General features: G+C 46.3%; 2 protein-coding genes across 3 annotated transcripts; both read right to left on the reverse strand.

Moving 5' to 3' along the window:
* Positions 1 to 14,088: 14,088 nt before the first annotated feature.
* LOC120707254 (iron-sulfur assembly protein IscA-like 2, mitochondrial) lies at positions 14,089 to 18,056 on the reverse strand. Of its 2 annotated transcripts, none has more exons than XM_039992109.1 (5): positions 17,920 to 18,056; positions 17,281 to 17,474; positions 16,530 to 16,660; positions 16,229 to 16,337; positions 14,089 to 14,463 (listed from the first exon to the last, which is right to left on the reverse strand). In XM_039992109.1, the coding sequence occupies exons 2-5, from the start codon at positions 17,452 to 17,454 to the stop codon at positions 14,401 to 14,403; spliced, it is 477 nt and encodes a 158-aa protein (XP_039848043.1). In that variant the 5' UTR covers positions 17,455 to 17,474; positions 17,920 to 18,056; the 3' UTR covers positions 14,089 to 14,400. The 2 variants fall into 2 exon arrangements, with proteins under 2 accessions (XP_039848043.1, XP_039848042.1); XM_039992108.1 differs by having other exon boundaries at positions 17,281 to 17,486; positions 17,920 to 18,045.
* An 11,583-nt stretch (positions 18,057 to 29,639) lies between these two features.
* LOC120709901 lies at positions 29,640 to 44,170 on the reverse strand. Its single transcript, XM_039995529.1, has 7 exons — positions 44,048 to 44,170; positions 43,697 to 43,783; positions 39,898 to 39,948; positions 36,579 to 36,734; positions 36,025 to 36,075; positions 32,436 to 32,582; positions 29,640 to 30,062 (listed from the first exon to the last, which is right to left on the reverse strand). Exons 1-7 carry the CDS (start codon positions 44,168 to 44,170, stop codon positions 29,694 to 29,696), a joined length of 984 nt encoding a protein of 327 aa, XP_039851463.1. The 3' UTR covers positions 29,640 to 29,693.
* Positions 44,171 to 55,521: the final 11,351 nt, after the last annotated feature.

Here is a 55,521-nt window from a genome sequence, read left to right on the forward strand (position 1 = left end):
GTACGTATGTGCATGTCGTCCTTGCGTCCAGCGTCTTGCGTGAAAGAAATCTGTTTGCAGCAGCTTCTTGCATCACGTTTGGCATGGGTTGATCAGTGTTGCATGGTTTTTAATTAGGTGCATGAGTTGTCACCAATGCTAAACCTTGATTGCTGGAGCAGGATAGGTATTATTAAATTAATGGATGAAGTTGAAAGGGTTGAGTCTCCTACTGAAGGTGGGATTAATGGAATCCAAGGCACCAGTTTCAGTTCTTCAAATGTCACAGACACCATTACGACTGGCATGGATGAAAGGTAGTAATATTAATACCTACTTATTTATTGCATTACATTTTCCACAGTCAGACATGTAACGCAAGGTTTTAAATTTTTTAGAATCGAATTACCTTGTGATAATTTGGATGATGTCGAACATAGTGATAAGGATGGTGGATTTAGGACGCCAACGAAGAAAGCGAGTGTCCCTAAGGTGAGTATATTTTTTATTTAAAAATTATACGTTTACAATATGTTTATATGATTTTTTTTGTTCACATTATATAATTCTTTATTCACAACTGATATTCATATTATGTGTTTTTAAAGGTAGGGATGCTATTCGATGATGTGGAATCAGTACAGGAGTTTTACATGAACTATGCACATGACATCGGATTTTCTGTTCGTATCGGTCAACAAAAACTGGATGACAATGGAGTGGTTCAGTGGAAGCGGTTCTTATGCGCAAGGCAAGGATATAGAAAACAACAAACTACCGCACCTGTGGATCCAACCAAGAAGAATAAGAAGGCGCAAAATACCAGAGAAACTAGATGTGGATGTGAAGCTTACATGTATTTTAAGCGCAATAGTGAAGGCAAATACAAGATAGGAGCATTGCATGAGGACCATAACCATGAGCTTGTGACACCCAGTAAACAGCATTTGCTTAGATCGAAGCGCTTTGTAAGCGAGAAGGCAAAAACAACATTGTTCAATTGCCACAAAGCAAGCATTGGAACATCATAAGCATACAGATTACTTCATGTGGGTGCAGGGGGATTTGAGTATGTGGGTTGCACAAAAAAGGATCTACAGAATTACTATAGTGATTTTAGAAATAAAATCAAAGATGCTGATGCTCAGATGTTTATCGACCAGTTTGGTAGGCTCAAGGAAGTGGATCCAGGTTTTTTCTTTGAATATGAAGTCAATGACGGTCGGTTGGTTCGTGTGTTCTGGGCTGATACAACAAGCAGGAAGAACTATTCCCATTTTGGTGATGTGGTATCTTTTGATTCTACTTATAGCACAAATCAATATGACATGAAGTTTGCACCTTTCACTGGAGTCAATCATCATATGCAATCTGTTTTCTTCGGGGCTGCTTTTATAGCTGATGAAAAGATAGAAAGTTATGTTTGGTTATTTCAGACCTTCCTACGGGCAATAGGAGAGAAGCATCCTAAACTCATTATAACAGATGAGGATGCTAGTATGAGGGCTGCTATAGCCAGTGTTCTTCCAAGTACCATGCATAGGTTGTGCATGTGGCACATAATGAAAAAATTTCCTGAGAAAATTGGTCCTCATTTATTACAGGATGAAGAATTTTGGAAAAGGGTTAACTTATGTGTATGGGGTTCAGAAACAACAGAAGAGTTTGAGAGCAGATGGCTTGCTTTACTGTCAGATTATAATTTGGGGAACAACGATTGGTTGGAGGGAAGGTACCGCATTCGGGAGTCATGGATCCCAGCATATTTTAAAGATATTTGGCTTGGAGGCATTCTTCGAACCACATCAAGATCGGAGAGTGCGAATTCGTTTTTCAACCGTTTTATAGGTCGTAAGCTTGCATTAATTGAGTTTTGGCTCCGGTTTGACACACCTTTGCAATGCCAGCGTCAAGAAGAACTGATACATGATAACACAACCCTGCATACAAACCCTACTCTATTGACTACATGGGAAATTGAGAAACATGGTAGCTATGTTTTCACACATGAGGTTTTTGAAAAATTTCAAGAAGAGGTGTTAGCTGCAAGGGAGTATTGTGATAGCCAGAGCACAACTGAATTGGAGGATAGAAAAATTGTTACCATGACCGACAACTATAGAAGAATTAGAGAGGTAATTTGCTTCAGCACCGAGCAGATATATAAGTGCTCGTGCATGCTTTTTGAGTCCATTGGAATACCTTGTCGTCATATCATACGCATGTTTAGAGGTGCAAGACTAAATGAAATTCCACAGCACTACATCACGAAAAGATGGATGAAAAATTGTAAAAGGTAAACTTTTGTACATACATATATGGTTGCACATGTATTTATTCGTAGCTGATAATTTTTTACTCTTCTTTCAGAAACCATGCATTTGATAGCGACGGTAATTTATTAGTGGAGAAGGCCACTAGTTCTATGGCTGCATCTATGAGAAGGAAGATGTCAAGCGCACAGAATAAATTTGAAGATATTTTTCAAAGGGCGAAAACATCAGAAGAAGGCATAGATGTTTTGATACAAAACCTGGAATCACTTTCCCTGTTGTTTGATCCTAGCACTCAGACTAAACAACAGGAACAGGAAAATTTTATTGGCTGTAGCATTCCTAATGACGTGCAGGTTCACCCACCTAATGATACTCGCGCAAAGGGAAAGTGCAAGAGAATATTGGGACATGCAGACAAAAACAAAAGGCAAAAGGATTCGGGTTCACGCAAGTGCACGATATGCAAAGATGTCGGGCATGATAGACGTAATTGTCCAAAGAAAGAATCAGGGGCTGATACACATGAAAGCTGAAGCCTGAACTGCAATTTGTTTCCTGCTACATAGGAAAATAGCATCTCAGATTTGTTTTTATTTTTTTTCATGTTCAAACATTAGCTCCTCTTGGTTTGGAACACTGTAATCTTTTGAGCTTTGATCCCCTCACTATGATTGCTACATATGCTGTCTCGTATTGCCCTCTTCCACGTTGAGACGATGCAGAAAATTCACCAATGTGTGCACTTGATTTCCTGGTTTCAGAAGCCACCAATGTGTGCACTTGATCATGACGAAAATAAGATAGCAGCAATTCATTTATCTGAAACATCCTTTTCTTGCCCACACCGCCTCTCACGGAAACAGGTTCTCCACCATCGTCATCCTCGAAATCCATGAGCACTTTGAGGTAGAACGTGATGCAAGAAGCTGCTGCAAACAGATTTCTTTCACGCAAGACGCCGGACGCAAGGACGACATGCACATACGTACCCCAGATGGTGATGGCCGAAGCATGCAGGAATTAGCGTCGCTCGTCTCTCGCCGGTGAGAAAGAGACGACGCCGATGCCGCAGATGACTGCGTCAAAAGACGGCGATGCCACGTTACACGGAGTGAGAGAAGATAACGACGGCTCAAACATCGAACGGCCACGTAACAGATGAAGGTCGGCCCCAGGGGAGGAGGGCTGCGGTGGTCGGCACCCTTGGGAGCGGAGGAGGGCCGCAAGCCCAGGGCGGCGGTGGGCAACGAACGAGATTTGATTGGAGTATTCTTTACTTGGATTGATTTGTGGTGTATCATTTTTGGTAGGGGGTTTTTCGCATAATGCTCATTGGGCTGCGGGTGCTAGGTGGGAGGGGTTAAGTGAATAAAAACCAGTGTCCGTCGGATGATAATCGAGCGGCATGGAGCCTATGCTTGCACGTTTGCACGAGAATGGAGATTGCACTCCAGTCGGACCCGCCACTAGCAGCATGGCTGATAACTTCTATCACTATTTGTACAATAGTGGCCTAGTGCCATAAGTCAAGAATTGCTGCAAGCAACTGCAGACTGCCTGCGGTACCTTGACCAAAATCAAATGAGGGCGAGCTGCAGATTATGTCTTACATTACTTCCCCTAATCCTGCTGCTAGCCCTGGACCTCATCCATGCCGATCATCTTCCTCAATTCCGAGAACCGAAGACGCCCGAGCGACTTGGTGAGGATGTCAGCGAGTTGCCGTCCGGTGTCAACGAACTCGATGACAAGGTGCCCCCCATCGACGCAGTCCCGAAGAAAATGGAACTTCACATCGATATGCTTGCTTCGGTCGTGGAGGACGGGGTTCTTTGCCAGCGCAATGGCCGGCTGGTTATCCACCGTGAGTGCTGGTGGGCGAGCTTCAGCGCCAGTGAGCTCACCCAACAGCCGGCGCAGCCAAACGACTTGGCACGCCGCGGTGGCCACTGCAATGTACTCCGATTCACAGGTTGACAGCGCCACCACCTTCTGTTTCAGTGACTGCCAAGCCACCGGTGCGGATCCGAGGGAGACGAGCACACCTGTGGTGCTCTTCCGTCCATCCACATCTCCAGCCATGTCCGCATCGTTGAACGCCGTCAGCGGAAGCCCGCCGTGCCTGGGGAAGACGACGCCCATGTCCAGAGAGCCCTGGACGTAGCGCAGCACCCGCTTGACCGCTGTCCAGTGGTCCTCCCGCGGGTCTTCGAGGAAGCGGCTCACATACCCGACCACGAACGTGATGTCCGGCCGAGTATGCGTCAGCCACCGCAGCCCGCCGACGATGCTCCGGTAACGCGTTGCGTCCACCCTCGCCGCCGTGCTGTTCTTCGACAGCTTGATCCGCTCCTCCATCGGCGTCGCCATGGGCTTGCAGCCCGTCATCCCGGCCCGCTCCAGCAGCTTGAGCGCATAGGCGCGCTGGCCCAGCGCGATGGAGTCCCTCCCCTGCTTTACCTCGATGCCGAGGTAGTAGGAGAGTGCGCCGAGATCGCTCATCTTGAAACGAGCCGCCATCTCGCACTTGAAGGCTTCAATGTCCTGCGCCCGAGCTCCGGTGACGATCAGGTTGTCCACGTACACACCGACGATGAGCTCTTCCTTCCCCCGTTGTCGTGTGTACAGCGCATGCTCGGTGGCGCAGCGTGCGAACCCAAGCTCACCCATGGTGGTGTCAAGCTTGGCGTTCCATGCCCTGGGAGCTTGGCGCAGCCCATACAGAGCCTTCCGCAGCTGGAGCATCTTGTGTTCTGCCCCCGGCACCGCGAAGCCCGGCGCCTGCTTGACGTAGACCTTCTCCTCTAGGTCGCCGTTCAAGAACGCCAATTTGACATCGAGGTGATGGACCTGCCAGTCCTTTGCCGCCGCAAGAGCTAGCAGTAACCGCACCGACTCCATCAGAGCCACCGGCGCGAACACCTCCTCGAAATCAGTCCCTTCACGCTGCACAAAACCACGGGCAATGAGCCGAGCCTTGTGCTTGACAATGGCGCCGCGCTCGTCCCGCTTTACCTTGTAGACCCATTTCAGGCCAATCGACCGGCATCCCGCCGGTGGATTGACCGCATCTCCTCCATCATGGCCTTCCACCAGTCCGCGTCACGCTCCGCAACCGCGAACGTGGCCGGCTCCTCCGCGCTCATGAGCATGAGCTCTGGATCGGTGAGACGCGAGGCCAGCCCCGGCAGCTCTGCATCACCGATGACGTCGTCCACTCGCCTGAATCGGAGCTCCTCTCCGTCGTGGTAGGCATCCATGAACTCCGAGTAGGAGGACGGGGGGATGCGAACTCAAGATCCGCCGCCGCTGTCGGGGTCCCCTGTTCTGGAAAAACAGGGGAGGCTGGGGACGCTGAACTCGCCGCGCCAGGACTTGGCGGAACCTCCGCCGTGCCAGGACTTGGAGGCTCCACCGCCTCCGCCCCTGGCTCCTGCGCTGCCTCCTCTGCGCCACTCCGGCGCTCGATCACCAGCTGCTCGACGACGAATTCGCCTGTCAAGCCGCCACCGGACCCCTCTTCTTCCCCTGCCGCGGGCGTGCTCCATCTCCATGCCGCCGCCTTGTCGAAAACGACATCCCGGGACACCACCACCTTCCCCCGGGCCGGGTCGTAGAGCCGATAGGCCTTCGTCCCATCCTCATAGCCCAGGAACACTATCTTGGTGCTCCGATCTTCAAGCTTCCCAAGGCTTGGCTTGACGGTCTTCATGTGCCCGATGTAGCCAAACGTGCGTAGGTACGAGACGTTGGGCTTACGCCCATGCCACGCCTCATACGGCGTCATCCCCTTCAGGGCCTTGGTCGGTGAGCGGTTCAAGATGAACACCGCCGTGCTCACCGCCTCGCCCCAGAATTCCGCCGGCATCGCCTTCGCCTTCATCATCGAGCGTGCCATCCCAACGATGGTTTGATTGCGCCGCTCGACTATGCCATTCTGCTGCGGCGAATATGGCGCCGTCAATTGATGCGCCACTCCCTCCCCTGCGCAGTAGCTGGCGAATTCCACCGCCGTGAACTCGCTGCCACGGTCGGTCCTGAGGACGCGCAGCCTCTTCCCGGAGTCCGCCTCTGCCCGCGCCTTGAAGCGCCTGATGGCCTCCGCCGCCTCATCTTTGCTCGTCAGGAGCTGCAGCCACATGAACCGACTGCAGTCGTCCACGAGCAGGAGGAAGTATCTCCGACCACCATGCGTCGCCGGCGTGATGGGCCCGCACAGGTCCCCGTGGACCAGCTGGAGCACCTCCTGCGCCTGGTACTTGGCCGCCTTTGGGAACGGCAGACGCCTCTACTTCCCGGCCAGGCAGCTGTCGCAGAGCTCGTCGACGTGCTTGATCTGCGGCAGCCCGGTCACCATCTTGCCCAGGCGTCCAAGCGCCTCGAAGCTCAAGTGTCCGAACCTCCCATGCCACAGCCATGGTTCCTCCGTGCACGCCGCCGCGAGACACACCGGCTTCTCCACCTTCAAATCCAGGAGATAAAGCCGGTTACGGGAACGTGTTACCTTGGCGAGAAGACGCCGTTCCCGGTCCCTGATGCTCAGTACTCCGGCCTTGATGAGCACCTCCGACCCGTGCTCATCCAGCTGCCCCCAAGCTCACGATGTTTGAGCGCAGCTGGGGAATGTAGTACACGTCCTGGAGTGCGCGGTGCTCGCCGTTGCGGCACCTGAAGAGGACCGTGCCCTGCCCGCGGATGATGACCTGCGAGCCATCGCCGAACTTGATCGTCCCGGTCTTGCTTTCGTCGAGGTCAGAGAAGGCGGCCCTGCTCCCCGTCATGTGGTTGCTGGCCCCAGAGTCCAGGTACCACCTCTGCTCCAGCTCGTCGCCGACCGCGCCCAGCAGCACCCGCGCCTCTGGCTCGTCAAGGTTGACGGGCTACGGCGCAGTCCTCTGCTCCGTGTCCGCCTCCTCTGCTTCGCCATCCTGCAGCGCGCAGTACTGCGCCATCAACAGCGCGTGGTCGTCGTCGCTCTCTTCTTGAGCTAGGTGGGCCTCCTCCTTCTTCTCTTTCCGCTCCGGGCACTCCTTAGCCCAGTGCCCGATCTTGCCGCACTTGCGGCAGGCATCGGGGTCGAAGTTCTTCTTCTTCTTCCCCTTCCCGCGCGGTTTCCCGCGCGCCTTGTTGCCGCCGGCGTTCCCGCTGCGGCTTGAGGAGTTCTCCCCGGTCCGCCGCTTCTTGCGCGCGTTCCACTCCTCCTCGGTGAGCAGCAACTTGCCGCTCTCCTCCCTCTGCTCCAGCGGCGCATCAGAACGCCCTTCGGCCAGGCGAAGTCGACCGACGACGTCCTCGAGCGAGACCTGATCCAGGTCCAAGGTGGCCTCGATTGTAACCGCCATCTGGCTGTACTTGGCCGGGCATGCGCGGAGCAGCTTGCAGACGACGTCCTCCTCCTCCAACTTCTTCCCTAGCGTTGCCAACTGGCTCGCCAACGACTGGAGACGGAGCGCAAAGTCCTCCACAGCCTCGCCGTGGCGGAACTTCAGGTCGTCGAAGTCCCTGCGCAGCTGCTGCGCCTTGGCCCTCTTGGCTCGATCCGAGCCAACGCGGAATGAAGCAAGCATGTCCCACGCCTCCTTCGCCATCTGCTTGTTGCCGATGGCCTCGTGAAACTCTGGTGGCGTGGATGACAGCAGTGTGTCCATGGCCTGGACGTCTTCATCCTCATCTTTGGTGCCGACTTCCACTGCCGTCCAGAGCTTGCGCGCCTTGAGCCGCCACTTCATCAGCACCACCCACTCGCCATAGTTGGTGCGAGTGAGATGTGGCCAGTCCCGCGAGCTCGTCTCCCACACCGTCCTGATCACAACCTCCGAGACATCCTTCCCCTTGTCGCCTGCACTGGATGCCGGGGAGTCTTCGCCAGCCATCGTTCAGTCGCTGGGCCGGAACGACACCGTACGGCTCTGATGCCACGTGTTGCCCCCTGCAACCCAAGGGCTAGGTAAGCAACCTGCTCACCTTCTTCTCCCTCTCCTCAGCTCCAAGGTAGAAGAAGAGCTGAGCTCCTCTGCGCGCACACGCACTCTGCTCTCTGCGTTGGCTGAGAGCTGAACACTAGAATGTGGCAAAATGAACTGCCTTTTCTCATTGCATTGCATTCATATTTGTACACCATTGCTACCTACTCTAAGGTGCTACCAGTTATGGCTGAGTACAGCTCCACTACCTAGTACTGCTACTAGCAGCATGGCTGATAACTTCTATCACTATTTGTACAATAGTGGCCTAGTGCCATAAGTCAAGAATTGCTGCAAGCAACTGCAGACTGCCTGCGGTACCTTGACCAAAATCAAATGAGGGCGAGCTGCAGATTATGTCTTACACGGTTGCAGAGGTCGGAAACTTTCCTTTTTCTAAAAAAAGAAAAAGGAAACTTTCTTTTTTCGGAACATACACGATCAATTCGATCAATATCTTGTCCTTTTATTTTTCATTAGGTAGCATTTGTATTTCCAGGAAACATGGTCACTACTCACCGGACGTCCTAGGAGAGCTGAGCTTCAAAGGGAAGCGGATTAGTGAGAAGCCAATGAAGGTGGTGTTTGATAGTGGTTCCACCTACACCCACTTTGATAGGCAGACATAAAAAGCGACTGAAAAAGAGGTATATCTCAAGAACAGCGCCTTGTCATGCCCATGTATTCGAACACAGATATCAAGCATACAAGTGTGGATCTTGCAGGTGATAGGCTCTCTCGACAGATCGCTTACAAAGGTCCCTGACGATGCTTTCAAGCTATGCTGGAAAGGGGCTAAAAAATTCAAATCCGTTGACGATGTCAAGTCATTATTCAAGCCAATTTTCCTCATCTTTCGCCGTGATGATGCCAAGGGCTCCAAGGCCCCTTGGATATTCCTCCAGAAAACTATCTCGTTATTGTAAGAACTCCAAAAGATTACAAATAGTAATGGATCATCCAGGAAAATTAAATAACAACACTAATAATATTCTGTTTTGTGTTGATGGCAGAAAGGCGGTCATGTATGCTTTTGGCATCCTTGAGCATCCTTCGTTGGGAGAGGCTAACTTGATTGGCGGTAGGAAGTTTAGACATGCATGGTCCGGTTCAGTCTCTGGAACTAGGAGGGGAGTCCATGTTTTTTTTTCTAATGATCAATGCCCATTGGCATTTTGCTTTTAATTTGCAGCCATCACAATGCAGGATCGGACGGTGATCTATGACAACAAGGCAGGTCGGATTGGATGGGTCCGTGATTCGTGCAAGGGGAAGTCTAAATCTGTGGTCCCTTCGCGCCTCTGAATGTATATACGTACAGTGTTGTCAAACATGGATGAAAGAGCGAGATGGGAGCTCATCTCTTTATCAAAGCCATTTTGTTGGTGAAAAGTTGTTGATTTTGATACTGTAACACATTTTGTTGTTACTTGACAAATAATATCCAATTATGGACTAATTAAGCTTAAAAGATTCATCTCGTGTTAATTAGCTAGACTGTGTAATTAGTTATTTTTCAACTACATTTAATGCTCTATGTATGTGTCCGAACATTTGATGTGACGGGTACTGTAGAATTTTTTTTAGAACTAAACAGGGCCTAAGTAGCTGTAAGCAGCATGTAATCTCGATGGACAATGTTCATGTAACAGGCCGTACTTTCATTCCCAGGAATATATATATGATACCAGTACGGGGGGAATAATTCGGGAACCTCAAAACTCGAGCAGATTCAAACTTACAAATTTAAAATCTCGAGTTACTATTCAAACTTACAAATTTAAAATCTCAAATTACTATTCATGGCACTATTCAAATTTAATAGACACTATTTAAATTTGTGGCACTATTCAAAATACCAGATACTATTCAAATTCGAATATGAACAGTGCACGAGTACTCACTGAAGAGTGGCTCAGGCACCCAAACTTTCTGCTATTCAAGGCACTATATATATATATATATATATATATATATATATATATATATATATATATATATATATATATATATATATTGGGAGCACTTATGGTGGGTGGATGGTAGATGCGGAAAGTAGGTGATTATTATATGACCGTAATTAGCGGAATATGCATGAGTTTGCATGCGATTCTCATGATCTTGGCAGGTTGGCGAGACAAAAAAAATTTAGCCGTTCGTGCAACTATGCTTTGTGTCAATTCTACTTTGTACTCTCACCGCATGCATCGCTGGCTGTCTTTAGAACCAGCCTATCTGTTCTTCTCCCTCGCTATCCCCAGCCAGCACACACAGGACTCAGGCTCTACCATCTCTCCAGGCAGTTCCACTCGAAGGAAACACTTCTCTGCGCACATAGAGTTCTCTACAAATGCCGCTACCAGGGCTAACATGAGAACAACACATGCAGAGGTTTCTCCTCTAGCGTCCCTAGCGTAGAGACATTGCCCCATATGGACGAGCTTAAAGGAAGGCGGGAAAATCACATGAAAGCTCAATTCATTTCCACATAGCAAACTTACATACGGCTTTCCCTTTTGGGAAACCCAAAAAATTTAGCATAAACCTTAGGGATTACCTTGCGAGCGTGTGACGATCACAACGGACTTCCCTTTATTCTATGTCACATGGGAGTGGAAAGGCTACTAGTTAAGTGGAGTAGTGGTGAAGGTGTTCAGGCCTCAGTGCAATGGATGCTGGTGGAGGTGTCTTCCGTCTCGCCATTGCTAGTGCTTCCTCTTCCATTACTGTGGAGCGGTTGGGCATAGCCTATCAGGCCTCACCTCTCGTCGTCTCGCGCGCACTCTACGCTTCCCGCCTCCCACTCCCCCCCCCCTCTTTCAGTTCTTGACCTGCTCCATCTCCCGCACCCAGCGCCCGAAATCGCTTGCCATGGCCAACCTCGTGGCATGGCATGAAGCCGCCACCTTCACGGGGGCCCGTGGCACGCGTGTCTCCTCACAGCATGGGACGAGGCCACCACATTTGCGGGGCCCTCGGCGCAGTTCATGAGCGGCAGCTCGCTAGTTTGCAAATAGCGCCCCTAAGAAAAATCTAAAACATAATCCAATAGTACGAGAGTTGCATAAATCTTTATGGAGGTGGGTAAAATGATTAACCGAGACAGTTTTTGCAACCGCCTCGGAGCAAACGCCACGGTTAATAGTGACCTTAACTGAGGCGGTTGTGCTGCCCGCCTCGGTTAATAAAAAAAATAAAAAAAGGAAAAAGTCCGCCGAGCCCATCCGCCGCCGCCGCGTCCCGCCTCTGCCGCCACGCAGCCGCCGTGCTCCTCCTTCTGCCGCCATGCTCCTCTTCCACAGTCGTGTAGCTGTCGCACTGCCGGATCCCGCCTGCCTGGTCGCACCGCTGCAGGAACCAGCCTCGGGCCGCACGGATCTGACCTCGGGTAGCACGGATCCCGCCTCCCTGGCCGCGCCGGCCTCCTACCGCGGCCGCCGGATCCGGTCTCGAACTACACATGGAGGCCGCCGGCGCCGTGGGGAGATAGGAGGTGGCCGGGCGCGGTGCTCCTGCGTGACGCCGTGTGCCCTCCGACATGGCCTCGGCCACACCACGTGCTTCCGCTCGTCGGGGGTGCTGGAGGTGAGGAAGAGGCGGCGCATGCTAGAGGAGAGGCCCCTTGGAAGTACCCCTCTAGCCTTCCCTAGCTGCTCCATGAACCCAACCTAATTTCCTTGGTATCTAAGTCAAAAATGACAAAAGCTAGAGGGAACATCAAAATGTGGCCTTCTAGAGCTAGTGCTGCAGGCATGTGACCATTCCATTGATCTTTGAGTGTAGTGGAATCTATACTAATATATGGCTTGTAACTATCTAGAAATCCTTTTATACTACCTCTGAAAATATAAAAGAATCTACAAAAGTACTTCATCTCCCCAATTCTGATTGTGTTAATATTAAACTACACTACCAGGGGATCTCAAGTCAACCTCTACCTTAAACATGTACAACTAGGGATGCAAGTCCCACTTTTTTTGGGTCATTGGGTTGATCCAAAACTTGATAAAATGAACTAGAATGACATGCCACGTAATTAATTTGGGAGAAAAAATGAACTAAAATGAAAAATCCAAAAACACCAATGGGTACCCACTTGCATGCAGTGCAACCAATCAAATATAATGCATAAGATAGTTATGAAATGTACCCTCACACAACCATCAGCTTGAGTCCTAACTCTAATAATTGTCCATAGACATCCAATGGCCTTGCAAAATCCCTTGAATCTTGTTTTGTCAAATTTTTCTGTCCCAAGTTAAAACTCATGAACTATAGCATGTTGTCTAATTGCCAATCTAAAATCAAACATACTAGGATACACTGTGCCACCACTCTCGTAATTAGGTTGTTCATGTCCCAATCTAATATCGGCTGGCTCCTTATCATCTATATTAATGCATGCCTCATTCATATCTTGCTGAAGCTCCAGAGGAATGACTGGAATGGCAGCTACTACTCTAACTGCTTCTTCTACTTTCTCATCTGTTGCTTTAAAACCCATATAGCCTCAAATACTCTTTCCTCATCCACTATAGCAGGAGCTTCACCATCTTGGTCAACCTCATGAATTATTGTTATAGTATTCCAATGTCTTGCTGAAACTCTTTTTGGGATGTGAATGTGTCACCTGCACCTTAAGTATATGGAGAAAAATCTGTCTGCTGCTGCACTTGTCACACTAGAAGTGCCAACTGACCTAGTACTGTTGTGCATTTGCGCTGGTAGCCATCCTTATCAACCACTTCAACCATAAGATTAGTCACTCTCTCATTCAATCTAGACTGAATCATCATTTCAATGTGCTTCTTTTTTTCTAATCTTCCATTTAACAGCATTTTATTGTTTTGTTGGCCATATCATTAACAAAATTCTCAAGATTGTATCCAATGCTTCTATCCACCCACATGCCAACACTCATCCATGTCTATAAACCATATTCTAGATTCACCTTAAATTTTTCGCACTTAACAACTGGTCTAAAGGCATTGCCAGGCACAATCATGAAAGTACAAACATTGTGGAGTTAGAAAATTCTAACCCCAATGGCACGGCAACTACACTGAACAACGGCAGTTAGGAGATGTTGCACAAACTTACCAAGGAGGACAATCACTAGGCTCCACCCTTTGCCCGCTACAAGCAACTAACATCTCGAGCCTACCATTCAAAGCAAAAACACTTTAGATTCCAAATCTCCTCATGCCGATCTCCCAAAACTCTTAGAGTCAAATGAACTAAGGGGGACACATGATCTTAGTTTCAATCCAACTCTCTATAAGATGCAGATGGATACATCCGCCGCCACCGCCGAGGACAGCTAGGGTTGCATGGAGTTTTGGTGAGGGAGGAGTGGAACTGGGGAGGGGTAGCGGACGGTCAAAGGATAAAATAGGGGCACTGAGGTCTTTTCACATGCCCTATTCACACTGATGGGTTGATTATCCGTAAAATTGGCAAATAATTATACCCGCACGAAGAGGAGTGGCAAATCTGTAGAAACTACTTTAAAAATGGCTTTTGAAGGATTTAAAGATGACAAATAGTTAGATATCTAATCAACATGACCGTTAGCACTCTGATGGCGCAATATAATTACAGCTTTGCATGCTGTTACTTATGAGTTAATAGCACAAATTACTTCAAAATGAAACAATTAACTACATGGCACGTCTTGGCATGTTAGTATCTCAATTCTCACACAAGGAAAAGACTGAAAAGTGCCTGAAAATGATCATGACTCCTGGTTTCAGTAGGAACACAGACTAGGACACGGAGATATACTATTGGGAAACTAGTGGTATTGTACCACCGTTGTTGAGATTCTGAAAGCATGTGGTCATGTGGAAATATAGGGAGAATTGTTGAAGTCGATAATCAAAAGTTCTCAAATATATTCAGTCATATCAGTACAAAAACAAGTGACTGTTCATCTTATTTAGCATTTTGTTATAAAGCAATACAAAAATACCGTAAAAACTCAGATGATTACATATACATAAATTTGTCATCAAGGTAGAGCCATACAAATAGGACCAGGCTGTTTGTGATATCTCTAACAGTAACAAAAACCCATAATGAAACATCTTCAGAACTACCAAAAATCGAAGTACCCCCAGTATCTAAAAGGTATATTTCGCTACAAAATGCTATTTCCGGTCTTCAAGCTAATAAAGTTGCAGCTATTTGACCATGAAAGAACTCTTGCAGCTGCAGCCCCCAACAGCACTTGGATTTGTAGAGACCTGCGTATTTAAATGCACGTATAAGTCATAAGAGAACTTACAGAATAATAAAAAATATTCTCAAGTTGAAGTATACAACAGTCATACAGGTTTCTATAATCGTTTTTTTAGCATACGTTCAGAATGTGTAGCATGAAAGTAACAAGAGTGGGAAGTGGAACCACATAAACATATGTGCTGAGGTGACGGCCAAACATGAAATCCCTAAAAGATGGAACAATTCCTTCATCTCTGAAGTTCTCTGAGACCTCAAGGCTTGAAAATAAGGCTCAGCCATTATGTATTGAAAAGTCTAGTTCAAGAAACTTCTTTCCACACATTAGCAAATAAACTATTTTGCCATCGTTTACAAGCAGAAGCAGCAGCACGAAAACAGCATTTCACAATGAAAAGCAAGAACACCCAACCCACATCAATCCCTCACTGCCAGTGTTTTGGTGGTGGGAGCATCTTCCTCACCGCTCTTGATTCGCCTTCTAGTCACCATCCAGGAAATGGGGCATGGATCGCTGGTGTCGAAAATTGTTAGTTACAGGGGGCAGTGTTATCTGGACACTAGTTTGTAACATGGAACGTGACATCAGCTAAGCTGCATTGATGAGATAGGATATACTGCAGATCAGCTAGGTTGCTCTCCCTATTCAGTGTTATCTGGACACTAGTTTGTAACATGGAACGTGACATCAGCTAAGCTGCATTGATGAGATAGGATATACTGCAGATCAGCTAGGTTGCTCTCCCTATTCACTTTATCTGCCCTTGCACCCTAGGATGTGTGTTCAATCCAGTGCTGGTGACTTGTAGTCCTGTTAGCCTGCCTCGCGCATCTTACCAACCAGCATCAGGACATCAACCCTGGTCACTTTTGACCCGCAAATTGGGGCAATGTTCTGAGGTTGTGGAATGTGGCTTTGACCCTGAATCTATTTGCGCAGCACCTAGGCAATGCAGGCGAATTGCTGGTCGTAGTGGCCAGATGCACATGGGCACAAGCAACCAGGCTACCAAATATTCAACAGTGAGGCAGTTTGCTTGGCCTCTGCAATGAATTGGTTAGTTTCTCACTTGATGGCCACACAGAATGGGTGATTTTAATGCCTGACTAGTGTTGGCTTGAGTGGCTCTCTCAGTCATGTGAAGTCAGGTAAGAAATACCTTCAATTCACACCTCCTGAATCATTTTGTTCTCATGCTTCCCCTTACTTCCAGAAGGGTCTCAAACGAGTAGCAGCACGATAACCAGAACACAATACAAGGAAATGTGCAATGATGCAGCTAAGCAAGTAAAGTTGCTAGTTCGCAGATGTCAACTGTGAACAGTGCATATGGAAAAAGCTAAAGCAAGACAGGGCCTGGAAAGATTCAGATTTAAAATTTAATAGAGACTATTAAGACACCATACTTTTCTACTCTTTGTTTCCTGCCTTAGGGAGTGAGCTGACACGGGGGGGGGGGGGGGGGGGGGGGGGGGTGCAAACATATAATTTTGTATATCTGTATTTTAACAAAAAAGAAAGACCAAGTCAATAGTATTTCCAAAATCCATCTTCAGGTGGCTGGTACCAGCATTATAGTTTTCTATTGTATCTCCTACCAAAGGCATATGCGGCATGAACTGAATGGAGTTCTTGAGTGAAGTATCCTTTTTTTTTAAAAAAAAGAGCTAGAAGGACATTTAAGATTCCAGTATATTTTGAACTAACTAGTCTAGTTTACAGTAAAATATCTGGAAAAAAAAAATAAAGAACCTAAGTTTCGAGCTAACCACAAATGCTGAACGTATAAGTTCCTCCTCGTAATCTATAGTGGCACCTTTCACAAAGTCATATGAAATGCCATCCACAACCAATTTAACACCATCAGTCTCAAAGACCCTACAATTAAATGAAACAATTGTTAAGGGAAAAGTGAAAGAAAACTGTGGCGACAGTTGTAAGGCACAATAAATTCACAGGCTCCACAATGAATTTTAAAGGAGGCAAGGAGCAAGTGAATGAACGAAATTCTAGAAACTTCTTTTATCAAATACAGAAATTTAGAAACTCAATCAAAATAAAATGACTTGCCTGTCATCTGAGTTTTTCTTGTCATCGAGAGAGAAAGAATACTGGAATCCAGAACATCCACCAGCCTCAACGCTTAACCGCAGCATCTTACCTTCAGCGGATGGCTCTTTAGCATGTAATTCTTTTATTCTCTGCAAAGGGTTAAATTTCTGAGCACAGTGTAAACAAGAAACTACTACAAAAAATAAAAGGGTCAGCACGAGAGGAATAGTTCCTCGGATGCAAAAGGCACATTTTAAGTCAACTTGGCAGAAAGGAAAGAATATAAAATGGGATGCTCGTAACTTGTCAGATAAAACATGGTGGGAAGCACCTCACACAAATTCAAGGGTCCAAAATCTAACAATACATGACTCAATTGGTTACAATATATCATCACCATTTTTTTCAAGTTTCAATACATGCACCATGCTATAAGAATACACAATTTAGTATTGGCAGTGGCACTTCAAAACGACCCGAAATAATTTTCTTCTGTTAGATTTCACCATCTATCCCTTGAGAACAACAAAACAAGATACTAAGGCATTTCCAGCTTACCCATTGGAACCAACTAAGCTAGCATAGAAAATCCACATATTCCACAGGAGGCTAAAGCATATTATGAAGAACAAACCCTCTCTAAATTGCCTACTGCTAGCACAAAATTAATCCTAACTAAACCTGAAAAAATAAACTAGACAGGCCCAAGGAGCTGCAAAACCGCAGCGGAACAGCCTACTCGTATGGTTAGTAGGGGAGAGAGGCGTACCCGGACGCAATCCTCCGTCATGCGCACGGCCTCCGGCTCCGCTGGCGACTGCAACGTCCGCTCGGCAGAGACAGCCGAGGGGGAGGAGGAGAGCAGGCGGTGGTTGGCGCGGACACGGCCGCCTGCCAGCGCCGCTAGGCGGTGGAGCAGAGGGCGCGAAGACGACGACGCCATCGCTGCTGCCGGTGGCGGACCTAGGATTAGAACTTATGGTATGCCATATCAAAATTTCAATATACAATTCAGTATTCAGTACAATCTAAAAAAATTCATTACACAACAAAAAAAATTCAGCAAGCAATTACTCCCTCTATCCCTTAATATGTGTCGCTCGAGAACCATGTTTCCCTCACAAACACGGTTCCCGAATGACACATGTTAAGGGACGGAGGGAGTAGGTTTATACTTGCATAGGTTATAATATAAGGGGTCCCATAATACAAATAGTAGAAGCACATTAAGTCTTAGAAATGCATAAAACAAGCTTACATGGAATCCACAGAAAAATGAAATAAATCAATAATCAATCCATGTATGATTCTCATTCATCAATTCTTACATGTGACATCAATTATCACTTATCTACATCTACTAACCTATTGACTAGGGTTAAGGAGGGGATCGGAATGGGGATTTTACCTTTGGGATCTGGGGCAGGCGCTTCCTCCACTGGGGTCTGGGCCTCTGGCCTCTGGGGGCGCCGGCGCAGGCCTGCGCCGACGGCACTGTAGGCCTGCGGCAGGCCGGTAGCAGGCAGGCGGACAGGCGACGGCCGACGGCGCAGCGAGCTGAGCGAGACGCGAGAGGCGGGCTGGGCGAGCTGAGGAGAGGGAGTCGGGGACTGGGGGCGACCGGCGCGGCGACCTGGGCGAGCGCCGAGCCGAGCGGAGAAGAGGCTTGGGGGAGGCGGCGCGTGAGGACCCGAGGTCCGATGAGGAGTCGGGGGGCGGCACGATCGCGAGTAATCACTGAGATGGCAGCTACGCGGGTTTGGGATGGATATCCGCAGATTTTGGATCCGCGGGTTTCGGGTTCGGGTTTTAATTTTCGCCTGCGGATTTACAGGTTTGGATACCCTAAATACTGCAGGTTTGGGTGGATTCTAAAATTAATCCGCGGATATGTATTGGGCCTCCGAAACATTGAGCCCACTAGAAATCCACCTAGCAACCCTAGATATATAACTAGGGTTGAAAACGGATGGGAACGGACGGGAAAACCCCTCTTCCATTTCCATTGCCATATTTTTTGATCGAGAACGGGGCCAGGAACGGGAGCGGGATCAGGATGTATGGGGTCACGAAAATGGACAAATATGGGTGAAAATACTACGAAAATGAGACAGGAACCCGAACTTTGACCGGGACATACACATGAATATACAACGACACAAGTGCAAAGAAGATTATAAGCATTAAGCAACAATGATCTGGCCCAATCAGTAGTGACACTTTGACAAGTACAAGTGACACCAGTGGCGGAGCGCCTGTTATGGCGCGGTATGGCGCGCGCCATACCTAGCGCGCTCCGCTCCCTGCTCCCGCTCCGCTCCGCTCCCGCCGCACCGCCCCTGTCCCGCCTGAACGCCACGCCGTGCCGCCACCGCCCCTGTCCCGGCCCCATCGCACCGCCCTCCTGCGGCCCCACCCTCGCCCCCGCCCCGGTCCCGGCGCGCCGCCCCCCCGCCCCCGCCTTCGCCCAGGCGTCGGCGTCGGCGCGCCGCTCCCGCCCCGGCTTGCAGCGCCCGCCCTCGCCCCCGCCCGAGCGCCGCCGCCACAGCCGCCGGCGCGCCCCCGCCCCGGCCCCCGGCGCGCCGCCCCCTTGCGCCCCCGCCCCCGCCTGAGCGCCGCCGCCTCGGCCGACTGCCCCTCCCCCCCGGCCATACCTCATTATTTTGGCGTCCTCCGCCACTGAGTGACACACAATACGCCAATACCACAGAACAGCCATTACAATACATTTGAGTCAACACAGAGACAGAGATCACACGTCCTGGACCATACGTCCATACCAGAACATAACCGAACCAGTTCACAAATAAACATAGTAACAAGTTCACAAATAAACAATCTTGACATGGACCATCACCATCACAACTCATCCTGTTCTTTCGTCCCCTCACCTTAGTACCGAGTTCCCTCCCCCACCCCGTCACCCCCTCGGCGGCTCCGCCACATCCCGACGGCCGCACAGGCTCAGCCTGCTCCGCCCCCACCCGCTCGCGCAGGCGCCGCTTGCCTGCCAGGCCGCCCCGCCCGCTCACGCTGCGGCGCCCGCGCCACCTGCCTGCAACGCGCCCCCACCCGCTTGCGCAGCCCGCCCGCCTCGTTTGCTCGCGCCGCGGCACAGGTGGTGCTCGCCCCGCACCCAGACCCCGCACGGCGGAGAGTCGGAGGCCGCCTGCGCCCCGTACGCAGGAGCAGCGCCGTCAGACGCGGAGGCGCCCCGCACGGCGTCCTCGCTGGCCTCGGCCCTGAGCATCCGACGAGCAACCTTGCCGGGCACCGCCATGCCGGCCTCGGACTATCTGACTTCCGACGAGCGACCAAGCCAGCCTCCACTTCAAGTGGATTCAAGTGCTCCAAAATTCGGGTTTCGGACAGTCGGGTTTCGGGTATCCGTGCGATTCGGTTTTGGAGATGGATTCTGGCCCGATTTGAAGTTCGGGGCGGGTTCGGATTTTATGTTTGGATTTCGGTTTTAGGTACCTAGACACTCCACCCGAACCGAACTCGACCCGTTGTCATCCCTACTAATCACCTATCCATCGCCTGAAGCCGTCGGAAGTTTGTTTTTGGCCGTATGTATTATTATGAGTAAATTGCACCTCATTTCACTTACATCCCTAAACTCTTAAATCGGCCACTGGATCTCTAAACGTGTTAAGTGTTTCATCTGATGTCCCAAATACGCCACACGAGCACCCGAAGCAAACGTGGCATGCCACGGGCTGCCATGCTGATAAATATTTATAAAAACACCCCTCTAGAATTCTATCTTCTCCCATTTGATCTTCTGTCTCCCCCCTCTCAATCAATCTGTCTCTCTAGCACCGGGCCTCCCGCCGCAGGGAGAGGAGGTGCACGTGGTGGAGGAGGCCTACGGCGGCGTTGGCGGAGAGTTGGAGGGCGCACATCCTTAGCTTGGATGCTGCGCAGCTACGGTCATGGACGGCGGCGGCTGCTTGTCCCCACCGCACGCAATGGGCTTGAGGGTGCGCCGGGTGTTCCTCCACTCCTCGGCGTGCGAGCGGACGTCAAAAACGCCGCCACCACCGCCGGAACGGTCGTGGGCATAGAGACGCAGGTTGCACTGGCTGCCGCCGCGCCTTGCCTGCGGCCGCCATCGATTCGTCCTCTCTGGTGAGTGATTTATCGATTCCTTGCACTCACAGCTCCTCCTTCATCCACTCTACCTATTTGAGCCCTCGCCCGGCCCTTTGCCTCGCCGTGCAGAGCTATCGGCATCGAAGCTTCGCCCGCCGCCACTGGCGTCCGTCGGGCCGCCTCCGATCCTCCACCCTACGCTTGGCCGGTGAGGCTCGCCGCACTCCCGCACGGCCCATGTGCGCGTCCAGCCTGCCCGCGCTCGCCTCCCTTGTCATCTCATCACTCGCCAGAGCAGGTCCTCGAGAAGTTTGGGTAGGAACATGAGACGGGGGAGGGGGAGTTGGAGAGAGATGACGCTAAGTGAATAATGATACAATTCAGAGGGGTTGTTTTATAAATATTTGCCACCATGGCGCCCACATGGCATGCCACATCAACTTCGGGTGCTAGCGTGGCGTGTTGGGGCCTCGGATGGAACACTTAACACGGTTTAGGGATCCAGGTGGACGATTTAAGAGTTTAGAGACCTAAGTGAAATCTCTAGACAAGTTTGGAAGCCTGTGATGCAATTTACTCTTATATTATTTAGCTCAATAGCACTTGGGCCTTGTTTAGGTGCCCCGTGTAAAATTTTTGAAATGAAATTTTTTTCACATTTGAAGTACAAAACTAATTACATCACTCGTTGTAAACTATGTGACAAATTTATTAGGACTAATTAATCTGTTATTACACATGTTTACTGGAGCTTTACTGTAGCAATTTATATCTAATTATGGACTACTTAAGCTCGTTAGATTTGTCTCGTAATTTACAATCAAATTATGCAATTATTTTTTTATTTTATTTTGATTTAATACTCCATACATGTGCCGCAAAATAGTGTTGTAATTTTAAATTTTGCATCTAAACGAGGCTTTGGCTGGTGCGATCCGTTGAAAGCAGGCGTTGCAAATCTCGTGCGGGTGAGTCAACATGCTGCTCCGTTGCATGCTATCCATATATGTTCTCTTTTTTCTTTTTTTTATTTTTATTTATTTCTTTTTCTTTTCTATTTTCTTCTTATTCATTTCCATACTATTATAATGATAATGTTCATTTGCCGCTACTAAAAATTATTTTTCTGCAGATTAATTGTTGGGCCATGTTGACTTATTTGTACGCGATATTTATTTTAATAATCAAATGTTCGCGAAGTTTAATAGTTTGTTCATTATGTTTGATTTTTTTTCGTCAAAATAATTTTTTGATCGTGTTGTTAAAATATTTGTTGGCAATAGTCAAAATTAATTATTAATTATTTAACATATAATGAAAAATATCATGCAAATATAGGCAAGTGGGATCTTGTTTTAAGATAATGATGCAATTAGAATTTAATTTCGACGCAAGGTTTAAAATTTATAGATTTTTTTAGTAGGAATTCTACTTTGCTGGTGGATGATGTCATCAGTTTGTCTCCTTCGGCATGTATGCATCTAGTACTGTTCTATTTTTCTTCCTACCAGAGTGCTGCTTGTAGCGTAATTTATTGGGCTGATATCTGGTGGCTCATTTAATTTCGTAACTTTTTCTGGAACCGTCACCTCATGTATGCGCTCAGGGGAGGAATAATAATTCATCCCACTGGCCGGCTGCATGGTCTACCATGCGCCCGCCTGGGCGCCGGCAGCAAGCTGAGAGCAGGCGGATGGGTGCCGCCTGGTCCACCAGCAGAGATCGGGGCGCCTCTTTCGGCCGGCAGTTTGTAACACGCCAACTTTCTTCTTTCTCTTCTTTTCTCTCTTCTCCATATTGGATTCAGCCCACTTACATCCCACTGTAATACTTGCTATCAGTCGGGGACATTCAGCTCGCTATCCTCCATGCCTGGGATGGAAAGTGCCGAGGTCGACAGGTGCGCTCAAGCAGGCCGATTCCAGCATACAGGGTGGGGCATACCCTGTAGGTCCGCCGGTCCGCTGCCAACGCGGTGGCGGCAGGGTAAACGATGCTGGTGGGAGGCGGAAGGGGACTCGGGGTTGGTTCGAGTTAGGTAGGGGTGAACTTGTAGTCCTAGAAAAAAAATCCAAATGCAATACGGTATATAGTAAAACAAAATCCATCAATTCGGTAATTGGGAATGTCTCCATACAATTCGGAAATAACCAAAACTACAATAATACACTGCAATTGTCTCCAAATAACAACTTAGATTGGATAATTAAGTTTGGAGGTAGAATAACTCACAATATAAAAAGTTTAGGTTTTATATTGATGGAAGATTACAATACTAGTCTAAATCTCTTGTTTTAGACTTCCTCATATGCATAAAAGTATCAAATCTCACTACTACAAAAAATATTAACCACGACCTTTAAAAATAGTTTCGGAGCAGGCACAATTTTTAACCACCTCGGTTAAAACTTGCGGTTAACCGAGGCGGTCATTTTTTATTAACCGAGCCGGTTACAAAAAAACCACCTCGCAAAATTGATTAACAGAGGCGGACGTCTTAAAATATTCGCCACAGTTAATATACATTAACTGAGATGGTTGTTTTAAATTAAACACCTCGGTTAATCAATTAACTGAGGCGGGCACGCTATAAGGTCCATCTCAAAAATATCTAAGCCCAAAAGGCCCAAAAAACCCATTATTAGAGTTCCATATATACCCGATCTAGGATTTGGGACTTATCTTCTCTCTCGCTCCTCCCTTCCTCACCCACCCCGTGAGCTTCCCTCCCTCTCTCTCTCCCCCCCTTCACTCCCTCCCGCGCAGGAGCCGGCGCAGCAGCCTGCGTGAGCAGCCCCTTGCGGCGGGCGGTGCGAGCGGCAACAGCGGCGCCCCTCGCGGCGGGCGTCGCGAGCGCTGCGAGCGGGACGCGGCTGGCGGCGGGGCGAGCGCTGCGAGCGAGGTAAGGCCGGCGGCGGCGGCCGATGGTCTCGGCGGGCTTCCCCTTTTATTTTAATTTTTTGTTATATTTACCGAGGCAGGCATGAAAACCGTCTCAGTTAATGTCACGATTAACCGTGATGTTTGCTCCGAGACGGTTGCAAAAACCATCTCGGTTAATGCCTTTTGTCCGCCCCGGTAAAATTTTTTGTAGTAGTGTCTAAATTATTACAATTTGTACATCCAAGTGCTTCACTGACTAAATCCCTAAATTGCTCTAATTATTCACTACTACTACTATCCTAGTCTCAATTTCCACACCAGATCTGAATTCTAAAATGAAAAAAAATTAATTGCTTGGAGACCCTAACCTGTAGAGTACTGCAGTCTGCACAAGGCCCACCCGCCCGGCCTTCGGCTAGGGCGTAGGGGCTAGGGTGACTGGGTGAGTCGCCGTCTGGCAAGATGGGAAGGCAGCGAGCTGTGCCGAGGTCCCGCCACCGCCGAGTCGCCACGTTGTGCGGCAGGCGCGCGCAGTCGCTGCGTCGAGCCCTCAATGGGCTGGCCGGTTGGCGCGAGAGGAGATGCCGAGATGCGTGCGGCGCGGGTCTCAGGGGTGCACTAGTCGCAGTCACGTTGATGGACTCTACCACCTGGAGGAACCAAATTGAACCTACATGGGAGCTGAGGTCGGGTTGTGCTCTTTAGTCTTTATAGGGTGCATGTGCCCCCCCACCCCCCCTCCCCCAAAAGAAATGCTTGAGTTGTATCGACCATCATTTTGCATTGTATTGTAACATATGTACGAGATAAATGTCACTTTTATCTACCTCTATAATACGCTCAAGCTATTCTTGGTCAAGGGGCAACAACATTCTTCAATTTTTTTGGACAGTCAAACAAACGCAAGATCCTCTTCTTGGCTTCTTGCCTTCCTCATTAGTCACTGATGATTGTCGACCCGCATATGCTCATCACCTCCATGGGTCCATCTTAATTTAATTTTTATTATGGTCCCTTTTGATCTTTTAGCCTTCGGTAGACCCCTACATCAATTCAACTTCTTAAACTTTAAAGTGTTTTCATTGTATGGACCATACATTATGCAATGTCAACTTGTCAAGTCATTTTAGATCAGCACCTCTATTATTTTCTATTTATGCCTACGATGTATTAGTGTCCTCTAGTCTAGTGGTTAGAGCACATGAGTAGTATCAAGTAGACCTTGGGTCGATCCTTGTTGGAACAAATTAAAAGATTTTGGAATAAAAAAATAGGTTTGGTTAAAAATGTATTAGTGTCCTCGGAGTTTATTTAAATAAAATCGTGAAGATGTTATTCTTTAGTCCCTTATTAACTCGCAAACCAATCGTGAAGATGTTATTCTTTAGTCCCTTAACTCGCAAACCCCTTTAGGAAAGTGGAGAACTTTATTTATTAAGGGAGTTCATTACACGCCAGAGTTCTAACACACTCCTGCAAGGAAGAAAAAGAAACATAATAGACGAAGCATGCATTATTTTCTCACATACACCTAGCTCATGAAACTTGCTATGTGCATTATCAGTTCTTTTGAGTTATAGAAATCCATTTATAGTAGAGGACACTAATACATTTAGGGTTCAAGCCCCTCAGGCCCCACCGCTTGATCCGCCACACGTCAAAGAGATGGTCGCCATTTTGTGCCATGATGTCACTTTTTTATGCCGTGAGCCACTGCTAGCACACGACAAAACATCTATTTCTTCCTTACGACAAAATGTTTTGCCGTATGCCCGATATACGACTCACGGCAAACAGTCTTTTTGCCGACCGCTGTTTGCCGTGGGCTCTTTGCTGTGTGTTACACACGGCAAATAGTTTGCCGTGAGTAAACCGGCCTTTGCCGTGTGCCTTTGGTACACGACAAATGAGCTGTGTCCCATAGTGATCGTACGTTACTCTAAAATAACGCTCGATCCTGGCTTTTCTTCTTCTTCTTCGGTTCATCAGCATCAGCGCATGGGTGGCCTCCCGTTTATTTTCCTATCAATTTTCTCTCGTATAAAGAGCTCCTATCATTTTTCTCTCGTATAAAGAGCTCTGATCCCGTGTCTTCAAGTGGAGGCAGGGCAACTCCTTCCGCACATGGATACGGGTGAAAGCGAGGCATGGCTAAGGGCCCCTTTGGTTTGGTTTTTAGAGGTGTTGTGGCTATCTAAAAGTCAAAATCCAACTAAAGGTATGGCTTCGGGCCTTCCATCTCTTCCTGCTTTTGGAGGAGCTCGCAGGCAGGCAGGGCCCGGTGCAGGGGAAGGGTCGGCGAAGACTCGCGACAAGCAGCCGTGGCGCCTTCTCCCACGACAGCTGTTGATGGCAGCCGGCGTCGGGCGGAACGGCAACTGAGGCAGCAGCACGTCCGGACCTTCTCACGGGCGTTCTCTGCACCGAGGAGTCGGGCCTGGGCGAGGCGGCCGATCCCTCGATTCTCACGCGGGAGACCGTCCCGCGTCGCGTGGGGAGGGCTGCTAGCGGCGCGCTAGGAAGGGCGGCGGCGGCTGCAGCGCGGGGGACTGAATCGCGAGGCAGGTGTAGGGCGCAGCAGCGCGGCGGCGCGTTGGGGAGGGCGGCGATGGCAGTTGAGGCGGCGCGTTGGGTATGTAGGGCGGAGCGAGTGGGAGGACGGCGCGAGGGGTAGGGCGGAGTTGCGGAGGGTTGTGGAGCGCAGGGGATGGCGGCGGGTTCGGAGGGGGGAGGAACCGTCGGTAGATGCGGGGGTGAGAGGCGGGTCGAGGAGGCGTGCAGAAGCTGGGAGGTCACTTCACATTGGCTTTTACATACATACCATTATAAAAAATAGTCCTGATGTTCATACCATTAAAAAATTTAGTGATACTTCTATACCATCGCGTTTTTTTCGTTTTGACCTCTATACCATTATGGATGGAAGAGCTGCTAACAGAGGTAACGGAGCTGCAAAAAGTCCGTAATGCCTTTAGGTGTCCAAAACTTGCTCAACTCTTTCCTCTCAATGACGAGCGGGCCCCACTTGTCATATTCTTCTTCCTCCCCCACCATTCTTTTCCTCTCTCTCCTCTCCCTCTCTCTCCCTGGCTCGCACGGGCGGCAGCGGCAGCTCGCCCCGAGGCCCGCGCCGGCAGCAGCCCGGCCGAGGCGGTGCTCGCCCTGGCGGAGGCCCGCCCGAGGCGGAGCTCCCGCGCGCAGCTGCGGCGGCCCACGCTGGCGACGGAGGCTCCCACCGCGCGGAGGCCTCCAGTGCGCAGCCGCGGCGGCGGAGCTCGGGGAGGGCCACGGCGCGGCGGCGTGTTGCGGCCCCGACAAGGAGGGCCATGGCGCGTCGGCGGTGGACTGCGGTCCCGACGGGGGAGGGGTGGGGCGCAGCCGCGACGGCCCGCGCCGGTGGCGGAGCTCGGGGAGGGCCACGGCGCGGCGCGCGTGCAGCGACCCCGACGGGGAGGGCCATGGAGCGACGGCGGCGGGCTGCGGCCCCGACGGGGAGGGGAGTGGGGGCATGGCACGGCGGCGAGCCTCGTGCGGCGGCGGCGGGCTGCGGCCCCGACGGGGAGCCTCGCGCGGCGGCGGGCCGGAGGAGGAGGATGCCGCGGAGGAGCCGGCGGCAGAGGAGCAGAGGAAGAGCTCGAGGCGGAGCAGGATGTGGTGCTTGTGAGAATGGAAGGACAAAATGGTCATTTCACTAGATTAAGACCACATGTCAGAATCTTAAATATGTTAACTTCTAACAGACGGTGGATGGAATGGTAGAGAGGTAAAAATGAAAAAAACGCGATGGTATAGATGTATCACTAAACTTTTTAGTGGTATGGACGTTAGGGTCATCTTTTGTAATGATATACATGTAAAAGCCTCCACTACACAATTCAACTTGGCATTTCAATTTTTAAGCTTAAAATTATATAAAATTAGATTCGGCTTTTTTAAGGCTCCGTCTTTAGATTATCTAGGCCAAATTTGACGGCCCTTTACCATTTCTACGCATGGGAGGCGGACACATCGCATGACAAACACACCTCCCATCTTGTTATTTTGAAGTAGTAGTAGAAGTATGATATTATCAGCAGCAAAATTTTACTGAATAGTTAGAAAAATATGAGAACCTAAGAAAAGAACCTCGCGGAATTTGAAGATGAAGAATATCAACCGGCATAGAACTACTATTTTGCACAAACACTTAAATAAAGCAAGCTATTCAGAGATGTGCAACTACGGTTCTTCTAGTATGAAATCCTTGTCCCAAAAAATTCTGCAACTTATAACCAATCTTAGCTTGATCTACACTAATAAAGTAAAAGCACACAAGTTGCAATATGAAACACGAAAACTTAAATGGGGATGAGAGATTTATCCTGTGGTTCGGTTAGGCACAAAGCCACTCCTACTCCACGTTATTGAAGCACTCACTAAGAGTATCACTTCCCGGTAATCAAATCTCTTTCGGAGACACTTTGACTTGCCACCAAGCCACCACGGTCACCTTGATCTGCTTTCCACTAAGCAGCTTCTCTATGAAGGATGGAGTCTCCACGTCCCCTGCACAAGTTCGTCGACGCCGCTCCACATCAAGCCGGAGGGTCAAAGACTAGCCGGTGAGCCACCAAAGCTCCAAGAGACCGACGCACCAAGATACATGTTTGAGCATCTCTCAAGCACATCACACAAGTCTCAGCACCTTGCTCTCACACTCTTTGAAGAGCTAACCTAACACTAACACTCACAAAAAGTGTGCTAAGGACTAAAGTTATCATCACTTTGCCCTTGGTTGGTTTGGAGGTATTCTTCAATGTGTATAGGGTCTCTCTGAACTCCAGCAAGCTTCAAATGGCCAGGGTGAGGCGGATATATAGGCCATCAAGTCCATAGAGCTGTTGTCCCAATGAGTAGCAAAATCGATCAAAGCATCGGTTGAACCGACGCCTTAAGATGGGGGTGTCTGTTCAACCAATCACTCACAATCTGAAATTATCTTTTGGGCCTTCTTACATGCTTCTCTGCTGACTCAGCACTCATCGGTTAAATCGATGCATTGCACCAATGTCCCATTGATTCAAGCGGTGCTGGAGATCTTTCTCCTTGCGGCTCAACATGCTCTCTCGAGAATAATTCGGTGAATGCACCGATGCCTTATCTTGTACCATCGGTTCAACCGATGCACAGTATTGGCCGATCTAGCCTACCAATTGCATCCGTCAATCTAAGTCTTGAGGCATTGGTTAAACCGGTGCAGTTAAGATTGCTAACATTGATTCCTTCTGCATAGTGTAATGTACCTATGCTTGGTTGTCGGTTAAACCGGTGCAGGGTCATCAGAAGAACCGGTGCTTAGCATTGACCGGTTTAGTTTGTCAATGTTCTCCTTATTTTGCTTTGTTTCTTCATGAGTTTGTTTTCATACTTTCATTTGAGTGGCTTACATTGTATCCTTGGAACATAACAAACACCTTCAAAGTATATCTTAGCAAAATGTGAGTCTCATGATCATGTCATCATTCAATCTCCAAAATCACAAATAATGGCATAATGAGGCCATGTTCCTTATAGCTCACATGCCCGTATATATCCACAAGGTGGATATAAAAGGCAGGTTTATTTCTTTATCTAGAAAAAAACATAAAGCTAATGAGATTTTGCCATTTTGGCGATTAATTATTATAGCGTGGTCATTATGAATAAAATAATTTTGAGCAAGATTTAAGTTTTATATATAAAAGTGATGGTGGACTTGAGTGAGTAAACACCTAAATGGTCGTACTGAAGAAGAACAAATGAAAATCAAAGACGCCAAACAAACAAAGACATCAAAATTGGGAGTCAAGTTGATTGAATTTTTCTAATTTTTTAGAAAATATAAAATCACCATCAAAACCACCCTAAGGGCCACATTTGTTTGGTTTTGATAGTTGGATGGTGTTATCCGGTTTTGTAGTTGAAGGATGAAAATCCGACTTTTGCGATATTTCGAGAATGTAACCCGGACTTTTCAAAAAAAAAAGGTTAGCCATAGCAATTTTCAATGACAACATGCATCCAACTATACTTTTGAAATTTGCAGGTTGTCCAAAAGATACAAATCATACAACCGCTTGCCAACATCGATTAATTTCTACTCCCTTGATTATTATCTTTGCTAGTGTGATATTACGATTGCCTTTTATTTGAAGCCAATATCTTTTCAACGTTAGTTACAGCCGATCATTTGTTACAACCTGGTCCGCCGTAATACACATACATGCCAGCTGCATCCTGACCATACCGACTGACAGAGTAACAATCCTCTCTCGTGCTCTTGGCAAAGGTAGCCCGAGTGTCCGGAGTGACCAGCTGATAGAGCTCATTGAAAACTCGGAGGTTCCTCACAAAGGCTGCTTTTCCAAATCCTTCCGAGGCAAAATGCCCGCTGCCCATCTGTGGCAGGGCCCCTGCTGCTGATTTCCGAACAAGGCCGCCTGCGTACTGAATGGTAGCTTTGTCTTTCATGCTCCTGAACAGCTCGGTTGGCCAGTATCCAATCATTGTGTTATCGGGGCCGAATGCTAACCACCAGTGTCCGGTCGCTGGATCCTGATGTAGAAGTACAACACAATTATCACAAAAATAATTTATTATAGGTTACAGCCAAACGAGGGATCAGTAGATACATGTTAATGGCTTGATAGATGACTCAGTCTAAAAAAACCCCACATATTTAGTGAACTTCTCCGCGTTGTTCTCTAGGTTGTTGGTAGTTTATTTTCAAACTTCTAAGATAAGTACAAATGAATAAAATCTCTATTTATCTTATTTATCGTTTCCTGTCATGTAGCCAATGTTTACGATTACTTCCTCTGATTTTGTATTCGTACTTTCCAAAAGAAATGTGATGTGATATATTTGTACATGTCAAAGCAATTACTAGCATCATTTCTATGTGATCATCAGGGGCGGCCTTGGGCCCGTGCGGGTTGTGCGGCCGCACAGGACCTCCAAATTTGAAAGACTCCCAAAATTTGAAGTATACCTTATGTATAGTAATATATGAGGTTTCAATTTCATTAATTTGCAGCTCAATCTGTGGCAAAACGAGGCCCAAATTGCACCCCAAAAGTCACACATCGTATTCTCGACTCCGCTCAGTGGCCGCGGGCGGCGCTCGACTCGATCACGGACACCAAAGGCAAGACCGACGCCTCTTCCTCTTCTATCGTGCACTGAGATTGGTGCCTGAGCCTCGCAGAGGCGGAACAGACTCGGTTATTGTTACTATTGTTTAATTTTAACAGGCCATTAGGCTCCCTTCTTAATATTTTGAACTGGGCAGCCCTGGTTTGGCCAGGACGCCTCTGATGATCATAGAACCCTTATGACTAACGAGTTTTAAGTTGAATCACAAGTAAAGGCGCAAATGCATCGGATACAGATGGATATACACCGAAATGAATACATAGCTATTTTTTACTTGGGTTAGGATACAATTATTGTCTCATGGTTCTTGTGTAAAACCTATAAATTGTGCGGATGATAAAAAAAATTTGTTGGTAACTGCCTCCACCTATGGAAGCTGCCACCACAAAGTAAGTGCTTGCTGAAGCTCCCTGCCCTAATATTTTAATTTGTGGTTGCGAGATTACGGTAATACGATGTAGCCTAAACCCAATGGCACACAGTGTCACACTCAAATTTGATTATAGAAGGTCTAAGAGAGGTAATTAAGTGTGCGGGCTTGACTAGTGACAGCTGCTGACAGTGGTGAGTACCGCGAGCAGAGATTCGTGGTATCCCCTGTTTAGAGATTCAGCCAGTGGTGCAATATGTAGTAGATTTCGTCTTGGAGAGTGTTCAGTGTACACAGGGATTTAGACTGATTTGGGCCGCTCAAAAGCATAACACTTTACGTCTTGTGTGTTTTTGATTATAGTTCTCTGGCAGTCTCTTCCTCTGAGTGGTTTTCTGTGCTCGAGAGGAGCCTATCTCTTTACAAATCACCATTCTACTCTATTTATAGCCTTCTCCCCGGGCATTGGGAAGAGGCCTATTGCTAATGGTGTGAATACGGTGTTTAATGACGGGCACCGACCTGCAAGTGGCATCTATGGTCCTGGCACGGTGCTGGTGTGCAGGCCAAGTTTGACGTCCTTGCTCGAGAAACCCCCGAGGTGTCCCGGGGTGACTCCTATGCTCATCCCGTGACACGTAGACCTCCCGGGGTTCCGCTCTAGACACGACCTGGGATCACAGCTCTGATGTCCCGGGTTGGCTTGATGCAACGTGCTGCAGCACTGGAGGGCTCCACCCACGTGACCCGAAGGGGAACGATCCCCCGAGCCAGCTACCACGGTTTTCCGTAATCATGTTGTTTTTACAGGAAAGTCGTGTCATCCTCGGGCCTTGCACTTACAGCAGCAATGAGGCATAGTAATCGCGCCGTTGAGCGGTTTCTTTGCCGCGAACAGATCTCCTCTGCCCGACGACGTTTGTTCTTCCCTTACTGGCCCCTCTTAGGGCCCGTACCAAAGCCTTGGCTCTGGCCCAACATCTTGTTGTTGGGCTGGAGCAATCCTTTAGGCCCATCTAGCTCTGTCCTTTAGGCAAGGTTGAAGAGGATTGCCGGGACGAGGAGGTTAGGACCAGATCCAAAGTATGCACCATGATGGAGAAGTTGACGCTGAGGGAGGAGCAAATGATGGAGGAAGCGAGGGACACCGTGGGATGTGCACGGACTAGGAAGCATGGTGAAGAATGTCGGGTATACATTGGGTACAGTTAGTGTTCTATATTGTTCTATATTTTACATCTTTTAGTAGTAAATTAATTCTCCCTTTTCAAAGATCCTAATGTGATCAATGTTTGAGCCAGACGAATTTTAAAAAAATGGTAGAAATTAACTATATCTAATACAAACCAGTGAAGAGAGTATGTGTTGAATGGATAATATTCAAACATGTGCAGATACAATACCTTAGACACTTGAATATGAATTGAATATTGTGGTCCATCATATACGGAAATTGGTTGCAGTCTTCCCCCAAGACCAATACTTTGGCTAACTTGCACAAATCCAGGACAGCGGAGATCATAGCAACTTCTCTGGTGCTTAGTGTCGTCCTGGTACCAAAAATGAAGCAGAGATTAAGGTACTTTCTGCATGGTGATTTTTTTTAGTTACATGCCTTCAAACTAAGACCACACAACTGCTTGCACATTTTTAAACTTGATAGCTACAGATGTAATGCTATAAAGTTGTATTCAGTGAGTCATTAATGAAGGCTTAAAGGGTATCCCAATGGACGGTATCATCATATTAATTAAGAGGCACATATGGTTTTGTTTGCTGATGTGTCAAATAATTAAATAAAAGAGAGAAGGATGATGTTGTATCTTGCAAGATGTGCTTTGGCACTCAATCAAACATTTTACCATAAATGATGTTTTCTGTTTATTATAATAGGCACACACCACAATAATTTTATTACTTTTTGAGTGCTACTACATTTGGATCCAAGTACTAATGTGTGAAAGTGCTAAACTTTAGCACCAGCTCATCCAAACGGAAGTGCTAATAGGGTTTAGCCAAGACTCAAAAACTTCAGCATGTGTATGAGTGCTAATATGTGCTAAAGTTTAGCACTCAACTTTAGTCGTTGCTCCAAACAGGGCCTAAGTAACAACAATACAATAATACTACGTAGATTGGAAGGGCTATATCACTCTACACACGAATTCAATATGGCATTTCATCAATAACGTGGCAATCTCAGATACCACATGATGATACTATATAAATTAGGTTTATCTTAGTTTACTACTCCCACTCAATTTGGGTGACCCCAATAATAAACTAGTTTATTGCTAGCTATGCATTGTCCATGTCACTATCTAGTAGATAGTATAAGAGACGTTCTCTTCAATAAACTAGCCATAGCAAATTATTCAAAAGTAGTAAGGCCCACATGTAATATATGATTATTAAGTGTGATTTAAATTGTTAATTTGTACCCACTGAAAATGAATGGAGGGAGTGGTATAGCTAGCTTTAATTTATCTCTTCTCTCTTCTTCTTCTTCTTCCTCGCCTAAGAAAAATTTGGCATGAGTTTCTTGTAGCTAACAGGTTTGTCTTGTCGCAGGAGTTCTTATACACATAAGGGCACCAGAAGCAATGTATTATCTATAAAACCTATAAAGTTAGTCCCCACTAAAATTTATTAACTCTATTTCTTTCAACATGCAAGCTATCCATGTCATCATCCACTATGACCTTCTATTTATGCATTCTACCTATTTTCTGTGCACAACCACAAATCACTATTGTAAGCCATCAATTCTAGCACAAATGATTCCCCTACCACAACAAACACACCTGAAAGGAGCTGAAGAAAACCAAAGGTTGTCACTGCAATACAAAGAAACCCAAAGATCGTCCCTACAATCGAGTTTAAATAACTCCACTCCAGCTCCGGCATGCCCTTTCCTACTCGGCACGGCTGTAGCTAAGGGTATCGTCGACTTCATCTTCAGCAACGCTGCCGCCGTGCTGCAGGGTTGCAACCTCCATGCAACAACCAGAGCAACATCTAGAAAAAAAGGAGATGAAAGGTCTTTGGTGGTATTTACGCTCATCTTCAAGGTTTTTGGTTTTCAATCTCCATTTTTATGGTTTTCTGATGGGAAGAAAAAGAGGTGGACAAAGAATAATGTAATAATAAGAATACAAGGATAAAGATTAAAGGAAAAAAAGAAAAAGATGAAAAATAAAGGAGAAAAGGAAAATGTAGAGAAAATAAACAGGAACAAATAAAATGAGAGAGAAAAAGAAAAAAAGTATAAAGAAATAAAAAGAAAATTTTGTCTCATACTTTACGAGTGTTATTTTGTCATTAATATTTTATTTAGCTAAAATAATCTTCCTTTTATGTCTCAAGTCCCGCAGCAACGTGCGGGGAATCACCTAGTTTAGACTAAGGCTAGTCTCAACCTCAAACTGCAAACTGGTTTCTATAGAAACCACGTCGGCAAAAAACTCCATTAGGAAACTAAGCTGCCCAACACATGATTTCTTCCATTGGATCTGTAATAAATGCAGCTCGCCGGTCACCACGCCAATGGCGAACCGTGAGCCCTGGCCCACATATGGAAACGAGGTGGTCGCCCCCAATGCCGACGGTTTCCTTTGGCATTGGAGGGTGGTTTCTCAATTAAGAAACTGTTTTCTTCTTTTCTCTTCTCTTTCGTCATTAACTTACTTGCTATATCACCAAATTGCTTATGTAGCAGCCTCATCAATGCTATGGAAGCCATCCTAGTAGGAGAGTTGGGACGGCTCTAAGTAGTCCATATATAGTAGTGGGATGCCTTGCACTGTGGTGGCTACAAGGTCAGGTGCACTCTTCAGTATAAAATTTGATGTTACCCAAACACCTGATCCCTCCTTCCCTCCCTCGTTGTTGCCATTCACACCCAAAGAATAGAGAAATGCATCGTTTATTCTTATGTACTGTCTATAGTGCTATGGGTGACCATAAGAGAATATCATGTAATGTAGCCTTGCTAGCTATTATATTTTCTATGCCATCCAAAGATATCACTATTGCACAAACTTTCATGTGGTTTAGCTTAGGGATGCAAGATATATTTTGTGTCGGGTCGGTACAAAAAAATTTGATAAAATAAACTAGAATAGCATTTTGTGTAAATAATTTGGGAGAGAAAATGAACTAGGTGGCATACCATCATAATTAATTAGCTAACCCAAAAAACACCATTTAATACTCACTTGCATCCTTAGGTTAGCTATATCACATTTCTCAAAACTAATATAGACCCACAATAATAGAGTGATATAATTTATATGTGTCTTGAAGTGTGGTATAGACCATCCACCAGCTAGTAGGTAGCTTCTATCTCTTGTTCCTCTATTTCTCACATGAATAATTGATGAAACAATAGGGATGCAAATTATATATATTTTGGGTCATTGGGTCGACCCAGAAAGTTAATAAAATGAACTAGAATGGCATTCTGCGTAAATAATTTGGGAGAAGAAATGAGAGTGGCATGTCATCGTACTAATTAGGTAACCCAGAAAACTCTATTGAATACCCACCTGCATCCTTATGAAATATATATATTCTTATAGCTATCTGACTTGACATTGTTAAACGTGCCATAAGATTTATTTACAATATAGATTAGTTTCACAGTATATATGGATGGTCAATGGGGGGTTTGCATGTATTGCGTGTAGAGTGTTTTACCATCACATTGTGGCAGCCTTATAACACCCACCCAATTTATTATCAATCAATTATTTGCATCACATGCACCTACGCAATTGAACTTGTCAAAAAAAAAATTAACCTGGAGTATCTTCATATGTAATAATTAAGAATAATATTGAAAGCAGCAACATAACAGAAACTACTCTCACAGTGCACTCTTTCACAGTCTGAAAATACACTGAAACAAAATTAATTATGAACGATGAATGCCGACAATTGAAATGTAAAAAAAATATCAATATATCAAATGAGAGCGAAGTATATTGTTACCCAATATATGTGGAACCTAGCGAAATTGTCACCACTTAATCTTGGGTACACCTGAAAAAGGATCATAGAGACTGCCATCAGTATGTTTTATACAACATCAGATCTTTTTTTACTGGTCTATTAGTAAATTCCCCAAAGATATTATTAACATATGTGTAAGGATAGTTAGTTTATTTTTATAGATCATATCCCTTTACTGTGTGGTAACTCAAAAGGTTCATCACCTAAATTATTTTGTGAAACTAAAACTACAGTATATTCTACTGACAGTTCAGGTTCAACATTGTAGTATTTTATTAGTCATTTTTTCTCTTGTGTATATATGAGAAGCTGAGCTATATGAATATAATTGGTTGGTTTGCTTGCAATTCCCTTAGGTCACAAGTCAGAGAAAATCACATATAGCATCTAGATGTTCAAAGTAAAAGTCTTTAACCATGATTTTTTTAGATAACTAGATAGATTGATAATGCAAGATAGATATCATTACATTCTACACCTTTAAAATATAGACCGTATTATTTAGGAATGGAAGGAACTGGAGTGATACTAACATAGGCACCAGCACCTATTCCTTCGGCTTCATGTCCAATCATTATCAATGATACACTGCGCTCATCATCGTTTGCACCTTTCACTTCTGGCTGGTAGACATTTATTTCAACTCGTATGCCATATATTACAGATAATGTTGACTTGATTCCCGCAACCTATTGTTCTCGATAAATTATTTGGGTGAAGGGGCAAAGTTGCAAAGATACATGGCACATGCACATCAGTGATTTACATATAGCACAAAAGGGTTTTACTTGTCATGAGTTAGTGTCAACATTATGCAATAGTCACAATCATTCTTAATAATAAGCATTTTGGCATCCAAGCCTCCTTAATGAAAAGGACAAGATTTTTAGGCAACTTTTTCTATAAAAAAATAAATGGATGAACCACTAAAGAGATCGGCATGCATTTAAGGCAAATACACTCGTAGAAAAAAAAGGATGATCATTCTAATTGTGTGCGCATGTTGACCTCGAGGTATCTAATCATTCTAATTGAGCTCAAAGCCTACACATACATATGTACTCTTTTCTTTACGAGATGTGTATTAATATCAGCATTAAGCTATAAATAATATTTGTGTTCACATACGCAAGAGGCATTGTACATTATTGTTCTGTAAGAAGTGTAAGGATCTTACTTCAGAAATAAGTAGCTAGGACTTTCAAAAGTAGCTACTCCCTCCGTTTCAAATTGTAGATCGTTTTGGCATATTTAGATACATAGATTTTACTATGCACCTAGATAAACATTATGTCTAGATGCATGACAAAAATTATGCATCTAGATTTGCCAAAACGACCTACAATTTGTAACGGAGGGAGTAGAATTTTCAATCATGACTCTGACATTAATGTACATGGCTTGGCACTAATATTACCGTGCATGTATACATGACAACAGCCTATGTAAATTATTAGATAGGATAGGTAAAAATAGAAAATTCTCTCAAAATTAGAATCCAACAGCCTCTCTATCTACCTCCCCTCGGTGTCCCGGTCGGCATCACACCCTTCGCGCTAGCAATCTTTACCACGCCGCTGCTCCCACAGTCCCACTTGCCATCCTCGCGCTCCTGCCTTCCTGCGCCGCTGCAACGCCTTCCTACGCCACTCCCGCAGAGAAATTGCCGGCGGTACAGTGGCGATGGGGACAGAGACGGGACCGAGACTGCGATTGCGACTTGGAGAAGAAGGGTGGGGAAGAGCCGTCAAGGAGATCGATGGCGTCGAGAAGCGGGCAGGGGTAGCGGCGGCTTGATCTATCTATCGGCGGCGGTGAAGCTTCTCGACCCTATGGCGGGCTGGCGTCACTATCTGGCGGTCTTGGATGGGGTGGCCCCGGCCACGGCAGCCCAGTCGGCGGAGGTCAAGTGCTCCTGACCGACGGTGCGACGGCGCGCCGTGTAGGCCCGCGCGACGGCGAGTCGTGCGTCCAGCACGGGGGCGGGACGCCGCTGCAAAAGGGAGTAGTGTGGCGCAAGTGTGGTTTCGTCCTGGGGCAGCCACGGATGGGGATCGGGGAGCATCCATCGATGGGGATTGGGGAGGAGGAGGATGACAAGGTGGGCCCCACACGTTTGTGAGATGGAGAGAGAGGAGAGAAGATAGAAGAGTTGGATATAAAGAGAGAGATTTGACTAGTTTGTTGGAGTGTAGCAAAATATGAAGAGAAAACTTTAGTTAAATGAGTAGCTACATAGGAATATAGAGAGTGAGATTTAGCTAAGCTTTTGGAGATGCTAAGACATGCCAATAGAGCAGCCTCCTGAGACAATTTCTCATTCAACATGTTAAAATAACAATTATTTTCCCCATTTACCGAGAAAATGTAGGAAAAGTAGTCAAAGAAATTGTGTGTTATATAGTTAATTAAATTGGCATTTCATGAGAAAACTAATATAAATATATTATATCCTATCTTTTTTTAGAAATATGATGCTTAGGATAAGCTATTTTGTTCAAAAATGACAAACGCCATATTTTCAAAAATAGATAGTACATTTACCAAGCTTCTCTAACATGCTTACAGTACAGATACTTGTGAATCTTTTTTTTGCTCTTTCAAATGTATACTACTTCTGTGACATCCCAGCCCAAGGCTTAATAGGATTAATAGGATACTCATACCAACAAGTTGCAACTTCTTTTTCGGATGCCGGTCTCCAAAGAACTCCGAGGTTAAGCGTGCTTGACCCGGAGCAATTTAGGGATGAGTGACCGGGAAGTCATTCCCGGGTGCACACGAGTGAGGACAAAGTGTGCAGAAAAGACATGTGTTGGTCTGTGAGGATAGTCTGTGTCCTAATTAAGTTGCCAGATGTAAGCGGGCTCGGCCTCGGGGAGGCGGGACGTTACTGAATGGTATCAGAGCCGACTCTCACGGTTTCACGGGCACCTACGGACGTAAGTGCACGGGCATGAGCACGGTCGCGTGGGGCGCAGATGCCACCAGCATGTGGACGGCGCGTGGTGGGTCAGTGCGCGGGCATCTGGGATGCGCCATTGGCACTGGACGCACGGACGTGGCACAGAGATCGTTGGCACTGGACGCACGGGCGTGGCACATGGGCCATTGGCACTGGACGTACGGGACGTGGCCAAGAGAGGACGTTCCTGGCTTGGGATTGACCGACGAGGACGTCGGTCTCTTAAGGGGGTGACTATGTGACACCCCAGCCCAAGGCTTAATAGGATTAATAGGATACTCGTATCAACAAGTTACAATTTCTTTTCTGGAAGCTGGTCTCCAAAGAACTCCAAGGTTAAGCGTGTTTGACCCGAAGCAATTTGGTGATGGGTGACCGACCGGGAAGTCATTCCCGGGTGCGCACGAGTGAGGACAAAGTTTACAAAAAAGACATGTATTGGTCTGTGAAGATAGTTTATGTCCTAATTAAATTGTCAGATGTAAGCGGGTCCGGCCTCAGGGAGGCGGGACATTACACCTTCCTATCGTAAATATAATGTGTCATGTTATGATTATATATCGTACTGGTCAAACTTTCTAAGTTTGACCATCAGTACATAATGTAAATTGATATGTAAGATTGATGTTAGTAGATTCATAATATATAGGCTATCTCATAACATGCAAGCCATTTTAAGTATCTTGATTTTTTTAGCTAGTCAAAGTTTTCACCTTGTAGACAGTGTCTAAAATAGAGGGACAAGCTAATAAAATTACCTCTGCTCGACCATTGCCATCATGACTGATGGAACTTATTGACATGTTTTCTCCTTTATTGTTTTGCAAAATGGGAACCGTTCCTGTGGGGCACTCCACGACAGGTAGCTGTTTGTTTGAATCCCAAACTTGTGGTGGCGATCTTATATTTAGTCCTGGTAGAAAAGAGCTTGGTTTCATCTGTGTGACAAGTAAAATTGCATGGTTGTCAAGCATGCCCACAAATAGTAATTAATGTACTTCATTTCAAACATGTAGGGAATGAAATAATGGGTTTGGAAACCGATTATGTCATTGATCTCTTATCGTGTTCCAAATTTACATGTGTCATTGGTATAGTATGTAGGTGCGGGTCCTTATAAATTGAGTTATAAATTATTCAGCACCGAAATGTTAATCAAGAGCATGGCACTATCCGGATTGCGAGTTGTGCTAGGTTTTGCCTTGGCCAAAATACTTCACGAGGACAAATAATAATTCCCAACATAAACACGAGGACAAAATAGCACTATGACTAAATGAGACTTAGAAAAAACACATGGCTCTTTTGGAAATTGTATAGAAGAAAAATATATAACCACTGGCTGAGCTAGACCAATTCAACCTAGCTAGTAACATTCCAAGTTTTCATGTAATGTTTTCCACGAATGCAAAAAATGCTACAATAATTACTTTTTGTAAATAAAGTTCAAACCTGAACCTAAAAGGTCAAGACCTCACTACGAAAAAAGATTTTTAAGGGCAAATAAAAATATATTTTTAGGGACGGAGTGCATACCCGCCCGTACTTCTAGCAGCTAATAAGAATCGACGGGTAACGTGCCCATTCCTACAAATACATTTGTAGGAGCAGATCCCCTACAAATCAATTTTCAGAAAATGAAAAAATAGAAAAATATTGAAAACAATAAAAGGCAAAAGAAAAAATATCAGCCAACCGGCCACCACCACAAGCCCCTCTACTACCGAGAAACTATTTTTTTTACGAAATATACAAACTTGTGTAAACCAAGGTTTGAACCGCTTAGCTCAAGTTTTGCACGTACCCTCCTCTCCACCAACCTCTTTAAACCCTAAACCCTAAACCCGAAACCCCGAACCCTAAACCTAACCGCCGCCGGCAAGGCAGAGTAGGAGCGGCAGCAGCAAGCGCAAGGAAGGAGGAGGAGGAACTCGCGAGGAAGGAGGAGTTACTGGCGGTGTTACCTTATTTGACCAAATGGAGGTAAAAATCGCCTTCAAGCGGTGCCATCGCGCAAACGATACATAGCCGTGGTGGGCGCGAGCTCCTGCAGCAAGCGACGGCCAAGTGGCCAGGAAGAAGCAAGACAAGGAGAAAAAAGAAAGAAAGAAAAAAAAAGATAACATGTGGGGGGGGGGGTTTCGATGAAAGATAGGGTCAAACACATGCTTTCGGAATCTGGCGGGACAAGGACGGGTCACATCCCGCTGCACCTAAGGTTGGATGAAAAACTCGTAGCTCAATAGCTCGCTCGACTCGGCTCGTTAGCGGCTCGGCTAGGCTAAGCTCGTCACAAAAAATTAGCGAGCCGAGCCTAGTATTTAGCTCGGCTCATTAACGAGCCAGCTGGAGCCAGGTCGCGAGCGTCTCGCGAGTCAAAACGAGCCGCTCAACGTCCTAGCCCAACTTAGATTTGGCCCATTTAACTTAGCCCAATCCACAGTTCATTCCCTAGGCCCAGAGCTCTCTCTCGATCTCTCCTCAACCTCGTAGTCTCCCTCCCGAGATCCAATCCCAACGCCCACCTCGCGACCTCCCCCAGGCACGACACTCTCCGGGCCTCCTGATGCCACGGCGGGTCAGCAAGGCGCTGGCCGGGCACCTCAACAGAGCACGCCGCGCACGGCGAACCGCACCCGCCCGTGTCCCGCGGCTCCACGCCGCCGCTGGCACCCCGTGCGCCGCCCCACCCCTGTCCCGCGATTCCACATCGCGGTCGCCGGCCCCTCGTGACTCCCCTGCTCTCGTCTCGTGGCTGCACGCCGCGGCCGGTGGACCCGCGCGCCGTCCCGCTCCCATCCCGTGGTTCCGCGCCGCCCCCGCCGTCTACCCTGCGCGGCCGGTGGATCCGCGCGCCACCCCCGCCATGGCTCTGCCAAGCTAGCTCGCGAGCTAAACAGGCCAACTCGAGCCGCCAAACGAGCCGAGCTGAGCCCAACTTCTAGCTCGCTATGATAACAAGCTGAGCCGAGCCAGCTTGTTATCTTAACTTCCAGCTCGAGCTAAGCCGAGCCGAGCCGAGCCGGCTTGATATCCAGCCTTAGCTGCACCCCGTTGAGTGTCCGCTATGTAGTAGGCTGGACTATTTTTGTGCTTCACATATCTGTCGTTATGCGCTGGGCTTTGGCCCAGAACAACATTTGTTGCTCGTGCCTACCACAAGCCCACAAACTGCCAGTACACTCATATCTTCTTGGGGGGGGGGGACAGTTTTGGAGCAGAATTATATATATATATACACACACACACTTGTAACTTAGCTTGTATTAGAATGGAGAGAGGTGAGTGGAGGTGATTGGATCTTCGCTGATACTATGCTCAATTTTGACCACCAATTCGTTTCTAGAACTGGAGGTGATATATATTTCCACCATAGATCTAATCCCCACAAACTATTGAACCAGAGGTGAAAATTGAACAATATAAAACCTCTTCTCCCCTTCGTCTCCACCCTGACGGCTGACGCCCACCATTTATTTCACTATTATTGTGGCCATTTTTCACCAAAGTGGTCATTGAGGCTCCCAGTATTTGAATAATACACATGACCCACTTGTTCTAAGGTTGGGTCAGAATTAACCTTGAATTAACAAATTTTCCCTTATCGAATAAATGGGTCTGAATGGGTGTACGAACTCTAACCTAGTTTGCAGTACTCAGGTGTGACTTAGGCTGGCCAATTTCAGTTTGGTAGGCTTCAAAACTCAATTTATTGAGAGAGAAAGAAAGAGAATGCATACAAAGTGGGAAAAACACAAGTACAGCCATGTTTGCCGTGGAAAGCACAATTATTACATTTTTTGTGGGAACCCCTAAAATTGTAATAATGTAGGGGCCAAATAATGAAAGTTCCACTATTATATAATTTATGAATCTGATTTTGCATGAAAAATATAATGTACGTTGGTAATTTTATTTCTGATTAAGTAAATGCGCAGGGCTGTTTGGACTAGACCTGGGCATGGGCTGCCCGACCCAACCCGCCCGAAAATAGCCCGACCCGACCCGACCCGACCCGAAGAGTTTGATGGGCGGGCTCGGGTCAAAATTTTTGACCCGGTATGACTGACGGGCCGGGCACGGGCTAAAAATTTTGACCCGAAACCCGAAAAACCCGAAGGAACCCGACATTTTACATAGGCCCGGCCCGACCCGACCCGAACCCGACCCGACTGGCTGTCGGGTCGGGTGCGGGCTCAATTTTACGGCCCGGCCACCGGGTCGGGTCGGGCACGGGCTGCTAGAAAAAACACCAGGCTTTTTTGGTCCGACCCGAACCCGACCCGGCCCGGAGGATGCCCAGGTCTAGTTTGGACATTGGCGGTCTCGAAAAATTATTCTATCTGGTTTCCTTGGTTTCTCTAATATTGAGCTCTTTGCCAAAGGGTACTTTTACATACTTTTATCTTGAATTTTTTTAGCTGTTGATCTATGAAAAGTATTTATAAAAATTAAATTAAATTAATATTGGTCCCACTTTTTGGTACTTGATTCCATATTTTGGAAGTACTGAGTACTTTACCCTAGGTACTTCTGGGTACTTCCTACATTCATCACAGTAGGATTTTATCAGATGGACTGCTCCTATTTTTTTAATTATTATAAAAATTCTTTATTTAATATTATATGTTATAGAAAAATTTACAAACATAAAACATCATTATCTTAATTTTGAGAGTGATATACCTGTATTACATGATCTTTGAGCAGCGGATGACCAAATGCCGGCTGTTGATTTATATTAATGCATACAAAGATATCTCCGTCTTCAGTCTGTATTATTTAAGTTCACATGGTCATCAGGTAGCCATCGTGCAAATTTATATTTCACTATGGGATCGATATGCAAATTTTTGGGACAAGTGAGTTGTTCCAGGAATTTTTATCTGAGCTAGAATTGGGATTTGGATCCCAATAACTCCTATCCAAATTAGCATGCCCTAAAACCGACTCAAAAGAAAACAGTTAATACAATATATATATATATATATATATATATATATATATATATATATATATATATATATGTACGCATACCTGAATGGTTTTGTTTACACTTCCGTATAGGGCACGTGAAGCAATATTTTCTCCATGCTTTGCTCCAGCCTTTGCTCCAATGGCTAGGTAAAAGCATAAAACTATAACCAGCTTATGTTCCATGGTAGGAGTTCCAAGTGGGTGATGGTTGTGCCCTCGCTCGTACGTCCAAATTTATAGACTTCGTGGAGCCATGATAGAGGACAGAACCTATTGCTCCATATCCAAATAATTAACGCTATGAATATGAGCTAAGAATATCTTTCAAAATCTACAACAACTGAATTTAAAATTGGATATGGACTCGTACACTTTTAATAAATAACTATTGGATTTTATCAGAAATGACTGCATGCATCCGCAGACTACTCAATATCCTAATAATATTAATGCTTATATTCATAAACCCTTATATCTGCATGCTTATATTCGTCCGCAGACTACTCAATATGACAATATCTGCATGCTTATATTCATCCGCAGACTACTCAATATCCTAATAATATTAATGCTTATATCTGCATGCTTATATTCATCCGCAGACTAAATATCCTTATAATATCAAACTGGGATAAGAATATCCTTAAAAATTAAATCCACAAGCACTAATAAACTTAAATTGGACATGGACATATTTGTGCACTTTGAATACACAACTCTTATATTGCCATTTATAATTAAAAGTGGCTGCATGCATCCGAGGATGGCTCTATATCCAAAAAGCTTCACTGTTATGGAATGATTATATCAATATGATTATATCAATATGAGATAAGACTGTCTTCGAAACCCACAAGAATAATTAAATTTTAAATTGGACATGGACTCGTACACATTTTATACCAAACTCATATATTGGAATTAATTAAAAGTGACTGCATGCATCCTTGGATCGCTCTATATCCAAATAGCATTAATGCTAATGGAATTGTTTTATCAATATGAGATAAGAATATCTTTGAAAAATTACAGGCATTTATTTTTAAATTGAACATTGGCTTGTACACATTTAATACAAAATTCCTATATTGGGATCTATTAAAGGCGTGACTGCATCCATCCACTATATCCATATATATATATATATATATATATATATATATATATATATAAATACGGTTTGATATGCAACTAGTTGGTGGTATAAACCACTAGCCACACATTTCCTCCCTCCTGAAAACGAAAAGGTTTTGCTGATCTAGGTACTTTACAAAGTACTCTCCGTCCTAAAAAATTAGTCATTCTAGGATTCAAAATTTGTCACAAAAAATAAGTCACTTTACTCTATTTAGAAAATGCATTTGCATGTAAGAATCAATTGCTGCCAAATATGGATAATAAATAGGGGCAATCATGGTCATTTTCCCTTCCAGATAATCTATCCTAAAATTTCTAAGGTGACTTGTATTTTGGGACGGAGGGAGTATGTTTTTTGCAATTGTAAATGAACCTTCCATCTCTGTACCATCATTCCAAAGGTATATTCTACTTGTTACCAAATTAATTTTGAGGTTTACTGCAATAATTCATAAGCAAGATGATGTAGGTTGTCATCGGTGTTGCATTCTTTCATGATTGTGTAGTCAGTAATTCATTTGCATATATGCCTGGTCTGCTAGCTCTTCTTTTTTACGAGTGTACTGGAAGAGTTTTCATTGTTCTAGGAGGTTGTTCTAGCAAGACTTAGCTAATGATCCTCTAGTTCATAAACATTATATATGGTTTTGCTTTATACAACATCATTATAATGCATTTGTGGGTTTTTCATTAAGACTAGTGGAGTGCCCCTGTGTTTCAATAGTTTTAATATCTTGTGCTCAGTTATCTACATTCTTTGTCACTGAGTGAATTAAAACATGATTTTGGAGTTAGTAAATAAGTGCACAAATCACAAATGCCCTATACTAGATTAAAATTCCATGATTGGCATATGATGAACGCTTCACATTTTAAAGGATGATATAGAAACAAAGCATTCTTCCATGTTTCACCACCTTAATGTGATCCTACAAGATACCCGCAAAAAATAGTGATCCTACAAGAGAGTTAGGAAAATCAAATCCGTGTGTAAAAGAATTCGTTTCAATATTCAGGTTTGATATACAGAACCCAATAGTAATCTTACATGTAACAAACGATATTCTGTAAGGACGGAGAAGATTACAACATCCAATTTACATTGCTGAACTATTAGCATACCATGAGAAGGATAAGAAGCTTCTCTTTCAACATGTGCCCGAGATCAATAAATTCTGATGACCAAAACAGAGCCTTGCTCAGACATAAAACCTGATATTCTAAAAAGAACAAAAGGGCAACAAAGGGAGAGAAAAGACTCAAACTCAGATCTTACGACAATGCTGTTGTATCCATTCCCTTTTTTATTACTAAAATGATTCTACAGACTAATTACTAGTGCATTTTTACCATTTTAAGATCTCCTGCAAAAGAAGAAAGTAATTGATAATTAACAAGAATTCAAGATAAAGTATTGAGGCAGCATTAAACCATGCTGAAAATAGATGGAGCATTTTACGTTTCTGGAAACTAAACATACCCATTATTCAAGTACCCAGTATCTGACGAGTGGTGCACTGAGTCAGTAAGAGCCATCGAAAACGAAACACACTATATATACAGCAACTAACTCCCAATAATGGTTTCATTTATCTAAAAGAGTCACTTTAGATAATGATGGCCACACTTGATTTACATGGTAACCTCCATGTGCAAGAACAAATGAACATAATTAGCAAAAGAAAAATGATGGATCCGTGCAAAGCATAGTAGTTCAGCAAATTGATATATGCATCCCTGATCAGTATTAGAGTAATTCAGAGTACAACATACGTATAATTAGGCTTGTAAATAAATTTAAATTTTGATGAGGTCAACTCATCCAACGAACATATTTATGTATTATTCTGCACATAAAGCCAATAATTGAGAGGTAGGGAAAATATCGCCATGGGCAGAACGCATGCAGCTGATGATATTAGATACCCACGAGAGGAAGCACATGACGCAGGACAAGAAGACTGATGTGTGCTTATTTAGTATAGAAGATAGAGAAGAGAAGAAAAGAATCAAGCAAAGGAGAAGAAATAGGCACGTACAAAAATTGGAGTCGGAAATGAGTCAACCAAGGTTGCATGGTTAATGTGAACAACAACCACACCTCGTCACGCCTCACCCCAAACCTCGTCACTGCCCACCCAAAACTAACCAATTAAGCAAGACTCACTCCTGTAAAAGGTATAAAGCCCAACTGACACGTTATACTTGTTTGTGGAATTGTGGTATCCAATTATGAACTTATTTTTATTAACAGCAATAGTTCACCAACAAAGAAGTTCAGGAATCACGAGTAGCTAGCCAATATTATTTAATTTACATAGTAGAAGACAATGCAAGATAAATCTAGCTAGCAGTCCCTGGCTCCCTGTAATCTCTTCTCGTCTCGCTGTGTCACACGTACGCTTCAAAGCCTTCAACTCAAAACGTTGTGGTAGAAAGCTAGTGCGATACCATGATGAGTTACATTCACCAACTTGTGCAATGGTAAAGTTACACCAACTACTGTAACACCCGTATTTTCAAATTAGGAGCCTAAATAAATTTAATTAGGATTGTTAAAGGTGCGATAAGATTTTATTTAATTTCTTCTTGAATTTAGAGCATTTGTCGGGAATCAAATAAATTATTTAGCCATAAAATAAATATAAGGAAAATAGGTGTGTGCATTTCATGCTGGTTTGCATCTTTATTTGCTTGTTGTTCAACTTAAATTCAAATCTTTGAGTTTGAATTTAAATTGAAAGTGTTTGAAACTTTTTTTTGGAAAATGGAAAATCCTTTCTCTTCCTCCCTCCCTTTCCGCCCTGCCCATCTCTTTCTTTTTCTCTTTCACCCCGCGGCCCAGAAACTCTATCCCGCGGCCCGTTTTTCGCCTCCCGGCCCAGTCCGGCCCAGCGCCCCCTCCCCTCCCTGTCTCACCGCCAGGCGGGCCCCGCTCGTCGGGACCGTCTCCCTCCCCTGACCGAGCCGGACTCGAGCTCGAGTCCGACCCGGCCGCGCGCGCCGCCCCGCCTCCCTTGGGCCCGCACGCCCAGGCGCCAGGTCGCCCCTATAAAAGGAACCCGAGACCCCCCCCTTGACCTCGCCAAACCCGCAGCCGCCGCCTTAGCCCTCGCTAAACCTAGCTCCCAAAGCCGCCGCCTTCGTCGAGTTCGGAGCACGCCGCCGTGCCGCCGTTCCGCTCTGTTTTCTTGACGACATCACAGCCCCGGAGCTTCTCTGTGGTGAGAGCAAGCCCTCCGACCCCTTATATCTCTCTCTCTCTTTTCCTCTCGCGCGCGTGTATTAGCTCGTCGGAGCTCCGCTCCGCCATCGCGCTAGGTCTCCGCTGCCCTAGCGCCCTCCCAAACCCCCCTAATTGAGTTCGCAAACTCGCGAGCTCGCTAACCGATGCAACCCGCGCTCGAAAAGAGCCCCGGACGGCCGTTTTGGCCAAGTCCGGCGATGCGCCGCCGCCGCAGCTTCGCCGCCGGCGCTCTGTGCCACCGCTAGCGCTGCCAGCCGCCCCGACCCGCTCGCAGCCGTTAGATCCAGATCAGACGGCCCAGATTAGATCGGATCTCAGTCAACCAAGTTAGAAAACGGTCAACCATGGTTCTTTTGCACATAAACCCCTCTGTTTTTATATATTTGAACCCGCAGTCCTTCGCAGTTGAAAAGTATTTACAAAACAGCCCCTATTTTTATGATCTAGCCCCTTGAGTATAAGGTTTAATTAAGTTTTAGCCCTTAGATCTTGTTTTAGCCATAACTTTCTCGTTTTAGATCCGTTTTCGATGATCTTTACGCTCACACGATAGTTGCAACGAGTAGTATAGTTTAGTAACCTCTTTTTGTACTGTTTATGTTGTCTGGTGTAATGTTTCTTATTGTTTGTTTGTATGTGCGTGTTCGGTGCGATAGACGATCCACAGTTTGAGGAGCAGCAGCAAGATCAAGACTTCGGTGGGCCGGACTAGCAGCAGTTTGAGGAAGGCAAGTGGACCCTTGATCATGTTTTTGACCCATGAAATCACCAAATCTATCACATTTACTTTTATGTTCATGCATGTGTCTATAATATGATGGGAACCGAGTTAAGGACATGCCTAGTATTGTTACCTTATGCCTTGATCAACTTGGGTTTATTTTTCATGTTGGGTAGCTATGCTAGTCGCTTAACCTTGGTTATGGGTGGATAATATTACAAATGCTATACCTGTTTACTTCATGTTCATGATGGCTTAATGTTGTTAATCAAGATCATATGTGTTAATTGGAACATGGAGAACCACCCAAGAAAACCGTACAACCACAATACTATATGGCTCTGGTCTTGGTTGATTAATTAGAAACTCTAGCTTGTGACAATCTTACCGGAAAGGCAAGAGGGGATGCATTGATGGGGTATAGCTCAGTCCTCTTGGGGCAATTGGTATTGTTTAATGGTCCTTTGGCAAGGTATCACCTCATTAGGGCAGTGTTATGACCACTTTGGCTTGAAACCTCAGCGGATTGTCATAGATTAGGGAATCTTTGTAAAGGCCTCGTAGCGTCCCTATGCAGTCATACCTAAGGAAGTGTGATACGGTGCTTGGCCCGCACTTGCATGGTTGGGTTTAAAGTTCTTCGGAGCTTTTACGCGAATTGTGGTGAAAGTGTACAACATCTGTAGAGTGTAAAACTAACCGATTAGCCGTGCTCACGGTCAAGAGCGGCTTGGACCCTCACATGATAATTGAACTTGAAGTTGATTTAAACCGACGCTTTTACTTATGGTTATGTTGCTTATCTTCATATATGCTTATCTTATGGGTTTAATGGTATATACTTATATCTAGTTAATGCTTGCTAATAAAATTTGATCAACTAAAAGTGCTGAGTGCAGTAAACCGTGTCAGCTATTCCTTGAATTAGCCTTGCATATATTATAGTTGTTTCCCTACAACTTGTTGAGTACCAACCATAAGTGTATTCACCCTTGCATACTTGCTGCTCAGACCATAATAACAAATGTCCGGAGTTTCCAGAAGACTTCAAGGATTTCTAGGCGTATGTCTCCCAGTCATCTGCCTGTGTTGAAGAAGATTCCGCTGCTACTCTATAGACATTTACTTATTCGCTTAAGACATTCGGTTTTGTAATAAAGTCTTTAATACTCTCTTTACGCTTGCACTCGTTGTGATATTCACTTTATGGTCAATCATATGTGTGTAAACTGATCCTGGCGCACATATGAGATGCATTCGATTTACCTTCATAAACCGGGTGTGACAGAAGTAGTATCAGAGCAGTGTTGACTGTAGGACGTTAGCCTAGATAGAAATGGTCGAAATATTAAGGACTATCTTGCTTAGTAGCCATGCTCTTTCATGCTTATTTGCTTAATTCTTATTGATAGCTTTTATCTCATCCTTGATCACATACTTGTCTTTTCTTTCAAGTATGTTCTAAAACCTTTCTATCATGTTCTTCATATGGCCAGAACCAGGCGGACTGCACGCAAGAGCACTAGAGGTCGTGCCTTCGCCCATCGTACCGTTCCTGCACCCGCTGAGCCAGTACCTGCCCCAGCGCCTGCTCCAGTTCCAGCTCAGCCGGAGGAAGAGGTTGAGGAAGTGCACGGGAGGGATTACTTCTTAGACGAAGATCAAGAAGGCAACATCCGGGAAGTTGATGTGGACAGAAACATACAGCCATCTCTACCGTCGCCGACGCCAGTACACGAGCTAGGCCCACCACTGGTCTATTTTGAAGCTCAGGTTTCAGCGGCCGCCGTCGCTAGAGGAGGCATGTGGGAAGGCTCTGATGAAGAGGAGGAGCCCCTGGAGATGTCAGAGGATGAAGCCCCAGCACTACCACCTGCACCTCCTGCTCCAGCAGCTTCAGCGCCTGCATCCACTGGAGGAGACCCGGAAGGCCCAGAGGACCCGGACGACGAGGATGATGTTGAAGATGATCAGGATGACGGCCCGCCAGAAGAAAGGGCACCGTACTGCGTCTACACCTCATTCCACGAGGAGGGTCACTTCCCCCTGCTGCTTCGGGACGTGCTGAACGAGCTCCACAACCCCGTGGCTCCCATGTACAAGACATGGCACTATGAAGACCCTGCGCTCGGCGACTACTACGTCACTCGGGTCCACATAAGGGTGAATACTGGGCCCCGAGGCATGATGACCGTCTCCGCACACGACTCCTCCACACCTATGGCGACCTACCGTGCCTCAGTCAGCCATGCCGCCAGGAGGGCTCTCTGGTCTCTCAACCACACCAACCGCCGAGACTTGGAGAACACAGACTATCAACACCTTCCTCACCGTGCTTGTGGGACAGAGTATACGGAGTTGACACTTGGAGGGGACGAGGAGACCCGTGTCAATGTCACAGTGCGAGCTCTCGCTGGAGTCGACATGGACCTAAAAGAGATTTTTAAGGACTGGTAAAAACACATTTTTTCCAGTATATTGCGACACATTTTTACAGCATCCCCTTTATATGAAAGATTTGTTGGACACTCTTGAAAATGTCAGGAGAGGTGACATGTACCTAAACTGGCTGAACGTACGTGCAAAATCATTTTGCTTTTGCCCGTTCATTTAATAGGTCTGTTGTTTCTGACAAAATTATGACAATGTTTGAATCTACGAAGAGAACGGCTCAAAGGAAATTCATGGGTGTTCTGGATGCGCTGAACTATTCAGAGAGGGCTTCACCAAATGTTCAGAGTGTTTATACATATCTTCCAAGCAAAAAAAAAATACAGAACTACTACTCTGAGAAATTTTACCAAGCATGCTTCCAAAGAGAAGGTAACTTGGAACGTTGGCTTTCTCAGCTTATCATATTTGCTTAGTAATATTGTAATAGTTTTTTATTAGTTGCAAATGTTGTAAGAAACATGTTTCAAATTTTGCAGTGGGAATTTTATCCTTGATTCGATTTTTGCAAAGGTGTATTTTTAACGCATATTTTAAATGTTACACACGTTGACTTTTCCTGTTGCAGCTATTTTTTTCATATGTTACAAATGTTACATTTACATGTTACATTGGGGCGACGGATCGTCCGATGGATCAGACGTCCGGGCGCTAGTAGCCCCGAAGCTGATAACCTTGACGGAAATTGACTGTACAACAGCTTATTTACGAGCGGCCGTAAAGATGGAGGACGAAGTGCTGGGGGAAATGAGCGGCGGGGATTTTCTATCCGTCTCCGGAAGGTACTAGTAATTTTGAAGGTAGTAATTTTATATTTTTTGGTACCCCCAGTGTCCTGATGTTCCATAAGAATTTTTTATCACGGTCAATCGTAATATTAATAAATAAAAATTACAACATCAGAAATTATTGTTAGCAACACCAAAATAAAATATTTATAAATGACTCTGATATCTGGTTCGATGATGGAAAATTCCCACCATAACATTAACACCATATTTCATACAACATGCACCGCACAACATAAAGAGACAACGAGCCTCTTTAGTTGGATGCCAATTTGTGCCGAACCAAAATCATGCCAAGCCAAGATATTGGCTTACCCAAATCATAGCATTCCAAAATATCGGCAAGAAAGTTACGTATCTGTCAGCACCACAGGGAAGGGGCTCCCCCTAGCACCGGAAAAGTAAATGAACAACTAGGCTGAAAGGCTATCCGGCCCAACATTAGCGATGGGCTGAAGGCGGTTCACTACCCAGAGATCCCCCCAACCCCCGATCTTGAGATGGCAAAGGACGTGCACGCCACCCGAGGCTGGGGGGATCCCTTCACGGAGAAGCACTCTCCTGCCAGCGCCTTTAATGCACCCGCCCCGCTGCTGCTGGGGGGCTCGAGGGTGGCGCGCCTTCTCCGTAAAACATCATGATTACGGGGGAAGCGTGCTTACAAGCGGCATAGAGACCGGCTCTGGAGGAGACCCCTTATTGGGCCGCGTCACATCACCAGATGATGGACGGCGGAGTGGCTCCGCCGGTACCACCTCACTTCAGGACGGATGAGCGGGTCCGCACCCCGGGGGAACACATGGGATGAACCCTGGGAAGATGTAAAGAGCCCTAAGGTAACTGGAAGACTCTGGGAAGACCTTGCAGCATCCCGAGATCCTTTGTAGGGCAATCCCAGGCTGTGACAGCCTTGGCCTATGAGGCAGAGCCCTGTTCCATGGACGAACGCCACTTGTAGGGTGGCGCCCCCCACTGGACGCCGCATTCAGCCCAGTTGGGAGGCTATAAATAGAATATATGAGCAACATGCATGTAAAGGGATCGGATCCCAACTGATTAAACACAACTGAAAACAACCACAGACTCCACACAGGATGTAGGGTGTTACGCTTCCCCAGCGGCTCGAACCTGTCTAAACGATCGTGTTCCCTTGGTCACACAGGCCAAATCTTACTGTGTTACACCCCTGGCCGAATCTCTAAATGGAGGTTTCCACAAATACTTGCTTGCGGTACTCACCCACCATGATCTAGTGAAAGGACTGTGATGTCGCCTAGAGGGGGGTGAATAGGCACACCTACAATTTTCACTCAAATGCAGCGGATTAAATTCACTGTCTGTCAAACCAAATCCAGAACTTCCGGATTTAGGCAAGACAGTAGGTGAACTCGGAACTTTTGGGTTTTGCAAATCAGAACTTCCGAGTACACTCAGAGCAGAGTGAACACAATAAATCTAGTGCAAGTAAATGAAAACAAGTTCAATCCCCAAATGTATAGTATGTTCAGTGAAGCTCCTTGGGGAGGTCCACAAGGTTCCAGCACACAGAACACTACCAACTGAGTAGATCAACCAAAATCACAAAACTCACAAAGAGTGCAATGAAAAATAGAACAACGGAGACACAAGGATTTGTTTCACCGAAGTTCAGATTCACCACGTTCACCACGTGTGAATCCTAGGCCCTCTTTGGCAGGGCTCCGGCTCCGGCTCCAAGACCGGCTCCACGTGAAGCCCTGCCAAAGAGGGTGAAAGGGGGGCACTCCACGACCGGCTCAGGCTCCAAATCCCGGAAAACCCGGGGACTGGAGCTGTTTTGGTGAAGCGGAGCCACAAAATCGTGGCTCCGACCGGCTCCGCCTCACCCATTCCAGCCTTGCCCCGGGTGGGGCCCGCCGAAGGACGACGGCGCCCGCTTTAGGAGCGAGAAGTAGAGGGTGGAGACAGTGCGGCGACCGGCGGCGGGAGGGAGGACGAGGAGCAGGCGGCGGGAGGGAGGCCGGGCGGCGGCGGCGGCGGGAGCCCGTGGCGCGTTGGGAGGCCGGCGGCGAGCTCCGGTGAACCAGCGGCTGGAGAGGTGGCCCCGTCGGCCTCCCGGTCGTCGTCCTCCTTCTCGACGGCGGGAGCCCGAGCGGTGGCGGCGGGCGCATGCGGCGGCGGGAGCCCGAGCGGTGGCGACGGATACAGGTGGCGGCGGGTCCCCGAGCGGCGTCGGCGGGCGCAAGCGGCGGCTGGAGCCCCAGCGGCGTTGGCGGGCGCAGGTGGCTGCGCAAGGCTGTAAGGATCGATGGACCAAGAGGGGTGTGAATTGGCCTTTTTTCCAATTTCTAAAATAAGGTAAAGCAACCTTAACCTATGCAAAACTAGTAAGGCTCAATTCACCAACCGGTTAGCTAGACAAACTACACATGCTTATAAGGAAACAACTAGATAAGAAACTTAAGCAAGGTAGAGCTAAGCTATGATCTCTAAGGTCAAACACATGAATAATTGCATGAAAGTAAGTGCTTGAAAGTAAAGAGTGGGCAAGAGACAACCGGATTTTTTCCCGTGGTGTCGATGTGTTGGCACACACCCCTAATCCACGTTGTGACACTCACTAAGAGTCTTGTCACCTCCCAAGTCACCGAGACGAGGGCGCTCACTAAGAGTCTCCGTTCACCATCCCGGCGTGGTGGAGCTCAAGCCACGTACAAACTTCTTCGGGCTCCCACAATCGTTGGCAAGCTCCGGAAGAAACACCTTCAATCACCAAGATCGCCTAGGTACTGCCAATCACCAAGAGTAACAAGCTAAGGCCTTCACTTGAGCAAGAACCGATCACCAAGAACGGATGCACACAAGCTTCTCTCTACTCAAGTCCTTAATCTTGCTTCTTGAATGATTGAATGAACAAGTATGTGAAAGATGAAGCTCAAGGTGGCTCTCAACAATGTACGAGTGTATGAATGTGTCCAGGTGTTAAGAGAGAGCAAAATGACCCATTGGAGGGGTATATATAGGCAGCTCACACGAATAGAGCCGTTGGAGAAAAGCTACCAGAAAACTGCGTAGCGCCGATTAATCCGACAATCCTCCAATAGCCAGCGTCGGTTTAACCGATGAATGTAAACTGCCCCTTCTGAAAACTAGCCGTTACAACTTGGGCAGATTAACCGACGTATCATCGGTTTAACCGGTGAGTGTAGTT

Source organism: Panicum virgatum, chromosome 5K (assembly GCF_016808335.1).
Source record: "Panicum virgatum strain AP13 chromosome 5K, P.virgatum_v5, whole genome shotgun sequence".
NCBI lineage: Eukaryota > Viridiplantae > Streptophyta > Magnoliopsida > Poales > Poaceae > Panicum > Panicum virgatum.

Excerpts from the sequence above, each read along its gene's own strand:
- LOC120707254 (XM_039992109.1), bottom strand. The coding sequence starts at position 17,454 with ATGGCGTCGTCGTCTTCGCGCCCTCTGCTCCACCGCCTAGCGGCGCTG. Across the intron at positions 16,338-16,529 it reads AAGAAAAACTCAGATGACAG|GGTCTTTGAGACTGATGGTG; the intron begins GCAAGTCATTTT and ends ATTTAATTGTAG. Across the intron at positions 14,464-16,228 it reads TTATACGTTCAGCATTTGTG|GTCTCTACAAATCCAAGTGC; the intron begins GTTAGCTCGAAA and ends TTAAATACGCAG.
- LOC120709901 (XM_039995529.1), bottom strand. The coding sequence starts at position 44,170 with ATGGAACATAAGCTGGTTATAGTTTTATGCTTTTACCTAGCCATTGGA. Across the intron at positions 39,949-43,696 it reads TCAAAGATCATGTAATACAG|ATGAAACCAAGCTCTTTTCT; the intron begins GTATATCACTCT and ends CTTGTCACACAG. Across the intron at positions 36,076-36,578 it reads GAATAGGTGCTGGTGCCTAT|GTGTACCCAAGATTAAGTGG; the intron begins GTTAGTATCACT and ends ATCCTTTTTCAG.